This window comes from Prunus avium, chromosome 8 (assembly GCF_965620075.1).
Source record: "Prunus avium chromosome 8, drPruAviu1.hap1.1, whole genome shotgun sequence".
NCBI classification, from domain to species: domain Eukaryota; kingdom Viridiplantae; phylum Streptophyta; class Magnoliopsida; order Rosales; family Rosaceae; genus Prunus; species Prunus avium.
Window position 1 is genome coordinate 7,892,408 of NC_142291.1, and position 71,479 is coordinate 7,963,886.

At 36.3% G+C, this 71,479-nt stretch overlaps 4 protein-coding genes and 1 long non-coding RNA gene across 13 annotated transcripts in view; all 5 read left to right on the forward strand.

Annotated features, from left to right (window-relative positions):
• PTP1 (protein tyrosine phosphatase 1) overlaps positions 1–1,305 on the forward strand; it is a 5,820-nt gene extending 4,515 nt beyond the window's left edge. Inside the window, exons 8-9 of one of the 4 annotated variants that reach the window (XM_021977722.2) lie at positions 589–697; positions 869–1,305. In XM_021977722.2, the coding sequence (XP_021833414.1) occupies positions 589–624 (36 nt within the window). In that variant the 3' untranslated portion in view covers positions 625–697; positions 869–1,305. Of the gene's footprint in view, positions 1–588; positions 698–868 lie in introns of those variants that run through there. The other 3 variants (XM_021977721.2, XM_088245937.1, XM_088245935.1) reach the window with 3 other exon arrangements.
• A 7,669-nt stretch (positions 1,306–8,974) lies between these two features.
• Positions 8,975–19,778, forward strand: LOC110773216 (protein PSK SIMULATOR 1). Its single transcript, XM_021977718.2, has 13 exons — positions 8,975–9,440; positions 9,626–10,255; positions 12,536–12,861; positions 13,009–13,101; positions 13,208–13,298; positions 14,335–14,428; positions 14,873–14,970; positions 15,678–15,747; positions 16,178–16,281; positions 18,258–18,374; positions 18,497–18,573; positions 18,838–18,882; positions 18,964–19,778. Exons 2-13 carry the CDS (start codon positions 9,884–9,886, stop codon positions 19,478–19,480), a joined length of 2,004 nt encoding a protein of 667 aa, XP_021833410.1. The 5' UTR covers positions 8,975–9,440; positions 9,626–9,883; the 3' UTR covers positions 19,481–19,778.
• A 9,177-nt stretch (positions 19,779–28,955) lies between these two features.
• LOC110773223 (protein PSK SIMULATOR 1-like) lies at positions 28,956–38,751 on the forward strand. 6 transcript variants are annotated; one of them, XM_088245516.1, is made up of 14 exons: positions 28,956–29,196; positions 29,368–29,478; positions 29,580–29,797; positions 31,380–31,702; positions 31,848–31,940; positions 32,039–32,129; positions 32,493–32,583; positions 32,997–33,094; positions 33,267–33,336; positions 33,793–33,893; positions 37,053–37,163; positions 37,323–37,399; positions 37,701–37,745; positions 37,825–38,751. In XM_088245516.1, the coding sequence occupies exons 3-14, from the start codon at positions 29,633–29,635 to the stop codon at positions 38,330–38,332; spliced, it is 1,773 nt and encodes a 590-aa protein (XP_088101642.1). In that variant the 5' UTR covers positions 28,956–29,196; positions 29,368–29,478; positions 29,580–29,632; the 3' UTR covers positions 38,333–38,751. The 6 variants fall into 6 exon arrangements, with proteins under 6 accessions (XP_088101642.1, XP_088101644.1, XP_088101639.1 ...); XM_088245518.1 differs by having other exon boundaries at positions 29,416–29,478; XM_088245513.1 differs by having other exon boundaries at positions 28,957–29,196; positions 29,368–29,797.
• A 12,593-nt stretch (positions 38,752–51,344) lies between these two features.
• Positions 51,345–54,647, forward strand: LOC110771827 (sucrose transport protein SUC2). The gene is made up of 4 exons (XM_021976177.2): positions 51,345–52,840; positions 53,897–53,960; positions 54,061–54,104; positions 54,219–54,647. Exons 1-4 carry the CDS (start codon positions 51,476–51,478, stop codon positions 54,402–54,404), a joined length of 1,659 nt encoding a protein of 552 aa, XP_021831869.2. The 5' UTR covers positions 51,345–51,475; the 3' UTR covers positions 54,405–54,647.
• Positions 54,648–55,749: 1,102 nt separating this feature from the next.
• LOC110771829 (uncharacterized) lies at positions 55,750–56,373 on the forward strand. Its single transcript, XR_002528938.2, has 3 exons — positions 55,750–55,853; positions 56,151–56,225; positions 56,327–56,373. It is a non-coding gene; the product is annotated as an uncharacterized LOC110771829 (long non-coding RNA).
• The last annotated feature ends 15,106 nt before the right edge of the window (positions 56,374–71,479 follow it).

Here is a 71,479-nt window from a genome sequence, read left to right on the forward strand (position 1 = left end):
CCAATTCATTGGCAAATGATAAATCTACTGGTTTAACACTCAGAAATTCTTCATCATTTTTTATTTCTCTTGTAGACAATTTAGTTTCCTTGCACTAATTTTTCCCGAGTATGCTTTTTGTGTACATGGGTTGTGCCTCCTTGGTGCTTTTGAATAAATCTCATTACTTATGAAAGAAGTATGTAGGCATTTTCTTGTTGATGCCATAAGCTTTGCTGTTAGTGAGTTTGTTCTGTGATTACTTATGGTGTTAGTACCTGAGCTGAAGTTACTGACCCAAATTTTTTGAGGGTATCATTGTGCTTAAAAACTCTGTTGGTTAAAATCTATAAATGATTAAGACAAACCAGAATTTAACAAGAGTTTCATAGAAGTCAATCTAGGAAAAACAATCAGAGTGTTAGAGAATGGCACTTAAATTCTGCTGAATTTTGGAGGTTTTGGTTGGATTTCGATTCTTATCTAAACTGCTTAATCCTAATATTTGATAGAAAATGTCACAAATATTTCAGAGTACTGGTTTGTTTTGTTGTAAATATTTCAGAATACTGTTGTCTCTCTCATTTTGTTTCAACATTTTCTTACAAGAATTGTTCCAACTCTCTCCAATTTGTGGTTCATTAGGAGCAATATTTTTTCTGTTATTCTGCCATCGTTGATGAATTGGAAGACCTCATCTCAAATGAGCTCAAAAGAGGTATTCCCGTCATTACTGTTAAATTCTTTTGTTTTAAAAGAAGAGTGTCCACAGCATGGTTAGAATTGGGTAATAGCTTTCTTGGTCAGCACGTTTGTAGAACATTTTGACATGTAGCTCTAGTATTAATCATGAATAAATATGCGCTGCTTTCTGCTATTTTTGTGGCAGCTTGATCAATAACAGAAATGCTCCATAATGCTGGAAGTGGTCCACCTACTTGCTTATTGAAGAACTGTGTGATGCATCATTATTCTGGTGGAACAAATAGTGCTGCTAACAGCTAATTAAGTCTCCCCGAATCATCTGTTCCATGATTTTTTTTTAACACGAAGGCACCAGGGATCTGAATAGTTAGGCATTTCAAATGTCCTGTTTGCCGCGCCAACAAGTCGACCCTGTATGTCTAAATCATATAACACTGATACTCAATGAGTTTCTATTCATTGCTAATTGTTATTCCTGGTGAACCTTTTTTACCTTTCCTTTTTATTTGTTTTTGTTAGTGCAAAGGCCGTTAGGAGGGGCCGGCCATAACACAAGCTTATTACTTTCACTTTTCTATCCAGACATCTAATTTGATTTTAAGACTTCATGATTTCATATCATAGGGGGAGATTTTGTGTGATGGCAGGGAAGTTTGGTGCAGAATATGGGTTTTGTGAATGTGGATTCCTAATTTGGATGATGAATGTAAGAAGATTTGTATCTATCTTCTTAAGCATGGAAGGAGTTAAAAATTAGGTTTTTGTGTCTTGTTTTTATTTGTCTTTTTCCCTAACCCGCTTTACTTACTAGAATTAGAAATTAAGGGTTGCTTACTCCTCATTTGGCTTTATTTTAAAAAAGGCTTATTATCACAAAACGTCCCTAAGGTTTGCGAAACTATCACATTGCGTCCTTTATGTTTTTTTTGGTCATTTATGGTCCTTAAGGTTAATAAGTGTCCTCACAAATAGTCCTTGCCGTCAGATTCCGTTAAAAAGTCTGTTAAGTTGATGATGTGGCCACATATCCAATAATATGACGCCATGTGGATTAAATAAAATAAACATTTGAAACTTAATTTTAAAAAACTTAAAAGAAAAGAAAATATATTAAAAACAAAAAAACAAAAAACAAAATCACCATCATCTTCTAAATCGCACTAAACCCCAAACCCCCACCATTCTCCCTTCCCCCTTTTTCTCCTCGCTCCCACCCACATCTCCTCTCTCTCTCCCTCTCACACCTCCAATAGCCGCACCTATCCTCACCCATCGTTCGCACCACTGCCCCGCCCTCCTCCTTTTCTCTCCCTTTTTGTCTCTCTTCTATGCTCTCTTTATTTGACAGCAACCAACCTAAACTCCACCTCCCCTCCCCTCCAAGCAAACCCAGACAACCACTAAGCCCACCCAACCCACTCATTTGGCCTTTACTAACCACCATCCAATTTTGGTCTTTGGTGGTGGAGATTAGACGGGCAGTGGGTGAGGTTCCTGGCATATCAAGGTTTGTGTTGGCTGTAGTGGGTGTTGATTTGGGATAGTAGGTTGGGATATGGAGGAGGCTGTATATGGGGGGTTTTTTTTTTTTTGGACGAAGGATGTGGGGGTTTGGTGTAATGGAGGAGGTGGTGATTTTTTTTGTTTTTTTTTTTTTGTTTATAATTTGAAATGATTTTTTAAAATGTATTTTTTATTTAATCCATGTGGCGTCATATTATTGGATATGTGGGACCCACATATGTGCCATATCATCAACTTAACAGACTTTTTAACGAAATCTGACGGTAAGGACTATTTGTGAGGACACTTATTAACCTTAAGGACCATAAATGACAAAAAAAAAAACATAAAGGACGCAATGTGATAGTTTCGCAAACCTCAGGGACGTTTTGTGATAATAAGCCTTTAAAAAATTTAGGGTCTAATTATTAGGGCTTCCTATATTAAGAGTATTTTAGAATTTTTATTATTATTATGAGATTAGTTGTAAGAGAATTGGACTTTTAGCATGTGAATTGAATTTGGTTGAAAATATTGATTGGAAAATTTTCTAATTCTCTTTGTTCTAGTTCATACCTTCTCTCCCTTTCGGTGTAATAGTGTTTTAGACTTGTATATAGATAATTGCATAGCCATGAAGAAGACATAAATAGAGGTGGAGTGTAATTAGGGATTTTATAAAACTTGTACTCGTTCTGCTTTAGGCTCCCGATATTTTGACCATTCATTCGGTTGAGAGACTCATAGCAGTTGGCTCACTCCTTGCTGAATAACATGGACTTGCTTAGATAAGCTTCAACTTCAGAAATTGCGTACACGTTTTGTTAACAAGTTTTAGAAACATCTAAACGCGGTTATACCTGAGCATCAGAAACTGAACCCAAAGTTCTAGTGAGGGCTTATAATTCACAATTCATCGAACTTGATTTTCAGACATCCGAAAACATCGAGATCATGTGGGCGCGTAAAAGTTTAGTGACGCATTTACTTCTGCATCCAAAGCTCAAAATTTGAATCATCCCTCACCGATACTTGTCATTTTATAAAAATATAAACTTATAAGTCAAAAACTCTGATCCACTATTTAGTGTGTGGCGGCAACGTTACGAATGTGATTCATTGGGTTGATGAACATGAAAGGGATAACTCAAATTGAATTCAATACATGAAATTTGAAATTATTTGCTAGTGTAAAAATTTTGAGACACTAAATTGTTATAGATTGTAAGAAAATTTAAAAATAAAATAAAATAAAATAAAATCTTATGCGAGTCTGAATGTCTTGGTCTTGGAGAATGCACAAGATCATCAAAGACAGACTTTCTCAATTTTCACACATGGAGTATGTCTAGTATAAAGAAAAACACTCGCGTGAAATGGGGATAGCACTGCTTTGCTATCCCGATCAATCATAACATGCTATACGTGACAGTATATGATTGGCCAATGGTATTCCCATTTCACACTAGTTTTTCTGCTAGTATAAGACCCAAAGTACTTTCATTTAGACTCTAGCAGGATCCCACCCGATATTGTCCATAAAACTTGCTTAACTTGTTGGCTGTGGTAAGCTTTTAGTTTTGACCGAAGAAATGAAAAATTAAAAATGAAGAGTTGTGGTTTGATAGAAGTCAAAGAGTGGCACCATTTTCGGACGAGAAATTGTCTGAGTCTTGCACAATCTTTAAGACCTTGCATCTATTTACACGTTTCCATATAAAATATTATATGCTTTATCCATATCCATTACACAAGTAACAAGAGATGGAATTATAGAAAGAATACCAATCATAATTATTACAATATGACCAAAGTTTCAACATCATGTCTAGCCTTAATTCCTGATAAGTTTGCACAGAAAGTGACATTTTAATCACACACAAAATATGCATATACCTTTAATATTTTATATAGCAGTATAGAAAATCATTTTATTATTGTTTGTAAGCAATTTTACCAAGCACCACCATCCTATCTATGTTTTTGTATTTTGGGTGATTCCAGTGGCAGAGCCAGAAATTTTATCAAGGAGGGTCAATCTTAAATAGCGAGAGTGAGAATTTTGCCTAATTGATTGGCCCATTCGATTAAAGAAATCACGAGAAATCATAGGAATTATGAGGTGTGTTTATGTGTTAGAAAAAGGATACTACTAGAGTCAAGAGGGATTTTGTAGTGTACTTTAATTGTTATAGGATTTAATTAGTAAACAAAGAAAAAGAGAAAATAAAAAAGTTAATAAACTCAAAAGATGAGAAAGGTCAGCTTTGTAATATAGAAAGTAATTCAGTCAAATGCAACACATACAAAAACAAATTATCAAAGGGTGAGAAGGGTCAAGTGACCCTTGTAGGCCTTACTTGGCTCCGCCCATGGGTGATTCTACCTCGCAACAGTCATTTTTCTATCTCTCTCTTTACATGACTCTCAATGTTGGAAAAAATTTAACTATACATATGACTTTTTACGTAAAAAGAGAGATAAAAAAAGAGCATATATATATCCGTGACATGCAAGTTTTATTCATTGTGATGTTTTATGTGCTTTTAAGAGGATAAAAGCAACATTTTTCTTGTGTGGCTAAGTTTGACTCCTTTCTTGAGATGAAAAAAAATAAAAGCTCCAAAGAATTTTTCCTAAAGTCGTTTGATCTTCAAAGATACGCACTTGACTTGGTCTTACTGAAAACAATGGCAAGACGTCATTTATAATTTCCAAATCAAAACAGGCACTATACAATACCATTACAATGCATGTGGGCCATGATCTGAAAATGCCATCATAAAAAACATATTGAAAAGATGGACGGTCAAGATTTAATTGATGAAAGTGATACACACAAGGGTACACACGTTATGTGCTCAGATCAGAAGAATCCAAATGTAAAACTTCACGTCCATCATTTTCAAAGAACCCTACATCTCATGACTCCTCAAGTTGACCCGACAAGAGCTAATCATAAAGCTACAAGGAAGTCCTGCAACTGATTTTGGATTTAATCAAGGACAAAGCATTAGCATAGCATTGCTTACAAGAAAGCATGGCCCTCATTATTAAACGCTGAAAACTACATCTTCTTTGGTCGCATTTGTGTAAACCCAAAGAAAATATGTCCTTGTCCTTGACCTTATTCGCAAGAAATTTCTAGTGTTCATATAGCTACCAAGACCAAGAATGTTAGAATCTATAATGAAGTTTGGCAATTGTCAATGTATGTGAATGTCAAGATAAATATGTTGATTGGACAAGAATAGTAATGACGTATAGTATTGGTTGAAGGCACAAACCGAGGATTAGAAAATGAGGCGGGCTGACTTTCAGGCTAGTGTTCCCAATCGAAAAATTTATCTTCGAATTCTGACAATCTACTCTAATCGAAAAAGTTATAATTATAGGAGTACTTTACAATGGTTACAATGGGAATGAACAACTCTTAAAGGGGGACCAAAATAGCCATTGGCATCTTATGGATGACGATTGTTGAATAAATAAAAATTGATAGATGCATTATTTGTGTATTTTGGCTAAGTAGGCTGTATGAAAATGATTTGGAATTTCTTTGGTTGCCAATCACACGTCCTAGATTGGCCAACACGCCCTAGATTGGTCGGCACATAAAAGATGTCGGTATGATTTTGTTGCCCTAGATTTGGTTGCCAATTCATTCTAGCTTGGTTTGATTAATTTCTAATTGATTAGGAATATATAACATTTATCTTAAGCGTGATGAGTCTTTGATGGAAGACCTTACAGTTGGACAAATATGGAATAGGCATGATGGGCATAGTTGCATGTAATTTACGTGTCACTTGTTGAGTATGAGGTAATTTGACTATGTATGGACTGACCTACATGATTGAGTACTTGTAGTTTTATTGGACTAAGGGCATTTAAGGTTTCCTTTTAAGCATTTTGTTACCCTTACTTATTTTATATCCATAGGTTCCAACAAGTTGTTTAATTTTCTAGCACCTATATAGTTTCCTCATCCAATCGTATGTTTAGATTATTTTTTTTTTTTCTCGCTCTAATTGTCTTTTTCGTTAATTCCGAGCCTAGTACCTTGGGCTTGTAACTAAGTAGGGCATTAAAGTGATTGCTATGTGATGGAGTTTAAGCTAGATGACAAGGGCGGAAGTACCTTAATGACTACGGTGGGCTATAGCCTAGGAAGAGTTTTGGAGATTAAAAAAATCAAACCTATATATTTTACTTGTTTTAAACATAGCCCAATATGTATTAACCTATTACTAGTCCAGAAAAGTCCAATTCTTTATGAGTTTAGTTGCAAGACATCAATTAAAAATACACATTAAAATAGGTACACTTTCAATTATGTTGTCGAACATATTTTTCATTTTATAATATGTGTTTTTTTGATTTCATTCATATATATTTGTTTTATGTTAAATCTTATTAGAAATTAGCATTTAGCCATATACTTGAGGTCCTAGGTCCGATTCCGCACTCCACAAATATCGCTTGTATTTTTTTTTTTAAAAAGCATATTGAAAATTAGTCAATGAAATTATGAACTAGCGTGATTTATATGATTTAATGTATATTTTTATTTTTAGAAAAACTATAGAAACGGGAAATAAAATAAAATAATTAGATTTAAGGTAATAACTTTAGCTAGCCCACCTATTAAAAAATTGTTGGTTTCCACCCTTGCTAGGTAGGCAAGATTAGTCTAGTCAAATCACAGCCATGTAGCAAGTGATTTTGCATCAAGCACGCCCTATTAGGGGCACTGCCCCGCCCCGCGCCCCCCAAATACACCATGAGTGGGTATGGCAAAACAAAACAACAAAAATCTCTTTTGTTAATAATTTGATCTTCGACATTGTTGATACTATCCACATTTCAGTTTGATTCCTATTTCACCACCATAATTGGACTAGTAATTGTCAAGTTTTCTTTTCGGTTCAAATTAACTTCCTCATCATCCAATTGAAATCCTATATAGGACACCACTATTAGAGTGCATGTGAGGAGGAAGGTATAGCAGCCCCAACATGTATTGTTGTTAGTAGCCTTATGTTAACATTATACAAAAGTCTATAATTACTCATTTGGATAGTAGGATTAGGATTGTAACACTACGTGTATATGTTCTTCTTTGTGAGATGAATAACACACAAAAATATTAAACCAAATAGTATTCTTCTTCTTGGTATAAGAGTCAGGTTTATAAAAGGAAAACCCTTAAGTGAATCCTTTGAGCCGCCGTTGCACGAACCCAACGTTGTAGCATCTCGCATCGTCGACCTGACGAAGCCACTGCAGCTACCGAATCCCGTAGCGTTGGCCCAAAGAAGTCACCACCGAACCAAATCCCACAGCACAAACGTATTGTCCATCTGACTTGCCTCCTTGGCGTTGAACCCATCAACTCTGCATCACCTTTCATCTTCATTATTCTTGAAAATCTTAGTTTCTTGAGATGGCCCAGGACGACGAATGTGCTACTGCTTCTAATACCGCTTTCGTCATTGTCTAATCTAACAACACGGTGTTGGATGCTGGAATTACCCTCACCAAGAAGAACTATGATATGTGGCCTCAACTCTTGGAAATGCATATCCACTTAATTATCGTCAATATATCAACATTTTTGTCGATATTGTCGCGATAATGTCGGAGGCGATAATTTTCTACACGCTCATGCATTATTTGGGCAACATATTGCGATATTATCGATATTAAACCGAAAAATAAATGAAAAATGTTGAGAAATTCGCTCTTGCACTTGCACATAGGGGTAGGCATCGGGACTGGAAAACCGGAATACCGAACCGAACCAAATGAAAAAAATTGGTTGACTAAAAAAGTCAACAAATCGGTACCGAACCAAATTGGATTGATTCCAATCGATTCCAATTTCAGTTTCACACCGCACCAAACCGGATCAGACTAAACCGAACATGTTGTGTATAATTTTTTTTTACAAAATTATTTAAATCCTACGGTACATTTTTAATCTTATAACTAATATTTTTCCAAGTCCAACTTCAAAACATCTCTCTTTGTATGAAATTGGATCATTTGTTAATTTCTAAGCCCAAAAAATAAAATTTTAGTTGGAATTTGTATTAATTTTTTTAAAATATTTTAAAAAATAATAATAATAATCCGGTTCAAAACTAGAAAAACCGAAAACCGGATTGACTGGTTTAAAAAAAAAATTTCACTAGATCTGGACCAGTTAAGTAGTACCGATTCCAATTCCGATTGAGGTGAGAATCGGACCGAACTAGACTGTGTCCACCCCTACTTGCACACTGGGGGGTTCGAATCCTTTTCTTTCGCAACCACCTACTGCGCCTTATCTAACCCGTTGTGGATGAGTATGCGCCTTATCCGTGTTTTTGGACCACCGATATTTCCAAAACTCTCAATATTTTAGACTTTGAATATAACTAGAGTCGAGGGTGAGAATCTGATTGGAAAGAAGGTGTGGTACTCAAAGTCGTATCCAAGTGCATAGTTATAAACTATAAGTGAATTGTTTTTGGGTATTTAAAATCATTGTTAAAGTCCAGGAGAAAAACTTATATTTAAAAAAGGTCAAGTAGAAAAACAAGTTGAGATTTTTTTCTTTTTATTAATGGTTACATATCTTGGGGTGAAATATTAATGGAAATTTTTTTTTTTTTTTTTTTTTTGTGGAAAATTTTTCATTTGTTTTGCGTGCAAAATTTTCATGATTTTATCAAAAACATCTTTTCATCATCTAACAGTTTAATAGAAAGACATAGGTTTTCTTATAAACTGGTGTAATGTTTAATTAGCAGTGGCCGGTTGGTGACTTTGGGTTTTGACCACCTCCTCTTTCTATTCTCTCTCACACAGAGAAAGAGACAGTGTTTTGTGCCAGAGCCACCACTGACCAGACCTAGAGAGAGAAGGCGAGAGAGAGAGACTGAGACTGAGGCTGAGAGGTTGAAACTGAGAGTGAAAAACCTACAGTCACTCACTGTTGCACTTTGCTGGGTATATATATTTTTTTTTGGCCTTTTTGCATTTCTTCTTCTTCTGCTCTGCCCAGCCTCTTTTCTACTGTAGCTCTCTTGCAACTCTTATACTAAAAATAAAAACAAAAACAAAAGAAAACTCATCTCTCCATTCCTATCACCATCACTGTCATAATCATCTGGGTTTCCTGAACCTATTGGAAAGTAGTGCAATCCAGAATCTCTTCCATCTTCTCATAGATCCAGCTGTAAGCCCAGAATCTCTGTCCCTAACTGGTAAAATTTCTAACTACTCTTGCTGGGTTTGCTTTGAAACTAATTGTAAAATCTCAAATTATGCATTTTATCTAATTTTTGGATGTGGGTTTGTTTTTTGTTTGCAGATTTCCCTCTCATTGTTGTTTTATGATGTTTATGAATATTTTTGATTAATGGGTTTCGGCTTTTTTCTTGATTGGCAGCTTCGTCACCCATAGTTGCTGGACTGGAACTCCAACAGTGATCAGAATTGGGTCTATGGTAATCTATGTTAAACATGAATGTCTATAAAACTGATTCCACAGCTTTGGAGTAGATCATTCTGATTTCAGAACTCGTTAAGTATGCTTCTGATTTGGTCACTAGTTACTACAATCTTGAGCTTCTTATAGATAGCAATAGTCGGAGTTGGGTTGGTTCTTACTCTTGAAAAGGCTTGAAGTTCTTGTCCTGGCTTTTGTATGAAATATACTTTGTGGCTTATCAACACAATGGGTGGGATGTGCTCCAAGTCGAGGAGATCCACTGTAGACGATGTCACTGTAAATAATGCTCCCAGTGGAAGCATTCCTACTGCTAATGGCCATTCAAGTAATGGGTCTCGTGGTCTGCCTCTGAAAGTGAATACGAATTCAACACCGTCTCCAGTTAGTGATGGCATGGTTAGTGATGGCATGGATAAGAAATTGCGAGACCCGTTTATGTTGCCAGAGACAAATAGCATGGTTCCTTATGGGCTGATTACAGATGATGTCAATGATGGGATTCCTCACTTGTCAAGGGCCTTATCGCAGAAAAATAGATCTACCAAATCTAAGCAGGCTGTTGCAAAGGTAATCCTGACTTTGATATGCTAGGTTTTTTCTTCTTGCCTATGTTGTGTTGGAATGAATAATTTGAAATTGTGTGGTATGAATGGTTATTGGATGCACATTTTGTTTTCTATAGCACTTGGAATCACAAACCCTTCCATATTGAGTTGTTATGGAGCTTCTACTCTAAAGAGTGTAATAATTAGAGTGAGGATGGTAAGGTGTTGCAAGGATGCCAGTTGATGAGTCCTTACATTTTATGTTGACTTTTAATAGGCCTTACTTAGAATGTACTATTTTGAAACACAGACTAGAAGGTCCCATGTTGGTTGTGGCTTATATCCGTTGGGACCCTTTGACTTGGGATATACAGATAAAAGTTTGCCCATCTATTGCCCCTAGTTCTTTTGGATTGAGGGAGTTCAGTAGACATGGAGATGATGGAAGTGAAATACTTTCAACAGGAAAATTCTTTCTGTATTTGGATACTTAGTGAAGTGGTGGTAAGCAGGAGGGAAAACCTTCCAACATTCTTCTTACTATAGAGGTGAGAAACAGTGGGAAATGAGTTTAGCCTTTTCCTGTTCCATTTTTAAGACAAGAGTGTGATGAATCTCATACTAAAGAGACTAAAAAGATGGTTGATATTTTCCTCAAGTTCATTTAGAAAGAAATTCATACCAAAAGAATATAGGAAGTCATTCGGCCTCCTCTATAAGGATCCAAAAGAACAAAGCATTAAACTTCCATTTAATCTGATTTTGTTTTTTCACTACTTGTTTCCATCTTGCTCTTCCCATCATTCCCCATGTAACATAAAAGATGAAAATGTTGTTTCAATTGAAGGCCCTATTTTTGGGCTTGCTTTCCAGTTATAAAGTGTCATTCCAATTGAAGATCGTATATTTGGTGGTTGCTCTAGATACTTTTCCATGGAGAGCAGAGATTTGTGTGCTTAATAACATCCCCTTGAAGACAATTTTCTAGAAGGTGATTCATAAAGTAAAAATCCCATTCAAAATCAGGGCTAATCTGGGCTTATTCTAGAGTGTTGCCTTTTGTTGAGTAAATAGGTAGAACATGTTATTAGATAGTAGGGAAAGGAGGTTATTTAAGGAAGCTGATTTGAGCTGGGTTATTCTAGCATCTTGTACTGCATGATTAAAGAAGCATATAGGCTCTTGGGAAAGGGATAAAGCCTGAAGTTATATGGAGGTGTTGAGTGAAGGATGCCTTTTTGGGTAGTGTGAATGGCGAGAAGTAGGAGGATTTTTGTCAGTTATAGGGGAAGGGATGGAGTTTGATCATCCTTGTGGGTTTTTGCCTCTTCGGAATCTAAGGAAATCCCAATTTTATTTTTTGTTTGCTTGTTTAAGTTTTTAGTTTTTTGTGATTGGAGAGCTGTTGGACTATTAGGGGAGGGATATGTTATTTGTCTGCTTGGATGATTTATCAATTTTATTAAAATCTTGTTTCTACTGGGAAAAAAAGAAAGAAAGTAGGAAATGAAGAAAACCATGGAAGTGATAAAGAACTATAGTGTCTGGATCAACTCATCAAAGTATTAGTTGAAAATTACGAAAATTCAGTGTTTTAGAAGGCGGGGATGAGGCGAGCCTTGAGGCACACCTTTCTGTGAGGCAGCTTCCACATGCCTTCAGGCTGTAAGCGCAGAGTGTTTCACCCAAAAGGCGTAGCAACCCCAAATCCACACCTTTCTCCCCCATTGATGAGGCAACAGTGAAGCACCACCGGTGAGATCTAAGGCAGAACCATATCTGATCAGAGGGATGAGAGAGACCAGACAACGTTGATGAGATTGATGAGGGTGCGACGACACCCACAAGATCGATGAGGGTGCGATGACGCTGGCAAGAGAGAGAATGAGTGATGATGGAGGCAGAGAAAGATGAGAGGAAGAATAGAGAAAAGAGGGTTAGTGAAACACTGTGTTTCACTTATGGGCTGGTAATTTCACAAGTTCTCTTATGGACCCAGCCCATATACAAAAAACATGACCCAATTTTGCTTTGATTCCAGACATATGTTATATATCAATGCCTATGAGAGTTTTAAAACACTGGTGATATTACATTGTGCATGTAATTGGATGAAACTTACCATTTTATCATGATTGCTTATATTCTAATGGTAATTTTACTGTTTATCTTGTACTTTGTCTTTTATTTCAGTAGGACATGATGATTGGTTTTTAAAATAGATATTGAAGCAATACTGAAGTAAATAATACTCCTTTGTACTTAAATATTGTTAACTGTTTTTTTTTCTTTTGGTTTATAGGTATCAGAAGTGAGCTCGCTTTTGGGTAGGGCTGGTACTGCTGGCCTTGGGAAGGCAGTGGAAGTATTGGACACCCTTGGTAGTAGTATGACAAATTTGAACCCAAGCAGTGGTTTTACCTCAGGGGTGACAACAAAAGGGAATAAAATTTCAATTTTGGCTTTTGAAGTTGCGAACACAGTTGTCAAGGGTTCAAATTTAATGCAATCCCTTTCAAAGGATAATATCAAACATTTGAAAGAGGTTGTGCTTCCATCAGAAGGGGTACAAAATTTAGTATCAATAGATATGGATGAACTCCTGAGAATTGCTGCAGCAGACAAGAGGTTGGTAATTGAATATTACCAACTATAATTTTCTGGTTAATCAGAATGAGCTGTAAATATTGTTATTAATTTTGATGTGGTGTCATTTCTTGAATAATTATATGTGAACATTGAAGAATTAATAATTTTGTGGTACGATTCTTGCAGAGAAGAACTGAAAGTTTTCTCTGGAGAAGTAGTGCGTTTTGGAAATCGTTGTAAAGATCCTCAATGGCACAATTTGGATCGCTATTTTGAGAAGTAACCTTAACAAAATCTTGTTATTTATTTATTTATGTGTGTTCTGTTTAACTCCTTAGATGAGGTTCTCATACTGCCACCCATGCTATCTTTTCCCGAACTTTAGGTTGGGTTCAGAAATTACACCCCAGAGGCAATTGAAGGATGATGCAGAGACAGTGATGCAGCAATTGATGACCTTAGTTCAAAATACAGCTGTAAGTTAATACACGTAAAGAGATTGCAGCCTCTCAGTTGGAGTTGTGTGCATTCTTGACTTACCTTAGCAGTTCATGTAATAGCATGCACCACATTAAAGAGAATATAAGTATATGTTCTTTGTTGTCTCTCCTTTCCGCTGGGGAAGCATTGATTGACATAACAATGTCATTAGATCAATTTACTTTATTTAATTTGTTTTTCATGAGGTTCCGATATAACTCATGTTATGCTATTTCTTGCCAAATCTGATTTATTGAATACAATGATGAGGGGATGAAGCTGAATCAAATGATTTATGGCAATTCGTAGATGCAGAGGCCGTTTCTCTTTGTTTATTTGTTTATGTGAAATTTCTGTAGTGCATGTTTGATTGAATCGGATAATAAAAATTGACAAGTTTCCTTTTTGTATTTGTCAATTGGTAATCTGAGTCAAATTGATTTTGGTTGCTGGCATGTTAAATAGAAAATATTTGGTAAATCTGCCTGAAGTTTTGGTATGAAACTTTCTATTACAGTTAATGACTCGAACTCAAAACGTTGTTGAGCCTCATCATAGTCCTCAATCAGTTGGAGGGGTTTCAAGCTACATGATTAAATTTAGTTCTTCTCCATGCAGAGGATTAGCTCTATTGAATGTCGCAGAAGCATTATGTGACCTTTTAGTAGACATTTTGCATTCACTAACTGAATTCTATCAGCTGAATGGTCGTTTGTTAAATAAATTCCATTAACTCTACTTACCCACCATTGGAGTTCTTAGGTGTCTAATTCCATCGAGGGGGAGGGGGGGTTGGTTATGGTGGAGAGGGGCACCCTGCTTATTGCATATTATTCTTTGGAGGGTACTCTAGTTTTGAGTTTAGCAGTACATGATTTTGACTGCTGTATGTGTGTTTGTTGCTTCTTTTTTGATTAGTAGATAGACAAGCCTGGGTGGTGCTAAAACATGTTCTAACTGCCAATTACTGGTGGATAGATGCTATTCCTTGGAACTTTACTGAAGGAAGACAAACCTTTTTCATGGTTACAGGAATTATATCATGAGTTACATGCCTTGGACAGATTTGAACAAGATTATCGGCGTAAGCTTCAAGAGGAAGACAACTCAAATGCCACCCAAAGAGGTAGCTTGCATCTTGTATTTCCTTTCCAATGTCATATGAAACTTTTATCTGCATATTTTGGTCTGGTAGGTTTAGAGAGTTATTCTATGTTGGATATATCCATTGTTTTTTCTGATGATGACTGGGTTTATTAAAGATTAAATTCCACCCATAATGAAATGAGGTCATGGTGCTGAGTTTTTATTTTGCCATGGTCAGTTTTGGCTGTGGCCATGTCGAATAATGATGCAACATTAATACTAGTTCTGAAATTTGTTCAGTATGTAATGAATTAATTAATTATTACTATTTCCTCCTTAATTCCAGTGGTTAGCCTCGTGTAACAGTGTTTTCCACAAATCCTTGCATAGTTTTCAAATTTTGATTTCTTTCACTTCTATTTTTTGTTTCCCATCAAAATGGTTACAATTATAACTTGGTTTATTGTGCCAATTTCACATATAGGAGACAGCCTTGCTATCTTAAGAGCAGAGTTGAAGAGTCAAAGGAAGCATGTGAGAAGTTTGAAGAAAAAATCACTCTGGTCCAGGATTTTGGAAGAGGTAGCAAGTCAGTATTTCTACTTGTTGTATCTCATCTAGGTGCAGAAGAAATTAAGTTTTCTTCTTAATTGAATCGAATGTAGAACTTAAAAACTGGATGCAATATATTTTATGAGTCACGTAATAAAAATGATAGCTTCCATTTGCAGCTAGAAACTTCTCAATACACCCGCCTTTCAATGAAAATTTAGATCGCAAAAATACTCCTCTTTAAAGTTACTAAGATGGATTGTTATACACGCTTAACCCTAATAAACCACTTAGAAAAAGTTTATTTAGTATGTAAAAATTAGAAAACAAGGCCAGCGATGAGGTACTTCATGTTTTTGAACTTGTTTTTTGGTTTCAAAGAATTATTGTAGGGTGTTTTTTGGAATATTCTAGGGTGTCTTTAAGTTAAAGTCTTATGTTTTTTATATTAGGGTATGGGCTTTTGAACAATAATCTGGGTGCAGCGTGCAAATAATACTTTTATTTTTATTTTTATAGGAAACAAGAACTTCTGTTTTTAAGAAACAAAAACATAAGTACAAGAATAGTGAACACGGAGTCCACATCTAAAAACACAAAAACTGCAACCCCCAATGCCATCCTAGAAAAACAGATGCAACAAAATCATAGAGAAGCCAACAGATTACAAAACAGCTCCTGTGCATATAGAATTCCGCTTTAAGTTCTACAACCAACCTAATATCTCATATTTGCAGGTCATGGAGAAACTTGTCGACGTTGTGCATTTCTTACATTTGGAAATTCATGAAGCATTTGGTAATGCAGGTATGCTGAAAATATAGGATGAAATTTCTGATAATGGCCTTCTAAGAGAGGCCTTCTAGTCCTCCTTGGGAGTAGGGCAGGAAGCTGAGAAAGATATTATGGGCACTTCTTGTCCTTAATTAAAGTTAACACCAAATTGCATATAACTGTGGTAGAAAGTTGACCTTGTTAAGTAAATTAAAAAAAATATTAATGTTTGGACAGTTCTTAGACGCGGGAAACAGATTTATTCTCTGATGCTGTTAACTTGTTGAGATTCTCCAAATAAAAGCAATGCTAATATCTATTGCCTTTATTGGTTAAGCTGCCACATATAATATCATGCCTCTCTTGTAATATTAATTTTGCATAACAATTATGTTGAAGCTGTTCATCATGTTTAATTTTTTACTGAATTTTATGCGATTTTTCTCTCTGTCTGGTCTCACAGATACTGATAAACCTGTGAAAGGTGTTCAGAACAATCACAAAAAGTTGGGCTCTGCTGGTCTTGCATTGCATTATGCAAATATTATCTCTCAAATCGATACTCTTGTGAGTTTATGTTATTTCATTGCTTAAATACATTCCTCCTTTGTGAAAATATTTTTTTCGTTTCCTTATCATTTGCTGTAAATGCATTAGTATGTGATATCATGACTTAACAACTTATTCTGGTTATACTCTGCTACTTTCGTGGAAAAAGGTGCAAATACAACTTTCCACTAGGGTTCTGTTTCAATACCTTTTTAGACTTGAATATATATATATATTTAATGTTTCACGAGTCTGCTCTGGGTGGAGCAACAACTTTGAGCGTGAGAGTGGGTTGTATCCAAGTCCAATTTTCGAGAACATGTTCTTGTGGGACTATGCAACCTCTTATTCTTAAGTCTGAAGATCTGTCTGTGCCTCTGTTCCCGCTTTTCCTTTAAAATTTTTAATGAGTAGTGCTTATGCCTTGTGGGATTGTTTGCTTTAGGCGGTTGCTTCCCCTCCTAAAAACCATCGAATGTGTGCACAAGTTCAATTTCCTTCCTAATAAACGACCTAAATACTTTGAGCAGTGTCATTTGTGAACCTATTCAGAGTCCTCAGTTAATTGTTAAAATCCGAAGAAGAATCTATTTCAAATTTGAACAAGTTGGTGCTTGGAAAATCACTGCTATGTTGACCCAGCAAGTAATCTGCCCATCAAATATCTAGATCCTTTTTTCTTATAAAAAAAGAAAAGGTAAAAAAAACTTTAGATCCTCTTGTAGTTATAAGTTAATAACAACAGCTCACTTTGTTATAGGGTAATGAAATAGTGGCACTGTGAATCTGTGATTCTATTTTTCTAACATGGGACGCTTGAAAAGATGCTTTGTGTCTACTCTTGTTGGACACACCTTTGCATGGATGGAAAGATGATATCTTATGCTTGCATGAATGGAAAGATGTTTGAAAGACAAACCTTTATTTACGCAGAAAAAACATAGAATTATGGGATTCTGCATCTTTTGTCAAGAAGAATATGAATGCTTGTAATTTTTCTCATTCTTTTAAAATATACTGTTCTTTCAAAATTTCCTATAAAAAATGAGATCACTGTATAGTGTTGTGTCTAGATTATTGTAAGTTGATGTGTCTGACTTTCAGTGTCAGTGTTTACATACGACACTTGTGTCATTGTCCACAAATCATAGCCTTTTCTTGATTAAGTAAAGCGTGAAAGTATTACCCTCATTACGGCCTCTGTGTGGTAATAAATGTGAGCTGTGTCTATGAAGTGGAAGGTTCATGTCAAGAGTGGTGGTAAAAGATATTGGATTTTGTCTGTTGGATTCCATGGAAGATAGGATCATCTGACAATGTGCATGATTATATTAAAATTCATGAAGTTAGTTGGCAAGCCCAACTAACATATCTTAGCCTGTTATGGCCTGCCTGAGTTTGACTTATGTCGTGCTCACAATTCACATAGTTTGGGCAGTGCTTGTTTTTTTAGTAATAATAGGGCATCCTTCAACTATACATATCTTAGCTTATTGTGGCCTGCCTGAATTTGACTTATGTCCTGCTCATAATTCACATAATTTGGGCGTGCTTGTCTTTGGGTAATAAATGCATCTTTCTTATTGAAAAAAAGGGTACCTTGACCAGTCAGGTTGATGGATAGGAATTGTAACTCGTGAAAAGTAGTATGCAAGATAAAACTAACAGGCCAAATATGAATATCTGGATAGAAAATAGCATCTACTGGGTGTGAGGAGCAGTTATGACATGCATTCAGGATCTGGATACTAGTTATTTTTTTTATAATATTTTTTTTCTTCCATTTTGGTTTTTCTTTTATTGTATATATAAACGTGCAAATAGCTGGTTATAGTAGTTATCTGGAAATAACTGGGAGTTTCCTATTTTTGTTAAAGCACAATGATCATTCTCCTCTTCAGTTTGAATTTTATGGTTCTGTTTGAGAAATGGGAATTTTGTGCTTTATATCAACTCATGTGGGTCATGGCCTCTGGGTTAACATCTGAATCCAGGTGTCTCGATCAAGTTCTGTGCCTCCAAACACACGGGATAATTTATATCAGGGGCTGCCACCTGGTGTAAAGTCAGCTTTGCGCTCAAAGCTACAGTCATTTCAGGTTAAGGAAGAGGTATCTATAGTTTATTTACTCCATGGATTATTAACAACTTCCCAAAACTTTTATTTTTCCACTTGACACTAAGTTATTATTTGTTTGCCCATCTTTGTACTGATTCATAACTATTCTCGCAGCATACAGTCCCTGAAATCAAAGCTGAAATGGAGAAAACATTGCAGTGGCTAGTACCCATTGCCACTAACACAACCAAGTAAAGCATCAAGCCTTTAGATAAAGCTTTTTTTTTATTTTTTTGGTTCTTTTTATAGTTCTGCGAATCTCTGGTTGAATTAATGAAGAGGAAGAGTACTACTAGTTTTTCTTTTGTCCCTTAAGTGGAGTGATTGACATAGTATTTAAATTTTTTTATTGTTCCCTGTTCTTCAATTATGAGAACATAACTTTTTGTAACCTCTGTTGATTTTCCTTCAATTCTATTTTCTGACTGCTTCTTTTGGCATTGTGATTTATTTAGAGCTCATCATGGCTTTGGTTGGGTTGGAGAATGGGCAAACACTGGGTGAGTTCTGAACTGCAGGTGCCTTTCATTTGCGTATTGCTCCTGAATATTTTCCTAATTTTATTTGTTGTAATTCTTTAGGTCTGAGATGAACCGAAAACCTGCTGGTCAGACTGACTTGCTGAGGATTGAGACACTACACCATGCTGATAAAAGTAAAACTGAGTTTTACATTCTTGAACTGGTGGTGTGGCTTCACCATCTGGTCAGCCAAGTGAGGGTTGGAAACGGTGGAATTAGATCTCCTGTTAAATCCCCTCTTTGCTCTCCAAACCAGAAGGCAATTCAGTTATCGACGAACAAACCCAACTGTCCATCCCCCATATTAACAGTTGAGGACCAAGAAATGCTTCGATATGTAAGTAAGAGAAAACTCACGCCTGGCATTAGTAAGAGCCAGGAATTTGACACTGCAAAGAACAGGTTCAGCAAGTATAATAGGCTGAGTAAGAGTAGTAATCACTCCCCAACAAGTGAACGTAGGAAGGATCCATTTCCCATAAGGAGGCCATCGTCCGTTCCGGTCATTGACTTTGATATAGACCGCATCAAAGCTTTAGATGTCATTGATCGAGTGGACACGATTCGAAGTATTTGAATGTATGGCCGATAAAGATACACAAGCGCAGGGGTCTTGTGGTATGCCTAATAGGCCCATCTGCGGCAATTTTCCTAGTTGGGTGGTCTTGGTTTGTGGCGAGGGTGATGTTATGTTAGCAGGCAGATGCTGGGTGATAAGTCATTGCCATTTTGAATGTCTAAATTTAGGGTGATAAATGTGTTGTTCAAAGTAAATTAAATTTCTGTAGATGGAAAGGATGCTGGGTTATAGCTTTGCTTAGTGTAATATGTACAGAATATTCAATTAATAATCGAAAGTTCATGGTCTCTCTCTCTCTCGGCAGTAAGTTTACAAATTTCCCCAAAATGTATGCCTGTTCCAGTTTTGCTAAAAAGATATCAAATAGGTCCACTTCTTCTCGCTCCACCAGGGCCGTTTTTGGGTTTCTAATTTGGTGCCCATTTTGTCGCAGCCTAAGGGTTGTTTGATAGTCATTTTATCTTCAGTTTTCATTTACTTTTTATAAAAACTGAAATTGAAAACGTGTTTTGTAACCGATTTCAATTTCAGTTTTCAATGAAATCTAGTTTTCAAAATCTCCCTTATTTTTTAAAAGGGCTGATTTTAGTTTGGCACCTTGAATTCTCACCCTTAAGATGTGTTTGTTTATGTACTCTCAATTTTAACAATAAAGTATCTTATGTTTGTAAATTTGTTGCAATGTGGTTTTGCCGTTATAATGGCCGTTAAATAATTTGTTAAGTGATGACGTGGTAAATGTAGGATCTACATGCTTTAAATTTAAATTGATTAAAATATGAATAAAATATTTTTTATTTGGAAAAAATTGAAGAAAAAGGACACCCAAACCAGCACCTCCATCTCCGATTTCTTTCTCCCTCATCACAAATCATATCCACCATCCATAACCATCACCTTCCCCTCATTGACCTCCAGTGTAATAACCCGATCCTAAATTAATATTTAATTATTAATTTATTCAAGTAAAAGACAATTTTACTCCATGAATATTTTCATGGGTTTAAAAGTTGACTTTTTGTTCGGGAAATAATTTGGGAATTTTAGTAGTACTGTTTCGTAGAGCACGTCTAGATGAGTCCGTAGACATGTAGTGGGCTCAAATCGGAGTTGTAACAAAGAAGTTACGATCAAAAGAAATCCAATGGCATAACTGTAAATATTTTGAAATTCATATTTTAAAAGTCAGAATTCTCTCTCTCTCTCTCTCTCTCTCTCTCTCTCTCTCTCTCTCTCTCTCTCTCTCTCTCGTATGCGACAAGAACCCCCTGTTCAGTTGTCGCGGGTTTGAGCCATCGCCGCCATCTCCGGCCGTCGTTGACGCTGGGACTGGTCCCAAAATGACTGGCCCGCCTTCCCCTTCCTACCTTAGCCATTCGCCGCCTCTGCCGTCAGCCCAAGTCACTGGAAAATCAAGAGAAGTTGCTGGTTTTACGTAAATTTTCACGGAGCTTGTTCGGACGATTCCGGCTACCAATTTCTTCGATCTAGGTATGCTTTTTCATCCTCTCAATGTGTTCTAGCTGCTGATTGGGTTGTTTAGGATTGATTTCTGCGTTTGGTAACCTGATTTAGCGATTAAAGTTTGGCCGGTTTTTGGCTCACGATTCCGGCCATTTCTTGCCACATTTTGGGGTTGGTCCAAGAACAAAGTTGCTCCATTCATTGTTATGATAATGTAGGTATAGGTCTTGACCAACGGTTTGGAGATTTTCCGATTGTCGGAATCGCTTTGGACACCCACGTGCGCGTGGGCCATTTTATAGCAGGTCCTTGGGTGTTAAAATGATCCCCATGTTGTCTCGAGCATGACGGTATGCTAGGTTTTGAAATTGGTTATTGTTTGACCGTCAATCGGATACTGCATATTGGGTGTCATCTGGGTTTGATATGTTTGGACTGCTGGATCGACTCCATTTTTATATATGTTGATCTAGGCCTCTTTAGAATTGTGTAGGAATTCACGGATCGTGAATCGGAGTCCCGAATACTTCGATTCAATGATTCAAAGATTAGGTTAAATGACGACCGTCCGATCGTGCGATTGCTAGCGATCCGACAACTCGATCGAGACCAAACTTGCAGAACATGTTTAGTAGACTTGGTGGAACTTGTAGGAACTTTCAAATTGGAAATTGGAGGTCGTGGACCCCGCGAGCCCGGTTGACCAAGTTTGGGTAGTTTGACTCCTCGATTGACCGTGAGTCTTCCGAGGTAGTTCCACCCTTCGAGAAGTACTAGAACGACCTCATAAACAAGTCTTGAATGTTATGTGAATTATTTTGATTATAGTTGGACTTTGAGATTATATTATAATATTTTATGGTATTCCTGAGTGTTATTTTTGATATTCGAAGGTTATGCATTATTGGAAATGATGGGATTTGTAGGGGTTATTATTTATATATTTATTTATTTATTATTATGATTATTATTAAAGTATATGACTGAGTGTTATTGGATGATTTAATGTTTATGAGTTACTATGTAATCGCTTTTAATTTCTAAGGATATTATATTGTGTTTAGTTGTGAAGAGTTGGGAACGGTTTGTTAATCGGATTTCGATGTGAATAATAAATTAATTAAATATCTAAGTATATGTCTATACTTAATATATATATATATATATACTCAGTGGTTTGAAAATGATGAATTATGGACACTAGTTCTCAACAGTACGTGGTGTAAAATCAAAGGTAGTTGAGAACTGATTTTGGAAGGTCGAGAAAAGATTTGAAATATGGATTCGTGGAATATGAGAAATTTTATGATAAGTTTCGGAATATGGTTTTCAAACCTACCACAGGAGTAACCCCCCCCCCCCCCCCCCAAATTGCCTTTGAAACAGTTTTGTCATTTATGACAATGTCCCACGAGTTTCAGGGACTCCTGAACCGTGTGGAGCGAGGATGTGCGTTTTCGGGCTGACTACAGGTCCCCCGAGTTTTGCAAGGAGTGTGGCTTAGGTTGACTAAGGGTCCCCTGAGTCTTGCAAGGAATGCGGCTCAGGCTGACTAAGTGTCCCCTGAGTCTTGCGAGAAATGCGGCTCGGGTTGACTTTGTGTTTCCGAGGCCTGTGAGGATGTGTCGCTTATGTGACACTTGGAATTGACAGATTATTGTTGGAATTGACGGATCATGACTGGGGGTACGCCTAGGTGGAGAGTTTTTGGGTTTTAAGATGTTTAAACTAAAATTGAGGATTTTATCTTGGTATTTTTGGGTAAAAGTTTTAATACCTATTTTTCTGATCTTATGAGACAAGGAATGAAGGTTTACAAGTTTTAAGGATTTTATACAATTCACAACTCTTCTCTTAAGTAATGGGCTATTTTATATATATACGTAATTATGTATGCACATATGTGATGGGTGGAAGATCGTTCTGAAACCAATATCTTTTGCTTGAGTTTCAGCGGATTGATTAGAGTTTGAAGCCTTTAGTTTTGGGAATATGTAAAGGAATACTTCATTTATTTGCTTATATATGGATCGAACTTTGGCTTCTGGTGGAAAGAACTATGTATGGCTTGATCCCTTAGTAAGGGTACGTAGGCAACTTAGAGTTACTAGGTGCAGCCACAAGATCAAGTGTTGAAAATTTGTTCAGTTAAGTTATTTTGGAATTTGTTAACGTATTCATGTTGTTCTAAGAGTTGAGACCAGTTTCAGATGGTAGAATGATTTATTTGGTATAAAGAGGCCTGAGGCCATTCAAAGTTATTTGTTTGATGCATTCTGAACGATTGTGGCTTTAAGTTGCCTTTTGTGCAGGTGGAATTTTTTTTTTTTTGGGGAAATGAGCGAAATACAAGGAAGCCTCAGCCAAATTTTCGACAGAAGTCAAACCGTAATAGAATTTGAAGTCTTAATTAGAAGGGCAATTTGGTCAAGTGTGCCCGGCACCTGCCAGGTGTTGGACACGCACAGGGTTCGGCTCAAATTCCAAAGTGAAATTTAGGTCGGGTCCTGTCATCCAGCACCGCCGCAAACCTACCGACCCCTAACCTCCGCACCCATCTACCTCTTCCCCTGACGACGAGCCACCAGCGACCTCCACCTATCCACCTTGAGCATATCCATCCATTCACCTCAAATCCCATAAATCCAAATCACCTATCCGTTCCGTCCCCTCTCTCTCCAACGAAGTGTGTAGATTGGAAAGAAAGTTTCAACAAACGAAGGTTGTAGATTTGCAACCAAATGATAATGATAGATAGAGATGGGGCTGTCGGGATTGTGGGGATAGTGGGACTGCTGGGATCTGAAGAGTGGATTTTGTTGGTGAGTCCTTACTTAGTTACGATTTTGGTTCCTTACTATGTCAGGATTTTGGTTACTTACCCATTTATCTAGTCCTATTATAATTGAGATTTATTTCATATTGTAATTTATATTTATTTTCTATTGTAATTTGGATTTATTTTCTATTTTATTCAGGGTTGTACTTCTTTATAAATAACTCCTTATTGTAGAAGAATAAAATATGAGCATAATTGAATATTTGCCCTACTTTGTTTCACTTGGTATCAGAGCCAGGTTTTCTTGTGACTTGTGCTTGCATTCTCCTTGCAATTTAAGTGCGCTCCTCCCCTCCTCTTCAAGGGGGAGAGGGGGAGTGAAAATGATATGTTTATTAATGTATCCCCATTACCTTGACATACGTTTCGCCTCCCAAATCACACTGTTTTTCCGACCATGGTGCTATAGGAACATCTTTCCCACCACTTTTCTCCCCCACCAAGGAATAAGCAGCCATGACTGGCACGTCACGAAAGCCAGTCATAATATCTACCATAGAGGGTTCAACCTCGCTATTCTCATTAGGGGTAACCCTCACTCGTCATTTCTTGGTATTTTTCTATATTGGTGAGACTTCTGACGCAAAGTCTACATTCAAACTAGTCCCAATGTCTGGAAACTCTTGTATGTCGTATGGGCATGGCCTCACAGCACCAATAATTTGATTGCACGAAACTCGAGGAGGATTTTGCGCTGAGGTACTCCTTCCCAACCCATAAGCCTTCCCTTGTAAACCATTTGCAGTACAAATGCTAAACACATCTTTCATCATCGTTGTCTGCCTCTTGTATTATTCATTAACCACCACCACCCCCGATTGTCGCAATGCACAATTTGACCCAACATGGTCTAATCTTCCACAGAATAGACAAAAGAAAGCCAATCTTTCATATTCAATTTCATATTTCTTAGTAGGTTCGTCATGGGTGAGGCGCAACGTTATGCAACGCTTAAGTGGTTTAGAGATCTTTAGCCTCACTTGAATTCTTAGAAAACTCCCCATGTAGTCCCCGTTTAAGCCACGGTCTACCTGAACAAAGTTACCCAAAAAATTCCCTAATCTCTCCCCCATTGCTAGCTTCACAAATATGGGAGGAATACGTCGAAACCGAATCCAAAAATTTTGGACTTCCAATGGAATCGACAAGGGGTCAACACTTCCATCAGTACCTATTAACAGCAGCAGTGCCCTATCAAAAGTCCAGGGCAACCATTGCAGAACCCTTCGCCAATCCAAATCAGTTTTGAAAGAGAACAAAAATCGCAAAGGATCATTAAGTTGGACCGCCGTAAAACCCTCCATGGTATACCAAATCTTCTTCATGGTACCTATGAATGACTTCTAATGAATCGATTTGGATGTAAGAAGTCTCCCTACCATGAGGAACCGCTCAGCCTTCAATGCTTCGAGTTCCTCAATTCCAACAACCTCGAAGGCTTCAACATCCGAGATTGCCAGAGTGCTCGTCATTCCATTCGCCAACTCACGTGGGCAAAGTACATTTAGTAGAAGTTTTCCTCTATTTCTCATGTGGTTAGCTTGGAAAATTGGATTAGGTAAAAAGCATTAAATTCTAATCAGAATTTCTGTCTAAAGCAAATATTAAATCCTGCTTAAATTGTCGGGTATTTGGCTCGATTACATCATTTCAAAGCCAATCTATGGCTGCTTACTGATAGGTCCGTTATTTCTCATATTTTTATACCTTTTAAATTTGGTTTTTGTTGGGAAATTTGATTAAAAAGAGCTTTATTACTTTACTTTCATTATTTTCATCTATTCTGCGCACTTAGAAGGTTTTTGATGGAAAATCAACTTTATGGAAGAGTTTTAGTGCAAGGCAAATTGGAGAAGAAAGTTAAAGCTAAGACATTGAAGATCATTGTGTCAAATTTGCATAATTTTATATAAAGCCAATTGTTCCAGAATTACAAGTCAAGACAGTGTAAGTTGCAATCCTGTTAGAATTGCACTACTGTGGAAGATTGATGAGTTGAAGACTTTCTCGATTTTTCCTCATAGCTTACGATATATGTTTGGAAAGCTTAGAGATAAAGCTACGTGTCTACTATTTCTCCAGAATTTTCTAGGAAGTGAAACGACCCCAAATATTGCGTGCAAGTCAGCTGACATGTGTCCCAGTCAAAGAAGGATTCTTTCCTAGTTTGTTCCCTTGTTTAGGGTTTTGACTTTCTTTAGGAGAGTTTTTCCGGACTTTTTTTTTAGATTAGGGTTTATTTATTTTGTCCTAAATAAGGCCACCTTAATCTCTCTCTAGGCTACCACCCTTTCACTCAATTTCCATTCGAGAGAGCATGGGGAGCTTAGGCATGCGCATCACCATTATTTTCAGGGTTCTATCTCTCCATTACTTTTCTTATAATTTCTATTATGACTATGTGTAGCTAAACGCTTTTGCTGGGGTATGATGAAGCCCTAATATGATGATCTAGTTTTCTTATTTTGCTTATCTTTTGATTACCTTTTGATGTTGGATTCTTAATCACTGTGCTTATTAACTTGATTGAATGTCTTGATGTTTAACTACTACCTTGGTATTTAATTGAGTTATTTGATGCAAATTAGAGTAAATACCATACCTAATTTGAGGCTTGCTTCTTTCGGTTTTGAATTGTAATTCTTCTAGGGTAAATACTATACTCCTAGGGTTTACATGGTTATAAAAGGTTCTCACAAATCTTAAAGAGTTTCTACATGTTCATATTTGTACTAAATACCATAGACAAATTGCATATAGGAATATACGAGTTAGCCTAAATACCATAGGTAATTCATGAAAAGGAAAACTACTCAACAACATCAATTGGATTAATTAACGGATTGGTAATTAAAAGGCTAGATTGGATTATTAGTGGTGGATTCGTTGTTCTAGTGTTTTTACAAATTGATTTGCAACCCGTTTAATTTTCGTGTGTTTTATTTGTTTCGCTCTTGAGTTTTTATCAAAATTAAGTTTTCTTTAAAGTTATTTCAGTCTGATTGCCTTTCTTTTGCTTTTATTTCAATCTGATCGGACTCTTTCTCATTTTCCTTAACTTGTATTGTCCATTCGAACCCATTTCTATCTTCAATAATAGAGTTCTTTTAGTCCAAATACAATTTTAGTGCTTTGTTCTTTGAGTGTTTTCATCATGCAAGTGGAATATTGAAGTCCTTAATTAACTAGGAATAGAAAATAATCAATCCAGGCCCGTTCCCCACTTGGACCACAATGGTTTGAAGAGAAGTTAAGATTTCTTAAGGCACATGACTTTCACTTTGAGAGTAACCTCCCCTTTTCTTCATAACGAGTGTTATTGAATTTAAGGTTAACTCTCAGCGATGTTTCTCTTTGAATTACATTTTTTCTATTGAGCTCATTAGTTTGGATTCAAGGATAACTCTCGGTGATGTTTCTCTTCGAATAATACTTTTTCTATTGAGGTCATTAATACCAACAGTGGTACGCCTACAATCAAACCACATAAAAAGTAGTTTGAGCCCATTCAAGACCCTTTTAGGGTGAACAACATCATCAAATATCGGGTATGAAATATCTCTTACATATACTTCATCATTTTATCCCTTGTTTTTTCCACACATATATAATATTAAATCAAAGAGACATATTTTTTATCACCAAAATATTTTTTTTAAATGTTGATTTTATTACAAACATATTCAAAATGAAGTGATTAACTTTCCTTGTCAAGGGAAAGCTTCATTTGTTCATGTATGAAGTCTTTGTCATCAGCCGACCCTCGTTTGCCTCAATGGTTGCGGAAACTTTGTAATAACCCAATTGTTATGTATTTTATCCAATGATCCCTTAATTAAGTTACGTTCAAATAAGAAAGTGAATGTTAAATTTCTAACAATCACTTACGTGACATACATTTCACAAAAAAAGAAAAAAAAAAGAAAAAAAAAAGAAGGTCACCATTCGTGCTAAATCATTGTTTTTAATTGATTTTTTGACGAACTTTATGGTGGGGGGCAAAGTGCAATATGAGATCTAACCATAGTTTAAAATAGCACTGGAGCAATATTTAAGCCATATTCTACTATGTGATCCAAGATCAGGTGCTTGTCTAGAATCTCTTGAATAATTACACAATTTGGAGATCTAATTACAGGATTGGTCTTGCAATGAATAGACAAACAAAGATTGTACTCCATAAAATCATTATATAGAAGATAAAGAGAATATATCTTACCTTTACATCGTTAAATGTGGTGTATTGTTTATTTATTTTTTAAAACATATTGTCTTACATATACACTTCATTCTTTATTCCCTTTTCTTTCCCACACATATAATATTAAATCAAAGAGATGCATATTATATCACAAATACTTACTATCAAGTGATTAACTATCCATGTTTTTCCCAAATCTGTTACAAATGCAGTGGTGGGTGTGGTAGTGATGACTCTTGTTCACGTGGTGGTGGTTCGCTTACGTTTTTGGGTAGCTTTAGGGTTTTGGTTATTTTCGGTTTGTGGGCTTTGTTTGAGTGTATGCTTAATTGTGGTGATGTGGGCTAGTAGTTTTAGTGCGGCTTTTGTGAGTTTTAGTTTTGTTTTTAGCATGTTAGTTTGTTGCCCTTTTGGGATTGGTGCGTTAGATGTCATGTTGATGTTTTTGATTGTATTGTTGAAGTTTCTTTTGATTAAAACAAAAAACAAAAAAACAATCCTAGTCAATGGAAATTTTTTTTCCATGTAACTTCAGTTCATGAAGTTAAGTTGTATTTTTGCTGTGGAACTAAAAGGTATTGATCTCACTCACGCAACACCCACGTCCACTTGTGAACTTTCTAGAGGCTTGCTTTTTTGGGATCAAATACAAATTTTGAGATCGAATTAGAGAAATCCTTTTGTAACTTAAGTCTTAAGGTATAGCTACACGAAGATGGTACTTCACGAAATCATATTATATATGGAAGATAAAGAACTTTGATAAAGATATCTTTTTCTTTACATAATTAAATATCGGTTTTGAAATATCTCTTACATGTAATCCCTTATTTTTTCCACACATATATAATATTAAATCAAAGAGATACATATTTTTTAATCACCAAAATATTCTTTTTGATGTTGATTTTATCACAGAAATATTCACAATGAAGTGATGAACTATCCTTCTCCAGGTGAGGTCTTTGTCATTAGCTGGCCCTCTTTTGCCTCGATGGTTGCGGGGAATAAATTTTTGTTAAATGAACTTGCCTAGAAAAATGCTGCGGGAACAATTTAAACTAGCAAAATGCGAATTCCCCTTCGTTAAGAAAACGCGCTAAAATAAATATCCACAAAAGTCGTCTCAGTCGTCTCTGTCTTCTCTTGTGCTCCTTCCATGCCCATAACTTATTAGTCTTTACAAATTTCTTTATCTCTCTCCGACTGGTAAGCTTCTTAACTATAGTTTGGCCGTTTGGCTTTCTATTGATCATCATTTCCTCTAATTCCTTCTCTCTCTCTCTCTCTCTCTCTCTCTCTCTCCACACACACATTCAATGTTTAAGTCTTTCCAATATGTTGGAACTGGGTTTAATTTTAAATTTTATGTTATTTTAGATTGGATGTTTCTGATTCATGGGTTTCGGCTGCTTTCATGATTCACAGCTTAATCTCGTCGAGTTATTATGGATTACAGCTTCGGTCTTGATCGGAATTGATAGTACTTTGGTAGTATGTTATGGATTAAGACTTTGATCATATGAACTAATGATTTAATAGCATTGTTAATATTTCAAGTGCCTGGCTTTTGTGTGAAAATTGTGAATAAGGAGTCAAAGACAGTTTTTGGGGTGATTGACATACATACAAATTACAATACATAATGGGTGGAATTCGCACCACAGTGAAAACAGCAATGAGAACGGGGCTCAAAGTAGAATATGTCATTATAGATTACCCTCGAGATAGCAATGAGTTTGATGGACTGTCCCCAAGAGCAATTAGTAGTACAACTACATGCCCGGCTATTCCTAAGCAAGCTGCAAAGGTAAACTCACACCTTGATACAATGCTCGACCTTTTTTAACTTATGGTGTGTTGGAATTAATTGTTACTCTCTTATATATCTAAATAATGTGTCAAGAAGTAAAATGAATGCCCTTTTCTTGTGGTTGTGTTTGTGTTTGTTTTCTTCCGAATTTAGAACCATGGGCCGTTGTACTAGGACAACCCCAGTGCCTGAAAATTGGAGCCATTATGGTGATGATATCACTCTAGCAATCCTGAAAGTTACATGCATATTCTTAATCAGAGTTGAATGTAGATTTAATTTGTACTTCGTACTTTTTTGGTTATTGCAATGGAAGGGAAGTTAGGGTTAATGAGCTGGTTTCACCGAATAAGCCTCCTTATTCATTTTTGAAACCAGCCTCCTTATTCATTATGCTTGTGACCCTTTCCCATGGAGAGCTCTGTAATCTTTCATCTGTGGAAGGAAGTTGGTGATGCAAAGTCAATCAGAAATCAAGGTCTTACCATTTGTCACTGCTTTCAAATGAATAATTAAATTGGATGCATCTTTAGAAACCAGCACAGTGCTAGGTTTTGAGTATACAGATTCAGAGTGCTTTATTAGCGTCCTACTGAAAACAAACTTGAAATTTCAAGATGAAGAGGGCAGAGTAATGAATGAAAAAAGGCGATAAAGGTTGTTGTTGTTATTTGAAACGAGATACTACTTGTTTGCTGGTAAAAATAATCATGAACTTCAACTTTTTAGTTTTTCAAGTGTTTGCTTATTATAGTAGATGATATCAAATAGCTCATAGAAAATAAGGTTTGCAAAGCTTATTCTTTGGCCAATAGGCGGTACATATTTGAGAAGTTCTGTATGGTAACATTAATTTCCGTTTATGAAATCATAGAAGAGGAACTTGTTTTGGTGGCATGGGTCTAGTGATGTTTGGAATGTGATCCGTTTGTGTCTAACCTGAAGTCGAATTTTAACCCCTTACCACTGGCATGTTGTTTAATCCTTCTTAACCCACTATTGAGGATCATTAATTCAGCTAAGTTTAGGCCTTAGTTTGGTGTTTCTGTCTGTCTCTTGTATACGAAGAACACATGGTTCTAATTAAGTTTCTCTTTACTCTATTTAAATTTATAAAAGCAGATCAAAGGGTTAGTTCATCCCTGTTTTATGGCTTGTTTATGTCTCATCCATGTTTTTGTACATAGCTTTTGCTTTGAATAAAAAATGTTTCTTCTAAAAGAAAAAACAAACTCAATTGCTCAGAAAACATCTGGTATTTATTGTACGTGAAAATGATGATTAATATTTGCCTCTAAACTATAGTTAGGAAATCAAAGCAAATGTACGTGGGGTTCTGTGAATGTCTGAAACTGCATGTTCAAGCCTCCCCTGCCTCCTTATTGTATAAAACATTGCGAAACAGTTTGAATTTGACCTACCAACTACAATGTCATACTGTTATCACTGTCTTTTCTTAGAAATGCAAAATGTCCTTAACGCATAATAATATAGAATGCAATCTTTGGTTCTGATATAAATGTTCCAAATGTTACAGATAAGTTGTTGAGTAGACTAATAAGTTGCTCTTGTGTTATAGGTTTCAGAAGTAAGCTCACTTTTGGGCAAAGCTGGCATCACTGGGTTTGGGAAGGCTATACAATTTTTGGACAGTCTTGGTAGCAGCATGACAAATTTGACCTCCATTGTTGGTACCTCAGGAATGTCAAGGAAAGAGAATACAATTTCAATTTTGGCTTTTGAAGTTGCCAACACAATTGTCAAGGGTGCCAACCTGATGCAATCCCTTTCAGAGGATAATGTCAGACATTTGAAGGAGGTGGTGCTACCATCAAAAGGGGTGCAAACTTTAATATCTAGAGATATGGATGAGCTCCTGAGAATTGCTGCTGCTGACAAGAGGTGGTTAATCAGATATCATTTATGTTTTATCTGTTTTCTGAGTGAGAGTATTTCTTGTTGTTTATTATCACCATATAATTTCTGGTTATTTTTTCATATGTTTGTTACATTAATGAAAGAATGTTATGCTGTTCAACATTGGCAGAGAAGAACTGAAAATATTTTTCAGTGACGTTGTGCGTTTTGGAAATCATTCTAAAGATCAGATGTGGCACAATTTGGACCTCTATTTTAAGAAGTAATACTAATGAATCTTGTAACTCTATTTTCTTGGTCATTTACAACATTTAAATTGAGATTCTCATTTGTCCCATCTGCAATTTTGTATTATATTAGGATTGGTTCAAAAGTTACACAGCAGAAGCATTTCAAAAGGCAAGCACAGGCAGATATGGAACAATTGATGACTTTAGTTCAGTCAACAGCAGTGAGTATTTACATGTTACTGTTGTATAGAAAATGCTGATCTCTTAGTTACAGCAGTATCTGTTAATGGTTTAGCTGTGAAAATCCTATATCTGTTTATCACATTACTGTTGTATCAGTAACAATATCAAAACACAAATTCCTTTTCTCACCCTGTGGAAGATCTATATGTATGCACAGTACATCTTTTCTTTGGTTACATGAATTTTCTACTTAACATTGTACTTCTTTTGCAAGGAATTGGATGGAGAATGCATTCATTATCTCCTTTTCACACTTCACGGCTTTCCCTGAATTAATGGCAGATATGTATTGTCCTTTAGAACTTTACTGAAGAGAAGAAAAATTTGTTTCCTGGTTTCAGGAATTATGTCATGAGTTGCATTTGTTGGACAGACTGGAACAAGATTATCGGCATAGGCTTAAAGAAGATGGTTCAAATGCTGCCAGAAGAGGTAACCTACAGCTTGGTCTTTGACAAATTTCATTTGATTCTGATATTATGGCCTTGTAGTTTAAAAAAAAAAAAAAATTGTTTTTAATTTGTGATGGATAACTTTAGAGAGCTTCAAGTTCACGCAAGAGATTTTTAAGTTTTGAGCTGGCATTATTTTTTTGCTATAATTTTACTTGTTTATTTTGTTTGTATCTTTCTTTCTGGCTGGACCTGGACAGTAAGGCACCATTTAACCTCTAATTTCTGTTTTTGTTTGAGTTCAGAACATGAGCTTTCCTAATTTTAAGAGCAAACTCCTCCCTAGTTCTGAATTATGCATCCATATTCACGAGGGTTGCTATTGTATCTTTGTTGCTATAAGGACAATCAGAACTTTGCATAATATTGTCTAAATAACTTCTTGACATGTAGGAGACAGCCTTGCAATTTTAAGAGCAGATTTAAAGATGCAAGTGAAGTTTGTAAGCAGTTTAAAGAAAAAATCACTCTGGTCAAAGACTTTTGAAGAGGTAGAAGTCAGTTTGCTTCATTTAGCTCTTTTTAGGTGCATACAGGAAGGAATTATGTACAATTTAATGCTTAGGAGTATTGATGATCAACCTTGATGGCTTTCTTGTCTACAGAAGCAGTATTGTGTGAAGTATTATTCCAGAAACCCTATCTAAAATCTTGTGTTTACAGGTTGTCCAGAAGCTTGTAGATATTGTACACTTTCTACATTTGGAGATCCATGAAGCTTTTGGCAGTGCTGGTATGCATTCGAAATATTTGATGAAATTTCTATTTATGGCCACTATCTGCCCAGCCTCGTTTATCCTTCATCTCTTTATTACTGCCATTGTTGTTATAATGGCTTGGTCGAACCAAAAAAAAAAAGAAGAAAAACAGAAAAAGAAAAGAGGTTATAATGACATTCTGTCCACCATTGATCATCTTGAAGCATTTCATAGGATAACAAACTGTTTTTCTTCTGAAAGAAAATTATTGATTAGCGTCTTCTATTTTCCATTTCCATTTGATAACATACTGTTTTTCTTCTGAAAGAAAATTATTGATTAGCATCTCCTATTTTCCATTTCCATTTTGATTTACAATTCTGATTATTCATCTCTCCTACCTCTCTTTCTGGCTTTAAATATAAAGTTTTTAAGCACAAGTTGCTCACGAGTTTAATAAAGTTTTTGATGTCTCCTCATCTCCCCTGCAGATGATGAACTTGGGGAAAGTTCTCGGAGGAACCATAAGAAGTTGGGGCCTTCTGGTATTTCATTACAATATGCGAGTATTATTACACAAATTAACACACTAGTAAGTTTCATTCACTACTTAAGTGTTTCCAGTTTCCTTAACCTCGTTATGATGATTTTCACTGCTCATGTTTTATAACTTATATCATTTGTACAATATATTATACTATTAGTTCACCAAAAGAGTTGGAATTCAAATCAGAATAACGTTCAGAAAATGTTTTCGTAGCTAGGCAGATTTATCGTTCATTACCTTTGTAAGTAGAACACAACCTTAGCTAGTACCCAATGAATTAAAGGCACTAGGAATAAGACAATAAAACTTGAGAATCTAGCGGATAGAATTCAAGGAAGTAAAAACAAGAAAAAAAATAAAAAATAAAAAATAAAAAAATAAAATAGAAGTAATGGACTACAACCTAATAACACTCACTCCCCTTCAAGTTGGTGAATATATATCACAACTTGCTTTTATTTTTGGTCAAACAATACACAACTTGCTTAGGATATTATGAAACACAGACCACTCTGTCAGTTGAAGCATCTGGTAGTCATTCTTCAATGTTTACCAAAGGAGTGCAGAAGCCGAAATCCAGCCTCTCTTCGTTGAAGTGTCTGTGCACATGAATGTGCTTGGTCCTGTCATGCTGCAAGGGTTATGTCCAATATTAATTGTTGCTTTGCTGTCAATTTGTCAAACATAATCTTGTAGGACAATCAAATTTCATTTTAACTACTTAACAAGGATTGTAGCGAAAGGAGCTCACGAATACCAGGTTTCGTAGCTCAAAATTCTGCTCACACTAGACCTGGCCACATCCCTGTTTCTTACCCCAAGTCACCAAGTTTCCAACAACCAACAGGTACCTGAAGCTAATTTTCCTATTAGGTACTGATCTTGCTATTTCTGCATCGGTACGAGCTCCATTCTTTTCTGACAGTCACCAAATATCAACATCTTTCTAGGATTTTGCATCTCTGTTTCTTGCTTCTTTATCAAGTTTTATACTTGACCAGGCGGAGAATCTAGTCTTACACACTAGTTCAGTTTCTTTACGGCCTCTACTGTCAGTCTACTTATAATGCCTGAAGTATTATTTATGAACTTATCCAGAAATTTCATAGAATTACCTTGTAGCCTTGGGACAATGATAAACCTAGACACCTTTTTGTGGTTATAATATATACATACACACGTGCGAGCAAAGTGCTTCTTAAATGGGATTCTGCACTGCAGGATCCCATGATATTCAAACTGCAGGTTTGTTTTTCTTGTCGCCACATTCAACAATGAACCTTAAGCCCTTTTATTTCATGAGAAACAAGTTTCATAAATAATAATCATCATGAAACATGATACAAATATTCGGTCAACAAGAGGTCCAACAACATTTTGATACAAATCTTTAAACCTTGAGCCGTAAACCCTTCTCTACACCTAAAAGTAGTAAAACCATGCCCTAGTTGAAAATAACACTTAAAAGAAATAACAGGACATTCAAATGGCATGGGAACTTCCAAGCCGGCATCTCGCACCTGAAGCTTTCTGATAGGATTTTTAGTACCTGCGCAAAGAGGGTTAAAATCACTGAAAATACTTGCAAGAATACAAGGTAATTGTAGTATAAATGCTCATGCAAGGTCGTCGTTTGACTAATTTGTAATTAAACTAACTCTTAATTAATAATTCAAATAGATTTGATCAAAGATCTAAAATTTATGAATTTGAAAAGATTAAATTAACAATAAAAGAAATCTGAAAGTCGGAAAATAATAACAGCAAAGAGAAAAAACGTTTTTCTTTTTAAAAAATAACAATTTAGAGAAAACTAGGGTTCAGCCATCATCGTCACAATCTTATGCAATTCTATCAATTACTTATGAATTTCCACATATATGCTTTGAAGGTTAGGTTTTCCTAATGCATATTTTCCTTGTGATGTTCAAGCAAAAACATATATCTAATGCGCAATCCGTCTGTGATGTTCAGATAAAATATAAATGTGCAAGACTCATTAAGCTTTGTGAAAACCCTTTGAAAAACCATGCAACCCTTAAGAACGTGATGTTCGCCTTAAGTGAACTTACAACTACTAACCACAAGAAGTCATCCTCAATTTCACGGTGATGTTCCAACAGAAATTGCATCAAATTACTTGTCTAAATATCCTAATGGTGATCAGTCATTAAAATAGATAGATAGTTTTAATCGCAGTGATTAATAATTCAAAGCAAACATGCATCCATTAATAAGCAAATTAATAAAATTACATATTCATGCTAAGGTTCAAGGCTTAACCCTAGCAAAAGAGAATTAGTTACGCATATCCATAACTGAAATCATGGAAAATATTATTAAGAAGAAAAAGAATGAAAATACCTTAAAAGTCGCAAAAACTCCAAAACCCTAGCAATTGCTCTCCACAATGTCACGTTCAAAAGCCAAAAAGAAGTCCCCAAAAATTGCTGTGAAAAAGAACTTAAATACCTCATAAAACCCAGCTGCCCAATCCCCACAAGGAAACTAGGTTAGAATAAAATACTACTAGGATATAAAGTCCAAATTGGATTAGGAGAATCTGCCAACAATCTGCCAAGCCACGTTTTGGCCTAAAATCTCCTCCAAATCCGGCCCAAGATAGCTTGTTTTAAAGATAAAAACGTTCTGAACACTTCTCCAGAAGGCCACAAACCCATATGAGGTCATCTTGGGCTCCAAAAACGCAATAAAAGCCCAAAACGTCACTATTTTAGCACCGCGCACTGCTCCTTTATTTTACTGCCAGAGAATAACCGCTTGGTAGAAAAATCTGAAATTTTAATACGATCAAGCTAAGTGACTCACGAACGTCCTCCAACTGGAATTACTCCAAAATTCGTCCATTTGATTATGTTTTGCTCCAGAGGAAGTCGAAAGTCCTATATTGGAAATATAATTCAAAATATCAAAATTCTTCATTTTGCATTATTATTCAACGAGAAATCTGGACGTAGCACATGAGCAATGTAGGTATATTAGATTTATTTATTTTGCATTACTTTTTACAAGAGTGCAAGGTCTCATTAGGTTATATCTGGGATCTTAGAAGATTTTCAAAGTACCGGTGAAAATTATTTTTTTATTTTTTCGATCCAGTGTGAAAGGTAGGACAGATCAGGGTATGCTCAATCTCGAATCTTGTAGGTCGTTGGTCTTGTGCTAATATCTGAATGTAACCAGGTGTCTCTGTCACGATCGAGTTCAGTGCCTCAACATATGAGGGATACTTTGTATCAAGGGCTGCCATCCAGTGTAAAGTCAGCTTTGCGCTCAAAATTCCAGTTAGTTGAGGTTGAGTTATATGTTTTCTTTATTATATATAATTAGAAAATTTATACCAACTCGAAGTGTCGTTTATCTTTATTTCTGTCTTCTTTGTTGTTCTGCTATTCCAAAAATTATTTCCTTCTAGAAATTTCTCTTGAAGATGTGTAAATGGTGTTTTTGCAGCTCACTATCCCTCAAATCAAAACTGAAATGAAGAAAACATTGGAGTGGCTTGTTCCCATTGCCAGTAACACAACCAAGTAAGGCTTCTAGTCCTTAGATCTATAAATCAGTTTTTTAATTGGGCTTCATTATATCTGGTAACCCTTTCGGAAAATAAACTCGATTCCCTCTGCAGTGGGAAAGTTGGGAATCTTTTTTTCCTTGTACATGGTACTGAAGTACCCTTCCCATGTTGTGGACACTGTTTGGGAATCATGATGATTTCTAAAGTTGGTTACCAGAGGCTATTTACGCTCCTTTTGTATTTCGGCGAGGATTTTGTTTGAAACTTATCTTTTATTTACTTTACTGACGAGTGTTCTAATTTGGTTGATTTAGAGCTCTTCATAGCTTTGGTTGGGTTGGAGAGTGGGCAAATTCAGAGTGAGTTATCAGCTTACACTTCTGCGTGCATTTCTTCCCTTCATGTATCTTTTAAGGTTTTCTAATTGATCTTTTGTAGGTTTGGGGCACTCTGGAAACATGTTGGCCAGACTGGCATTCTGAGGATTGAGACACTACACCATGCAGATAAGTTAGAAACTGAAGCTTGTATCTTTAACCTAGTAGTTTGGCTACAGCATCTGATCAGCCAGTCGGGGGCTAGTGACGGTGGAATGCCGTCAACTCCTGTTAAAACCCTAAACCAGAAGACAAATCTGTTATCTAGACACACACCCAACGGTTCATCCCCCGTTTTGACAGATGAAGATCAAGAAATGCTTCAAGATGCGAGTAAGAGCAACTTGAGGCTCAGGATGAGTAAGAGTCAGAAGTATGCCTCAAGAAACGACATGTTAAGCAAACAACATAGGCTGAGTAAGAGCAGCCGAGACTTCCTATCAAGTAAAACTAGAAAAGATCCATCTCCCATATGGAGTCTGCTATCTAGGCCGATCGACTTTGATAACGATCGGATCAAACTCTTGGATGTCATTGATGGAGTTGACACAACCAAAGGTTCTAATTAGTGATTGCAAATCAACATGTGCTTGAAAAGAAGCCTCCATGTTGCGTAATAGTATCATCTTTTGCCTTTGCCTTGATGGGTGCTCTAAGTTTGCGCCAAGGGAGACGATGCTATGTGAGTTTGAAGCAGATGCCGAGTAACACAAATTACTTTTGTAAATGTGGAATCAAGGGTAACAATTTACCCTTGTAGGAAAATATTAGTACCTTCACTTTATGTACATAATACGTGTAGGAAAATACACGTGCAGACTCCATATATTCCCATTTTGTAATGCTGGGATATTTATATGTTCCATTCATAGTTAGCGAAGTAGAAGACGGGACTTGGAATAAATACACGTGAATATTATTTGCCAAAGTTTTCCTTAAGATATAGTGAAAACTCGGCATTATTTATTTAACAAAAGTTTGGTTGAAATGTGACAGTATGGACCAAATTGATATGAAAATTAAAAGGACTACATTTATTGATTTGAGAGTTTGGAACCAAATTGAATACTTTTTAAACGTTAAAAGACCACTTGTGATAAAAATAATTTCTCTTAGGGTTTTTATCACAAATGGTCCCTAAACTTTTCAAAGGTCTTTATTTTTTTATACAAGCAATATTGGGGAAAGGGGGAGTAGATCCTAGGAAAGACCTCATATGCAAGGATATATGCTCTTAATCACTTAAGCTATAAGCTCTTTGCTACACATATTCATAATGTTAATTCTAAGAGTGTAGAAGGTTTGAAAATAATTGGACTAGCCTATAATCTAGTAGTCGTTTAGGATAGACATTAGATTTGTGGATGCGATAACTATTTATATTTGTAATGAGTTTGAAACTTACTCGTAATTAGCATCATTATAGTGGTATAGCTTTACAATATGCTTTACCCTAGTGGTGGGCTAGGTTTGGGTTGGTTCGGTTTTAGGCTCAACCCGAACACCGAACCATAGGTTTGGCTATTTTGGAAACCGGAACCAAACCATAATTGATGAAAACCGACTACTTCGGTTCACCGGACTTGGTGGGTTGGTTTGGTTCGGTTTGAGTTATTTAGCTTTTTTAGAGAGAGAGAGAGAGAGAGAGAGAGAGAGAGAGAGAGAAGAAATAAAAGCGATGGAGAGGAGAAGAAGAAAAAAGAGAGGAAGAGATGGAGAAGAAGAAGAAGAAGAAGAAGGGAAAAAGAAGAGGGAGAGAGAAGAAGAAGAAGAGGGGAAAAAAAGAGGGAGATGCGGAGAGGGAGTGAAGACAAACGTAAGAAGAAGGAGAAAAAAAAAATAGAGAGAGAGAGAGAGAGAGAGAGAGAGAGAGAGAGGGACTGATGGAGATAACAGATAAGACAAAGGGAGAAATGGAGAGAGAATAAAAAGAAAAAAGAATAAAAAAAAGAGAGAAGACAAGATGCATGCGTGTGTTGGGGGGTTTAAAAAAAAATTCAATTAGGCATGTGTGTTGGCATGCCCAACAACAAAAGCCAGCTTTTTATTAATTTTTTTACTTCTTTAAACTATGTATTATATATATATATCATCGGTTTTGTTTGGTTAAACTTCGGTTTTGAATATTGCAAATCGTACACCAAATCATATATTTTGATTTAGTTTTGATTCAAATCAATAACCAAAAAAACTTGAAAAAAAACCAAACCGGTTACCATCGGTTTAATTTGGGCGGTTTGACTGGATTACCGGTCTGAATGCCTAGCCCTTACCCCATGATAAAAACATTTTTATAAATACCTTAGCGTTTAGCCAAAAAAAGAAATTACTAAGAAATTTCTTTTCTTTCTTGACAAGAAAAATATCTTTGGAAGGAATAGAGATCACAACCAGAAGGAAGTAGAAGCCCATTTCCCAAAGTAGTAATCTAGAAATATTTAATTGAATGTAGAATGATGACCCAATGAGGGCAACACAGCAAGTGGTTGCTATCATTTCTTACGTTGTAAAGCTCTCCAGAGTCAATATAGAAATCTTTGCAGTTTTAATTGCTTTTGCAGTTTCTTGGGATTCGGAAGCTCAAAAAGGATAACGTCAAGCAACTGTACCTCCTCAGCATTGACCACAAAAAGATGAAGCTGCATGTTCGATTTTAAACAAACACATCACGACTCTAGTGTTTGATAATTGATATGCAGTTATGCTTTATGCCTTGAAGCATGTGGTCTTTCCAAGTCATAATAATTTGTGTGTATTACGTCGTGTATTCATAATTTCATTTGCATTGAAATAGATTTTTTTCTCTTCAATTTATTGTTTAGTTTCCCATTTTAATCTAAATTCAAAATTGATATAGAAATTTTCAGCTGCCAAAGATAGAAAAAGTTCAACTTAAGCACAACGCAGGGTCTAGCCCAGTAGAAAAAGACCTTGAATTACAAACTAGTGATTTGAAGTTCGAAACCCCATGACACCTTGACAATATTTGCGTGAAAAAAGCCTCCTCCTCCAATATCGCTTGTATAAAAAATTTAGAGCCATTGTCAAGGTGTCACGAGGGTTTGTTACTTGAGACCACTAGCCAACAAGTCAAGGCTCTTTCAATTGAGTTAGACTTCGTTGGCTAAAAAAAACCTAAATTTTGGTTTGATATACTCACATTTTGAGACTTGTCATGTTTTCTTAAAATTCCATAACGTTTTAAATCGTTCCATATAACCCCTTCCGTCAAAATGTCATCTTAAAATTGTTGACATCAACACTAAGGGCCAGTTTGGCATTGCTGTGTTGTGAACATAATCACTGTTGAATTTGCTGTATGAGAAATCAGCTGTGAAATAAAGCAATTTGGCATTTGGTAAATTTCTTGTTTAAAGTGATTTTGGTACAATAATCAGTTTCTGAGTGTTTGGTAAATTTTTATGTAAAAGTGTTGTGAACTGTGTATAATGACTCAGAGGGGCATGAGGTTATTATTTAAGATTGCAATACCTAAACTCTGAATGTAATGACCAGAATTCACAAATAAATATAATAACAACTCAAAATTGTTATGACCTATTGAAATTCACGTATGGATATAATAATAACTCAAAATCTTCCCATCATGCTGCTAGTATTCAATGCCCTTCTTGCCTATTTATCCATGGCCAACACAACAACCAATTGCCAATTAATGTCCAATTCACTTTGACTCCTCATTATCACTTTCCAGATGCGTTATGTGTGCTCATATTGCCTTGTTTTTATTTTTGTCAATTAATATAGCATTTTATTGAAACCCAGAAAGAAAGTAACAAAATACACCAAAGATCCAAAAAAAACAAGGAGATACAATTAATAAGTAAATTTAGAAATTAAAAGAGTATAGATTGATGATGTTTTCAACTATCCTCTTTCAAGAAGGTATGATGAGCCCCCTCTTTCCAGATACAATATGTGGCTCATCCATTAGAACCCAGAAGGTAGGATGAGTCCCCCCTTTTTATTTCTTTTATGTTTTATAAAATCAATTCATAGCATCCCATTGAAACCCAGAAAGAGAGTACAGAAAATACACCAGTGATCCAACAAAACCAATAAATTCATAGCAACTTGCCTTGAGGGTGATGCAGAGTAAAACCTTGTTTGAGAATACAACCTAGAAATGAAGGTAGAAATTTTTTTTTAAAAAAAGAAGATGATGAGAAACAAACGTTATATCTAGGTAGCAGGAATCGTGGAGACAAATTCAAGAAAAAGGTGTGAAGAGAAGATGAGAAAAACAAAAAACGATGAAGAAGAAGAATAACAGAGTACTGATCGTGAGGGAAGAGAAAGGAGGATTCAGCAAAAGTGAAGAGGACACTAGATGTCATTTGTAAAACCCTAGGAGGATAATTTGGGCATTTATGAAACATTCATTAAAGAGCACCGTTCCCCAAACCGCTTTCCGCATAAGCGGAAATGAAATCACCCCCCTAGCAGCTTTGTCAAATTGCTGTGGCTGAAAGCAATTATTCTTAAAATTAGATTATTTTTTCATTTAACAAACAGGTAGGTGGAAGAAAACTTTCCAAGAAAGTGATTTTTGCTCCAAATAAGCAATGCCAAACAGGCACTAAGACTCTCCAAATGACAAATATACTCTTAGGTTTAAGTATATGGACACCCCATCCAGTTTATCACTTGCGATTTCAAAAATTACATTATGACCTCGGGAGGTTTTCACATGCTTCCATTTAACCTTTTGACTAAATCTCTTGAAACTAAAAATATAATTTAGGCGAGTGGGGTATAACTAAGTTGGTTGAACTCTTCCATCTCCACCTATGTGAGGAGAGGTTCGAAACCTCAAGACACCCAATGATATTTGTATAAATCCCCTCCCCCAATCACATGTACTAAAAAATAATATTTTTTAGTTACAATCATATCACCATACTAGATACTAATAAACGATCGTTTTTTCACATTTTTTTTAATATTGCTAATCTTTGAAGAAAAACAAAATTAACTTTTATGAAGTTTCTTTCGGAGGGTAAAATGTGGTTGTAGGTTATGTCAATGTTTCGTTGTTGAGGAAAGTGAGTGAAAATTTGAAGGAAAAAAAACGTTGACTTTGAACCTAAGACCACTTGGGATGGAGAAACTCTCTCTCTCTCTCTCTCTCTCTCTCTCTCTCTCTCTCACACACACACGTACTATGGGGACTTCAACCGAAGACTATTTGGGAGCACACCAAAGGCTTAGATCAATCCAACTAACACCCCATTGGTAAAAGCTTCATTTTTTTATAAGTGTGATGTTTTAGGGAAAAAATTATATTACTAAATTTAATAAATATTGATGTATTATTATATTGTCACTATGCCCTTTTTCAGTTATTAAGGGGTTATATGAAATTACTATAAAACCCGACGACATTATGTGAAACTATGAATAAACTTCGAGGTGTGTATAATTGTCTTTATGGCAGTTTTGCCCCATAATTGCATATGTGTTTGAATTAAGTGTTTTCAATGAATTCAAGCCCATATTATCCAATAACAAGTTTTAGAATTTCATTCTAAGTTAATTATCTAATGAGATTAAATAATTAAGAGGTGATTATGGACTTTTGAACCCCAAATGCATGACACGCTATGAGATTGACCTTTATACATTGGATGAATGAAATGGATTTATTTATTGGTTTGAAAATAAAATAGGGGTTTGCATGCCTCTCCTCTCTTAATCTCAAATTATAATTTCTACCTCCCTAAGAATGTAACTCCTTTAAAGTCCATTGGGCTTTAAGTTTTCTATTCTCAAATAGTTTTGTAAATAGGAAGATGGAGGCCCGTTGAAGAAGAGGAGAAGGAATAATCAAATCCAATGACTTAGATTATTCATGGGCAGCCTAAACAACCATGAATGTTTTAAGTAGTTAAGAAACATAATAAAATCAATCGCCTTCCAAAGACCTTAGATCCGACATCTTGGCTATGTTAGATCGAAATCAAGTTCATAATCATACATAAGCCTATACACAACTATTTATCTAAACTTGAGGAATGCAAAGACTTTCTGTTAGTAGTAGTGCATATTTCCAATTTCAAACAAAAGTGATTTGATTTTTAAAAAAATGGTGAGAGTATCATACATGTAATAACCCAACCCTAAATTAATATTTAATTATTAATTTAATGAAGTAAAAGACAATTTTATTCCGGGAATATTTTAATGGTTTAAAAGTTGACTTCTTGTTCGGGAAGGAATCTGGGGATTTCAGTTGTAGTGTTGCGTAGAGCACGTTGAGATGAGTTCGTAGACACGTTGTGGGCTCGAATCGGAGTTGTAACGAAAAAGATACGATTAAAATACACGTAGTGGCACAATCATAATTATTTCAAAATTGGATTTTTATAAAAATCAGAAACCCTTCTCTCTCTCTCTCTCTCTCTCTCTCTCTCTCTCTCTCTCTCTCTCTCTGTGCGAATAGAGCCCCCTTCGAATTTTTCTCTCCAACCGACTTCTCTTCTACACCATTGCCACCACACGCCGCCGTTCTTGGCAGCAACGGTCCCAAAAGGACCACCTCACTTCCCTCTTACAGTCCCAGCCCATTCCCGCCTCGATCCGCTGTTGTGGTCGCCAAAAAATTGAGATAAACTAGCTAGTTTTGATATTTTTTTCATAAATTTTCGGGAGCTCGTTTGGACCTCCAGCCACTAAATCTTTCAAATTACGTATGCTTTCTCATCCTCTCAATGTGTTCTAGTTGTTGGTTGTGTTATTTAGGAGAAATTTTGGCATTTTGGTAGGTAAATAAGCGATAATAGTTTGGCCAGTTTTCGGCCTCTAATTCTGGCCACTTCCGTCGACTTTTTGGGGTAGGTCCAAGAACAAAAGTTGCTCCGCTCTATGTGGTGATCATGTAGATATTAGTCTTGACTGGCAGTTTGAAGATTTTCCGATCGCCGAAATTTGATTTGGACACCCACGCGATGCCGGCCCGTGGGCTATTTTTTGGCCGGTCCTTGAGTCCTAAAATAATCCTCATGTGATTTCAATTTGGTTACCGTTGATCATCGATCGGATATCGCATATTAGGCGTTATCCATGTTCGATATATTTGGACCGTTGGATCGACTTCATTTTCAAATATGTTGATCTAGACATTCCTAGGATCGTGTAGGATTTCGAGGATCGTGAATCGGAGCCTCGGATGTTCCGATTCAATAACTTAAAGTTTGCTTTAAACGATAATCGTTTGATCGTACGATCGCAAACAATCCGACGGTTCGACTTGGACCAAACTTGCAGGGTATGTTTAGTAAAGTGTGTTGAACCTATAGGAATTCTAGTATTAGTAATTGGAGGTCATGGACAGCACGAGATACCAGGTTGACTATTATGGGAAATTAATCGCTTATTAAATCTCGAGTCTCTTTAGACCATTCCACTTGTCAGAAATGTTGGAAACGGGCCTAGGAACTTTCCTAAATTTTGTACACGCACTTTTGAGGCCAGTCTATGGTGGAGCAATTATATTAATTAAATATTTTTAATTGCTTAAATAGGTACTCAGGCTTCTTCGAACCCGCATGAAGGACCCTTAAAGGGTCAAGCTAGCTCGGACGCTCAGTGGATGGACATTTGTTTTCTAATTAGTTTTAAGAAATTATTGAACTGTGGTCATTAATTGTTTTGCTTATGGAAATGGATCATTTATGATTTCTAATTTTCTAAATAGAATGTTATGCATGTTCGAATTTAGTTTGAAAATGATTTCAAATGATTTTTCATGATTAAGTTAAACTAAGGAATTATGTATGGCTTTCACTTTCCAAGCATAAAGCTTGAGCTCGATTATTTTTTATAAATTTCCTTTGTAAATGAAAATGGCTTGGAAAGTAGAAAAGAAAATGGCAACAGAATTTAAGGATTGAATGAGACATAGTCTTATAATCTTCCAAGAAAGTCTTGTGTTTTAAATCACCTTAGGTACCATATGTTGTCTTCGGATAACTTGTTGCCTTCGGATATAATGATGTCCATGGACATCCTAGTTGCCTTCGATTGAGTCAGCGCGTTTGACATTTGCTCCGCGAGTCTTAGGGATATCCGGACCATGAGGAGCGAGGATGCGGCTCAAGTTAACCAAGTGTCTCCTGAGTCTTGCGAGGAATGCGGCGCCGGTCAACTTTGTGTTACCGAGGCCTGCGAGGATGTGTCACACTACGTGACACAAGGAATTGATGGTATAATGTGGGAATTAAATGGAAAAACATGGAATTGACGGATTTATAATGGGTATACCTAGGTGGAAGGAAATTATATCTTTTCAATGCTTTAAATTGATTTTGATGATTTGATTGAACGCATGATTGTCTAACACATATATAAATATGCATGTCTTAATTCTTGTACGAATATAAAACAAGGATATACTTGAATTTTCAAATGGTTTTAACAATGAGGTAAGTACGCTAATATTCTATTTTCCAAAACTTTATTTTGTCCACTCACACTTTTCGTAAAGGTGTAAATTTTTGGAAAACGAGTATTTACAGGGGAGACTCTGCAGAATTTTCGGAATAAATCAAACTTGAAGAGTATTTTGGTTTTTGTTAGAAGGGCAATTTGGTCAAGAGTGTTCGGCATTTGCTAGGTGTCAAACACACACTGGATTCGGCGCAGATTCCAAAGTGAAATTTGGGTCGGGTCCTGTCAGTACAACTACTAATATGAATTAGAATAATAGTTGTCCTAGGCCAAGTAGTTTAATTGGATTAAAGCATGAAAATGATGAGACCAATAAAACCCTCAATTATCTCTAAATTGAGTGGATAAACGATAGACTTTTTGACAGCCTAGTCGTGGCCTTCCACTATGGTGGATTCTAAATAAGCATGACCCTTGTGAAGGCTTGCCTCAGATATGGGGAGCCAAAATCAAAGTACTTGTGTTAAGAAGAATCCATTTATGCATTGGATGTTGCAAGGGTAGGAACAAACATGGCCAACATTCTATTATGATGAGGTTTGTGTTTGGATCTTTATACTAGCAAGCATGGTGGACTAATACTTAACTAGTACAATGGTGCCTCATGATAATATTCAGGAGTACACATTTGCTAGAGCACAAAATATATGGGAACTCACACCATGATGTGAATGAGTATAAAGACTCTCTCTTTATTATTTGTGATATCCTTAGGTCCTATTATGGTGCGGTGATCCAAGTAATAGGGAGTCTCCCATCCCACTAAAAGCCTTCTTAAAATCTAAAGAAGTCTCTCGTATTCCATTTTTGAGGGATCATGGAAATCATTTAAAATAGTTGGAGGAGCCATAGTTTTTAAAGACCCAAAATCTATGGTGTTAATAAAAACAATCTAATTTATTTTATTTGCTATGTTTGTAGATACTTTTGTAGAACCTCGTCCATAACACTTTGCACTGCAAGCCTTATGAACCATATAATATCGAAAGGGATTAGCTTCCATAAGGATGCTAAAAGGAAGAAGAGATGTAATGTACATTTATCATGCACAAGGAACAAAACTTATGAAATAAACAATTTAATCCTTGAGTCAGTAATGGTAGTTGAGACTTCCACCTGGATTGTGGATTTAGGAGCTAGTAGACATGTTTGCAATACATTGTAAGGACTAGCAGATCAAAGGAAGTTGTCAAAAGGGGAAATAGTGCTACGTGTTGGAAATAATTCCGAAATCTCTGCGAAATGAGTAGGCTTTTTCCTCCTTAAGCTACCACATGGAGAGACACTTGAACTTAAAGATTGTCTTTACTTTCCAAGTTGCATAAAGAACTTAATATCTGTTTCAGCACTGCTGAAAAAATATTTCACTATAACATTCAACCAAATGGGATGCTCTTTGCATCAAGGTAGTTGAATCATATGTAATGGTACTATGATCGATAGTCTCTACCAAATACACAATGTGGAAAATAGAAGCTGTCTAGTAGACAAGGAAACGCCAAGACCTAAGAGGCCCAAAGAAAAAATCAATCCGACTCAAGTTTGGCACCTAAAGATAGAATTCAGAGGATGGTCAAACATGGATACTTAGAATCATTGGGTTCAGTTCCTATGCCCACCTGCGAATCCTGTCTACAAGAGAAAATGTCAAACTTGCCTTTTTTAGAAAAAAGGGATAGAGTTAGTGAGCTTCTTGACTAATCCACACTGATGTGTGTGGCCATTGTCCATTACATCAAGAGGAGGCTATTCTTACTTCATCATTTTCACCGATGATTATTCTTGGTTGGGCTATGTAAATTTAATAGAGTACAAGTCCAAGGCCTTTCGAAAGTTCAAAGAATTCAAGAACGAAGTGGAAAAGCAAACAGGAAAGAATATCAAGACTCTAAGATCAAATTGAGGAGGAGAATACTTAAGTACTGAGTTCCTTGAATATCTCAAGAAATGTGGCATCCTGTCTTAGTGGGCTCAACCTAGAACTAAATGTGGCATCCTGTCTCAGTGGGCTCAACCTAGAACTCCACAGCTTAATGGTGTTTCTAAGAGAAGAAACTAAACACTGATGGACATGGTCCGATCAATGATGAGTTATATTGACTTAACAGTATCGTTTTGGGGATATGCACTCCAGACTGTGACATATCTACTGAATGGAGTACCTTCCAAATCTATGCCCAGAGCATCTGGCTAATGCATCTTACATACTGGGTATCAAGATCTATATAGATAGATCGAGAAAACTGATTACATTATCTCAATCCCTGTATGTAGATAAGGTGCTCGATAGATTCCGTATGGAACAATTCAAGAAGGGTTTTCAATTATATATTTTATTACTCACGAACCGTAAACCCTAAACATAATCATTGAACTTGCAGATGATTGTGTCAGTAACAATTGGACCTTGGGATGATTTGTTTGGAGGAGAAATTTACCAACATTTGATTTATAGGAGCCATTGATGTTGTAGCAAGTGGAGCATTGACTCTCTTATTGCTTCCATCTCCACCTATGATCTTCCAACTAATAAAAATGCAAGACTTGTAGTTGTTGGGTTTGGTTGATTTTCTTTGCCCTAGCTAGCTAGCTAGCTATATAATGTGGAGTTCATCAAGTATTTTTTCTCCCTTTCATTTTTATTTTTATTTTTCATTTTTCTTTCACTTGATCTTATAAGGTTTGCAATAGCAATCAAATGTTGTTTAACTATATTGACATCCTTTATTTATGCCTATAAAATGGGTCAAGCAAGGCCAGACCTACCCTAAGAGGGTTTAGTTCAAGCTCTACTCATCATGGGTTTTTTCAACTCTAAGGTTTGAATAGGCCGGGTCGGGCCCATCCTATTTTAAATAGACTAAGGCCATGTCCCACCGAAATGTAATCATAATTAATTAAAGAAACCATAATTAACAATTAATTGGAGATGTTGCAAGCAGAGCACTACTACGGACTCCACAACTAAAGCATAGTATTTATCTGCAATAAGAGATATATGTTTACTTTAGGCGGGAATGAAACATAAAAACATTAGTGGTTCTAAAAGAAAACCTCTATGAGAAAACCCTAAGAAAAGAAACTTTAGCTCGGCCTTCCTCCCTTCCCCTCTTCTCTCCTCTCTTCCCCTCTCATTCCCTCAATTTTCTCCTTTATTTCGCTTTGTTATTTTGCTTTGTGGTGTGGAAGTAGTCACTATGAAACGTTGTCGTCGTCGTGATAGTCGTTGCTTTGGGCCTACGTTCACAAGGATTTGGCTCTAGTTGTCAAGATTCAACATGCATTTGGTGTTGCAATGATGGGAAGATGTCGGGTTGCATTGGGTTCGGGTTTAGCTGCTAAGGCACTATCGGCTTAGATGGTATGGCTTTATGGCTCTTTTCGGGTTGCTCGGGAGGATGTGGTCTTGCTTCTTAGTTTATTTGTCTATTAATTTTAACGAACTCTTTAAGAATTTGCTGTCGTTTGTTAGTTTTATTTCTTTTTAGTTTTTGGTTTTCAATACGGATATGCCGTTTTTGTCATTTGCTCAATAAGATATTTTAATCAGTTTGTGGGTTTTGCGTCATTCTCTCCATATAAATTCAACTTGTTGTTGGGTATGGTTAGTCGCGAAGATTTATTCATATTTGGCACCATAGTAGCTTTGTATTTGTTTCTATTCTTCTTATCAATTAAATATTAGTGCTCTGTATCAAAACAAACAAAAAAAAAAATTGCAATCTTTTAACAAGAAAGAAAGCCACCTTTGAAACATAAATTTTAAGCTGAAATTGTGTTTAAATCATGTTTTTGTCAAAATTAATTGCTGCCAATGACACATGTTGTTTACATAAAAAAAAGGTTCTTAAAGTGGTTAAGAAATATGGGAAATTTTTTTTTTTGGGGAGAACTTTTTCTATTGAGAGGGGCGATAGCATACTAAACTTACACACACTACATGGATGCTAGGACTTGAACCCAAGACCTTGCCTGAGGGAGTAAATACTCCAAACCACTGCACTAGTGGGTCCTTTGTGGGATTTTTCTTTAAAAGTGTTGATATTAACCTTTTGTTCACCACAGGAGGAGAAATGGCCAGCTGTTGCTAAAATATGAATATGGGTTTTGAATATGTTAGGTTCTTCTTTTATTCTTCTCCATAAGGAGGTATATATAAGAGTTTACATGAGTGCTTTACAAGGAATTAGACACAGTAAAGGATTAGGAAAGTATCTCCTAATTATACAATGGTTTGACAACTATATAAAATAGGAAAGTAAATCCCTTAATTAATCAAGGAAATAAATCTCCTTGATTAATTAGGAGACTCACTTCAACAGCTGTCTTATTTTTTTAATAACAATGTTAAACATGTCACATTTGCATACCACTTTGTGTACCACCTCTCTAATAGAGGTGGAGCCCATCAATACAATGGGGTCCACCACTATTAGAGAGGTGGTATACAATTGTGGTATGACTAGTATTTTTATTTTTTTAATTAAAAAAATATGTGGAATATTCTTACTATCCTTGCGATATGGTTTGTCGAAAAAAAGGCCTCAGGTAGTGTTGTAATTTTTAAAATTTTCAAGGCTTGTTTGGTATATTTGGGTCCATTAAGAAGTCAATTGGGGTTTCTCCTAGAATTTGAATAATATAGGGTTTTTTTCTTCATATTTTAGACCCCATTTATTGGCTTAAATGTAATACCCTAAACCCTTAAAAAACCTTACCCAAAACTTTTGAAAACTTTTGAGAAAGGGGATGAGTTGTAGAGAATTCATATAACAATGAAAGGTTGTCATATGAGCTGTTGATTTACAGTTTGCGAATCTACAACTACAAATAAATGTCCAGCATTTCGCTTTTGGTTTTCTTTTTCTTATAAAAATTAGCATGTGACTCCAAATATTCCTTTCCTTATCAAGATGAATAATTCTTAGACGAATAAATAATAATTATGAATAATGTTTATATAAAAATATTTATATATGCTTTTTCAAACATATACGGGAACAAAACAAACAATCACGCCATAAAGAGAAAGTATCTTTTTAAAAGCTTTGTCATGGAAATGACGAGGACGAAAGAAATGGATTAGACCGTAATTAAGCCGGAAAGGAAGAAGAGGTATTCATGGCTGTTTTCTACACTTGGCAACAATAATTCAATGTATTCCACGACTCACCCTCTGAATCCATTCATCAACTTCAAAGCGGATAAGACCAAACCTCAGTTGCCTCCGTCAATAAATTTGCATGCAACCAACACGCACACACCACAACACACTCTCTTTACTTTCCACATCTTCTCTCACTCAAGAAATTTCCCCCTTTTCCCCAGCAGAGCGACATAGAGAGAGAGAAAGAGAGATTGTAGTCATGGAAGTTGAAACCATGAAGTCGCCGTCGCAGAAGGCAGCAGCCCCGCTGACGAAAATCATATTAGTAGCCTCAATTGCCGCCGGAGTCCAGTTCGGGTGGGCCCTACAGCTCTCCCTCCTCACGCCCTACATCCAGCTCCTCGGTGTCCCCCACACGTGGTCCGCCTTCGTCTGGCTCTGTGGGCCCATCTCCGGGATGATCGTCCAGCCCATCGTCGGCTACCACAGCGACCGCTGCACCTCCCGCTTCGGCCGCCGCCGCCCCTTCATCGCAGCCGGCGCTGGCCTCGTCGCCGTCTCCGTCTTCCTCATCGGCTACGCCGCCGACATCGGCCACCTCAGCGGTGACTCCCTCGAGAAGCGGACCAAGCCCCGCGCCGTCACCGTCTTCGTCGTCGGGTTCTGGATCCTCGACGTCGCCAACAACATGCTGCAGGGTCCGTGCCGCGCTCTCCTCGCCGACATCTCCGGAGACGACACGAGGAGAATGCGGACCGCCAACGCCCTGTTTGCATTCTTCATGGCGGTCGGCAACGTCTTCGGGTACGCGGCCGGGGCCTACTCCCACCTCCACAAGATGTTCCCCTTCACCATAACCAAAGCATGCGACGTCTACTGCGCCAACCTCAAAAGCTGCTTCTTCCTCTCCATCACTCTCCTCCTCGTCCTCACCATCGTGGCCTTGACGTCGGTGAAGGAAACGACGCCGAATGACGGCGTTGTCGCGGAGGGGGAGATCGAGCCGGAGTCAACGACAGCTAAGTCCGTGCCATTTTTCGGTCAAATGATTGCGGCGTTCAGGGAGCTGCAGAGGCCAATGCTGGTGTTGCTTCTGGTGACGTGTCTCAATTGGATTGCGTGGTTCCCGTTCTTGCTGTTCGACACTGATTGGATGGGGCGGGAGGTGTACGGAGGCCAAGTTGGGAAGGGGCGGTTGTACGATTTGGGGGTGAGGGCTGGTGCGCTTGGGCTGATGCTAAACGCCGTCGTTTTGGGGTTCATGTCGCTTGCCATTGAATCTCTGGGCCGGTGGGTTGGTGGGGTCAAGCGATTGTGGGGCATTGTCAACTTCCTGCTGGCTATCTGCTTGGCAATGACTGTTTTGATCACTAAATTGGCCCAATCGAGTCGTCACGCTGCTATTGCTGCCGGGCATGGCGGAGCTGAGCCCCCGCCGCCAACTGCTGGTGTCAAGGCCGGTGCACTGACGCTGTTTGCGGTGCTGGGTATTCCTCAGGCGGTAAGTCACCGTTAATTACTCTATAAATCTAATTTTGGTAAGTCTATCGCAATATTAGATATTTATTACCAAATATTTTGATCGATCTTTGGTGGATAATGATACTGTAGATTAGCACAAAATAATTATGTGCATAAATTTTTGTTCTAAATTTGGTACAAAATGATTAACTTGTTAGAAAATTGATTTACAAATCTTAAGGATTTTTCTACCAAATTTAATGTTTTACATTTGATATCTCTCTTGGAAATCCTCTTACGAGGGGCATGGTGAAGCCACTTCTAGACCTGAAGTGGCCCCGTACCCCTCATATTTTTATTATTCATCTATTATATATAATATATAGAATTTGCATTAAACAACTTAGAATTTAAGTTAAAATTTCCTCTAAAACAAATTAAACATGATTCAATTAGAAATATTTAGTTCTAAACATATAATTATTGAATACTTAAGTGTTTCATATACTTGTATTTTATATTTCGGCCCTCCAATTTTACAATTCTAGCTCTGCACCGTATGGGTAGAGTCAAACTTATCCATTATATCCATGTGCGTGTTTTGTTTTATCCCATGGTCATTTAGTGCATGCAGATAAGGTTTTACTCACAATAGACACATCTTACCAAACGCATTTACTAAAAACATTTACTAGGATGAGAGAGAGTTATCTGTGCCATTTAATTGCATGAAGTCCGTTTGTCCTGGACCAAAATTGAAGGCATCTAGCATGGGGTTTTATAATTTGGTGTGCATCTGCTTTTCTCTTTCTCTTCTTATATAGTTTTTTTTGGGGGGTCCACACCACATGTTATTCTATCCCTTTATCAACAAGTTTTCCTCATTAGTATATTTTCTTAAATTAAACATTGCCAGATGGCATTCCACAGATTAAATGTATCCATCCACAGTATATATTATGTACACATTTGGAAATTAATTTCAGAGGAATATTTATTTATATTTGAATATATTGTTTGATAATATATTAAAATAGGAATTACCTATGAAATCATGGTTTTGTTTAATGACTTCCGCTATTATCTTACTTTACAGGTGACCTTCAGTATTCCCTTTGCTCTGGCATCCATATTTTCTAGCACTTCTGGTGCAGGCCAAGGTAAAGCAGCTTCTCCCTAATTAATTATGCAGATTCTTGAGTAGAATATATTTTGTTCTGAATCATCTATTAACATTTGGGTATTTGAATTTTGTCACAGGGCTTTCTTTGGGAGTCTTAAACCTTGCAATTGTCATACCACAGGTAATGCATGCTTTCATGATCACTTATGATTAAGCTTGGTAGCGAAAATTAGCTTAGTTATTTACGCACGAAACCCTAAACCGTAAACCCTAAACTTAAGTATTGAATTTGCAGATGTTTGTGTCAGTAACAAGTGGACCTTGGGATGATTTGTTCGGAGGCGGGAATTTACCAGCGTTTATTGCAGGAGCCGTAGCGGCTGTAGCAAGTGGAGTATTGGCTCTCTTTATGCTTCCATCTCCGCCGGCTGATCTGCCGTCTAATAAAAATGCAAGACCTATAGCTGTTGGACTTCATTGATTTTCTTTGGCCCTGCTAGCTATAGCTAGTTATATAGTGGAGTTGATCAACTCTTTTTTTTTTTTAAATTTTAATTTTCGTTTTTGTTTTTCCCTTAATTTTCTTTGGCCCTGCGGCTGTAGCAGGTTTTGTATAATAGGAATCGAATGCTGTTTAACTATATTGCCAGCCTTTAATGGCATAGCAATTACTGTATCCATGCGCAAGCATCATATATAGTTGCAGTTTGTTCTTCGTTCTTCTCCTTTTTTTGTTTTCTCTTTTTTTATTGGTATGGTTGAAGTTGATCCCATAATTCTTGGGCTGTGTGTATATTGCTGCTTTAAGTAGTCTCTCTCTGGATTTTGGTAATTTCCGTATATATTTTCTATTCTTTTGCTAAGAAATTGAATTTGGTAATTTGCGTAAATGAGGAAGTCATTTGCTTTCGTTATTCTATTTTTTCATTTTCGTATGACAATCGTATGACAATCATTCCTTTTAAAAATAAACAATACAAATACAAATTCAATTCAAGACTATAAATGTTTTCTAATCTTCCAATGTGAGATTACAAATTTCACCTCAAACTTGCTTTCCAAAGCCAATAGGGGCGGCGACGCCCAAAGCGAGAAGTGCAGCGGTCGCTGTAGAACTGCATACAATGGGTGGGACTAGCAAGCCGAAAATGGCCATACGTAGCCATATGAAGGCATCCCATTTGTCCGGGACCCTCAGTTGCTGGACATAAAGGGTACGTAGGAAGAGCTGCAAGGCCCCCACCGAATTGGGTGCCGGCAGAAATGAAAGTAAGATGATTTTTCGGAGTGGGCTTGCCTTCAGTTGTGTTCTATGCCAAGTGTGAGAAGAAGAAGGAGGAGAGGAGGAGGGGAAGGTGGGATGAAGTACGCTTTCCTATAAAATTAAACAACTTTTAAACTCTGACCAAGTGTTTAAATAAGGGCCATTTTCTAATGACAGGGTATACACCCCTCGCAGTTGAGCTCCAGGTATGATTCACTCATGCATGTCAGTTTATAACCATATATATGTCTATCTGTGTCTTTATGGATACATCCATGTACTTATGTGTGTGATGGCAGATGCTTGAGAAAGTGTCTAAATAGAGGGGAATTGATTTGGCATCTCATATTGTTGCCAACATTAAATGCTCGTTTATGCTCCTAAACTTTAATTTTAGCTTTCTGATGCATGTGTATCTCCTCTTGACAGGCTAATGTTATTCGCAAAACCACTGTACTTGATGTTATGAGAAGACCTCTGCAGGTACGAAGCTTTGATTACCTTTTTTTATCTTCGACAAAGCAGAATTAAATGATTCCCTGATATTATTCTCATTTTGCAGAAAAAAATATAATGGTTTCCTCATATGCTCGAACAAAAGAAGCTAGTGAAGCGAAATACATATCAATATTAAACATCATTCAAGGAGAAGTTGACCCTACTCAGGTTGTAACAATAAGAGTATTATAACTTTCAAACCAGCAAAATCTATATTGATGAACATATTCATTATTCATTTCATGGTCATGTTTTACCATTAGAAACTTGAAATGAAATTGTGTCAATTATCATATATAGCTGTGTTGGCCAGATTCTATATATTATTATCTTAGTAATGCCTTGAATATTTGTGGAATTGTGACCCAGAATTTCTTGGTTGTTGTAGAAAGTTAAGCACCTCAGTTCCTCTTCAACTATATATTTTTTTACAGTGGTTTATTGTGCCTTTTTCGATGTAATCAGGTTCATGAAAGTTTGCAGAGGATACGTGAAAGAAAGCTTGTTAACTTTATTGAGTGGGGCCCTGCAAGCATTCAGGTTTTTTAACACAGTAAAAGAAAGTAAATTTGAGATCAATCTATTTTTTTTTAACACACTGTCTGGATATTTGATGTTTGATTTTCTGCTTTTCTGTGTAGGTTGCTTTGTCTAGAAAGTCTCCATATGTGCAAACGGCCCATAGGGTAGGTATCTAATTCTTACAACTATCGGAAATTCCCAATGTTTTCTGTAAGTTACCATCCCTATAGGAGAATGACTTCCTTTTTTACTTTTGTTTTTCCCTTCTTTCTTTTTATTCAGTTAGCATCGTTGGTGATGGATGAGAAACCTTTTCGAGTGTTCAAACTTTGTGGGATGTTTGAGATTTTTGTGTCTCATACAAGTATGACATAAAACTTGGACAGGAAAATGACCTTTCGGAATTTGACCAAATTCTTACAGGAGAAGGCAATGCAGCAGGAACAGTGGACCAAAATTGGCAGTATGAGTAAATCAGGTAAAGCTACAATCAAGGCCTCCTGTATAAATTTATCCGATTTTGTAAGACTAGTGTTTACCAACTCTCCCCTCGATCCCCCGTTGTCGTTTACTTTCATTTCAAAGAAACTAAAAGCTGCCTTAATGGTCTCATTTCCTTTGGTGTTTACACAGGATTGGAAGACTGATGCAGGTTAAGCCCTGGTGCCAAAAAGTACATTGGATGGAGCATTGTAAAATATGGATTAAATGTTGTGTTTGAGTTCTTCCTGAGTGAAGTGGTTTGTAATGTAAATATTTTGTGGGTGTTTTGATTTAGTTAATTATTAGTATGTTGAAGCAAAACTGGATCTTTTTGTGGTCCCAGTTCATATTGGTTCATGGAGCCTGATTTATTAGTAGCTGGTATATCATTTATTAGTTGAGATATTTAGTCATATACCAATTCTTATCACTAATAATATAGATAAACCCTGCACCATTTAATTTCTATAAACAAACCCAAAAAATGACAGTTGGCCCTATGTAATTTAATTTTGATTATTAAATTACTTTGATGCCCTATTGAGTGTTTTGGGCTTTCTAATAAGGTTTTGGAGTTGGATTTGTTTTAAGAAATCAATGGCAGTTTTGTAATTTAAAAGAAGTTAAAAGCCTTTTTGTTATGTTGTAAATGGACTTTGGGTGTGTTTTTAAAGTTCGTTTCATATGAGTTTTTTTTTAATAATTTAGACTCCTATATTGGGTATAATAGTGAATCTCCCTTATTATTTTGAGTACGTCAACCATGGGATTGAGCCTATGTGCCTTATAAAGCCCTAAAGTAGAAAAAAGAGACGATAAGCCCAAAAAGGTTATTTTCAACTGAAATGCTCATAATGTAAAGCGAGAATCATGGCATCACTCTTGTCACTAATAAGAATTAGTAATCCAATATACAGGTCGTTTAATTAGATAATGATCTCTTGTCCTAAGACAGGAGAAGAGGTTTCATGAAACGTGAATAATACTATTTTGCTATTTCCGATAAAAAATGTTATAACATGCGTGATGAAAATATTTTTACGTGGCATTACATTATTGGCTGGATACAGCAAAATAGTGTTATCTCTGTTGCAACTAAGTTTTTCTCCCAAGCGACATCAAACTAGCTAGATAGGTGGCATAACACCAGTTTTCAAATGACCAATTAACACACTCCATAAGTCAACCGATGGTTGGAGCCATGCTAGTAAAAAACAATATAAATAGCCAAGACCTTCCACCAACAAATGTAACGTGGCCTAAGTTTGCAAACACATGTATAATATGAGAAAAATGCAAGTGACAATAGCATATATATAAAAAGTAAAAACATATGAAAGTTTTGAGATAAATAATATATTAAGGTGGGGAAAATGAAGAAATAAAACTTTGCTTGTTGGTAGACTTACTTAGATGGGTGTAAAAGTGTGGTTTTGAGTAGAGTATGACTTTTTCTTTTACCATAATTCTAGAGTTCACTTAACAACATATCACTACTCCAAAATAGTTAAACCACCACACAAAATAGACGACGGTGCATCTTAAAACCGTCGTTATGTTTTAAAAGACGACGGTATTTTTAAAACCGTCATGATATATCATCTTATACACTACTAGCGTTAGATTGATTTTTAAAAGACGACGCTTGTCACTAACAAGCGTCGTCTTTTAAAACACGCTGAACAAAAAAAAGGCCACTTGATTTTTAAAAGACGATGCTTGTTAAAAATCAAGTGGCCTTTTTTTGATAAAGACACGGTTTTTTTGAAAGAATTGTCGTCTATTATATCTAAAGATGACGGTTTGTTTTAAAACAGGGTCGTTTATTATGAAGTAAAGATGAAGGTTTTTTTTAAAAAATGGTCGTCTATTATATCTAAAGATGACGGTTTTTCTTAAAACAAGGTCGTCTATTATGAAGTAAAGATGACGGTTGTTTTAAAAAAGGGTCGTCTATTATATCTAAAGATGATGGTTTGTTTTAAAACAGGGTCGTCTATTATGAAGTAAAGATGACGGTTTTTTTTTAAAAAGAGTCGTCTATTATATGTAAAGATTACGGTTTTTTTTAAAACAGGGTCGTCTATTATGAAGTAAAGATGACGGTTTTTTTAAAAAAAGGAGTCGTCAATTATATGGAAAGACGACGGTTTTTTTTAAAAAAGAGTCGTCTATTATATGTAAAGACGACGTTTTTTTTGAAAGAATTGTCGTCTATTATATGTAAAGATGACGGTTTTTTTTTAAAAAGCGTCGTCTTTTAAAACACGCTAAAAAAAGGCCGCTTAAGTGAATTCGCGCTCGACAAATTTTCAAATTTTCCCCCGTCTTTGAAAACCTTATCTCTCATTAACAAGCGTCGTCTTTTAAAACACGCTAAAAAAAAGCCGCCTAAGTGAATTCGCGCTTGACAAATTTTCAGATTTCCCCCTGTCTCTAAAAACCTTATCTCTTCCTCCTTGAAACCCTCCTAAGCTTTCTAAAACACTCTCATGAAAGGTTTGATTTGAAAGTCACCTAATCTCTCAATACCCTTCTATATCTTGCTAGTGAATTCTGGATTAGTCTCTTTGCGTTTCTGGTATGTTCTTTGTCTCCCTGATTTCAGATTTTCTGTCTCTCTTGATTTGTCTGGTTTGTTTACATTTTTTATTTATTTCTGGTTTCTTTTTAGATTTTCTGATTTGGTTCCCAGGGGATGAGGAGGAAGCTTGCAGATTTATAACTTTTTCTTTTGCAGGTTTTCTATGTGAGTCGTATGTTTTTTTGTTGTTGAAAATTTGTTACCTTCTCTTTTCACCATAATTTTTTTATATATTTTTCCTTTTGCAGGTTCTCGATGGTCTTTTTTATGCTCATTTTACAAGTTTTCTATGCTCATTTTACAAGTTTTCTATGGAAATATGGTCCAATGGTAAAATTTCTCTTCCACCTAATTTTATATGTTTATAATCTTAGCTTTTTTTCTCTCTCTGTCATTTTGATTTTTTTATAGGGATGATGGAGGAGACTTCAGTTGTGCATCATTTGTATGTTTGGATGAGGAAGGCTTGGATTAGGAGTACGTAGGTCTTGTTAAGAAAAGATTGTACTACTTAATTGGTAGGAATTATGTTTGTTGTAGAATAAAGATTGGTTAACAATGTAATAACTATTGAATCTTCAAGTTTTATGAAAGAAACTATTTTTGAGTGTATATATTCATTAATAAAGTATCATGGTTGGTTTTCCAGTTAAAATCGTTGTATAGCATCATATGAAATCAAAAAGAACAAAACTGTAGTAGTTTGGGAACTTATTAGACGACAGTTTTCATAATAAATCATGGTCTTTACAGATAATTAACGACAGTTTTTATAAACCAACCGTTGGCTTTATAGATAATTAACGACGGTTTTTATAAAAAGTCATCGTCTTAACATACAATCCACGACGGTTTTTATAAAAAACCGTCATCTTAACCTACAATCCATGACGGTTTTCATAAAAAACCGTCATCTTAACCTACAATCCACGACGGTTTTCATAAAAAACCGTCATCTTAACCTACAATCCATGACGGTTTTAATAAAACCGTCGTCTTTCCTCCTATAATTAACGATCTTTACCTCTAAACAACGACGATTTTCTTTAAAAATCGTCGTCTTTACAGATAAACAACGATGGTGAAAAGCCGTCGTAGTTTGACACCCAAAAAGATGGCGGTCGATTTAACGACGATTTTCAAAGCATTATAACGACGGTGGATCCCCGTCGTCTATTTCGTTTTTTGTAGTAGTGTATTAAACTTGCTATTTGGGAAGAATTTAGCAATGCTTATGAACTTTGAATTTTAATTAACTTTGCTCCTTAATAATATAATTATAACAGTAAAGTACCTTAAGGACAGAAGTCTGATCAATGCATAATTACATATCATTTTGTACTATCCTAGCTTATCTTTTGGTAGTGGTTTTGGATGAAACTTGTGCTTTTAACCCTCTTTTGTCTTGGTTTCAGTTAAGCTTTAGGACTCATTTAATGCATTTTGGAGTCAAGATAGCTCAAAATTGTTTCTCCAGATCAGTCAACTTCATGGATTAGACTGTACGTGCTTAGGAAACAGTAAATAAGTCTACTATTTATTTAGCTAGTATTAACATGGTAGAATATAGAGAACTGCTTTTAGAGTATAACAAAAAAATTATCACAATTACTCTAGGATTTATGAAATCTATAATCAGATAGCATAACAGATTGAAACAGAAGATAATGGCAACTCATACTGGAATAGTTTAGGAGAAAAAGAGCTACACAATATAGACAACCACTAGTAAAAAAAAAAAACCTTGTGCGACCAACTTTTGTGCGACGACAAAACATTTGTCGCGCAAAGTGACTTTGTGCAACGAAACCCTAAACTTCGTCGCTAAAAGTATTACGCGACTAAATTTTTCGCAACGAAATACAATCGTCGCCCAAAGTCACTTTGCGCGATGACAAAACATCGTCGCACAAAGTCTTTGCAAAAAAATTTTTAAAAAAACTTATTTTTTAAAATCTTTGCATGACTTTGCGCGACGAAGCACTAAATTTGTTGCACAAACTATTGCGCTACCAAGTGTAGTTCGTCGCGCAAAGTATTTACAAAAATAAATAAAATAAAGTAATTATTTTTTAAATTCTTTGCATGACTTTGCGCGACCAATTACTATACTTCGTTGCACAAAGTACTGCGCTACCAAGAATGGTTCATCGCGCAAAGTCTTTACAGAAATAAATAAAATAAATAAATTATTTTTTAAAATCTTTGCATGGCTTTGCGCGACCAATTACTAAACTTCATTCACAAAGTGTTGTGCTTCCAAGTGTTGTTCGTCGCACAAAGTCTTTACAAAAATAAATTATTTTTTCAAATCTTTGCATGACGTAATCCAAATATTTCGTCGCCTAAACCAATTTATTTTTGTTTTTTATTTTATTTTGTATGCATAACACTTAAGAAATTAAACGGTATATATATTTATTAAGTAGCTTTAAATTTAGGGAGCTGATTTTCTCACTCCCCTTTTCTCCACTTACACTCCCTTTTCTTTTTTAATACTTTTTAATCAATTTTGCTCTTTTTTATTCTCTCTCTTTTCTATTCTATCCTTACCTAAATTAAGATTTTTTTATATAATTGAAATTAAGAAAAGTTAACATAACAATAAAAAACAAAAAACAAAATTTGTGACTTTAATTTCAGCTCTTGTAATATTAAGCAATTCATCTTTGATCTTTCTCTCCCAAGCTAACCACACAAAACCCACCACTCACCACCACCCACCTCGTCTCCCTCTCTGTTATGTCTTTCCTTCTTCCCCCACCCACATGCCCAGCCCCAACAACACAAGCTCGCCACAACCTCTCCAAAGCTCATGTTCCTCTTCGATGTCCACCACCACCCCCAGCCAAATCCCATAAGCCCTATTTCGCTCTCTAACCAAATACAAGTTAAGGCACAAAGGGAAAATTATTGTACTGGATTGAATTCATTCTCTCTTTTCAATTTTTTGTTTTTAAATTTGCATATAGAGTAGAGAATTAGTTTTTGAAATAGGTGCGAGTTCGACTTAATGAGGTGCTGGGAGAGAGGTGGCAAATTCAATTTTGTGAGTATCAACGCTATGATACGATTTGGTTGTGTAGGTTGAGGCTTGGGTGGTCACTGCGATTCTTGTGGTTTGTTTGCGGTTGGGTTGGCGGTGATGATGAAGCTGGGGGCACTGGGATGGGGGAGGCCAGATCTGGCCTTTGTGAGTCGGCTTATGGGTGGGTATTAGGAAGGGGGGCTGGGCGGTGGTGCAGCGAGGCAGAAGAAGATGAGGGGTGGAGACGGGGGGGTTTTGAGTATTTTTTTCAATAAGGGTTTTAGGTGGTGAGAGTGGTGGTTGTAGGAGGGTCAGCTGAAAAAAAAGGGTACGGTGGCTTTGTGGTTGGTGGGGCGGTGTTGAGAGAGAAGAGTGGTGGAGCAGTTGAAAAAAAAATATTGAAGAAGGAAAATTAAGTATAAAGAAAAGAAAAGAATATAAAAATGAAGTAGCAAGAAATTAATGCAGGTAAGGTCAGAATAGGAAATAAATAAAATAAAATAGACTAAATTAATTAAAAAGTATTTAAAAAGAAAAGGGAGTGTAAATGGAGAAAAGGGGAGTGGGAAAATCAGCTCCCTAAATTTATTATTTTAGTTCGGATCGGATTTTTGTTAGAAAAATATATTGTTGTAGTTCGGATTGGGTTTTTGTTAGAAAATATATATTTTAAATTGACGATCGAGTTAGTTCATTGTATTCATATAGGGTCCAGGAGTATAGCTGTAAAAAATCATCAAAATCGAAATTGAAATAACCGTAAAATTGTGATTTTTCATTTATAACCGTCGAAATGTTTTGTCCCATTACTTGATCTCTGAATATTTATTTTTTCCGATTTTTGGTGTATATGATCTCGAAGTATAAACAAACAAGTTTGACGGTTGGATCGTTAAAACTAGTTTCGTATAATACGTATGCCATCAAAACAATATATTCACTAACAATTAAGAGTTTATTTATACTTTTATTAAATATAACATAAGATTTTGTGGTATCCACTAGTGTAAGTATTTTAAATTGACGATCGAATGCGGTCATTGTATTCATATAGGGTCAAGGAGTGTGGCTATAAAAAATCATCAAAATCAGAGTTGAAATAACTGTTAAATCTTGATTTTTCATTTATAACCGTCGAAATGTTTTGTCCCTTTACTTGATCTCTTCATGTTTATTTTTTCCGACTTTTGGCGTATATGATCTCGAAGTATAAACAAACAAGTTTGACGGTTGGATCGTTGAGTAGCTTTAAATTTGTTTATTTTGTACGTATAACACTTAAGAAATTGAATAGTATATATATTTATTAGTAGCTTAAAAAAAAATTCAAGACTTTGCGCGACCAATATAAAAATTCATCGCGCAAAGTATACTCTAAAAATTTGAGCGGGTACCAAAAATGGGAATTCTTTTTTAAAAAAATTTTACGACTATGAGCGACCAATATATAGTAATTCGTCGCGCAAAGTATACTCTAAAAATTTGGGTGGGTACCAAAAATGGGAATTTTTTTATAAAAAAAATACGACTTTGCGTGACCAATATATAGTATTTCGTCGCGCAAAGTACACTCTAAAAATTTGGGCGGGTACCAAAAATGGGATGCGGGAATATTTTCGTCGCGCAAAACTTTGAGCGACCAAAAATTCGTCACGCAAAACCCTAAAAATTTAGGCGGGCACCAAAAATATGAATTTTAAAAAAAAACTTTTTTAAGACTTTGCACAACCAATATATTATTTCGTCACGCAAAGTGATACGGTTTTTAAAACCAAAATAACTCCTCCACCATTTTCTCAATGTCTTTGTTTGTGCCTAATAAATCTTGGTCGTAGACTGACCGAAAGAACTTCCTCTCGGCCCTCGCACCAGCCCATGAACTGAAACGTGACGTTTCGTTAGACATTTTGCCTTCCTAAAAACAAAAGAAAAGCTGCGAAGGTGGAATCCTCTCGGCCTCGCGACCGCGGTATTATAGGCCGAGGCCGAGGGGCGAAAGAGATTGAGGTTAGATCGCCACGTGGGCGACAGGGTCCCACACTTCATTTAATGAAGTAATGCCTCTGATTATGGCAGCAAACCCACTAGCCGCAAAAAGGCATTTAATGCACGAGGGAAGATGGGAAGTGACTGAAGTCAGGGTTTTGGTGATGGAAATCAGAGTGGTTAGGCACGAACATTCTCACAAATAGTCTTACAGCTTGAGAGATTAGGTCACCAGCTATCAGAGCATTAAATGCGTCTCCACGGCCAAGGGTGCAGAACCCACGATCAGGGCGGCGGCCGAGATTTACCGGAATTTATGGGGTCACACCACCATGCTTCACGATCCCAAATGCCGATTTGACTACCCACTTGCTCTGATCAGGCTCCACCATGCTGATTTTCAGCCTCGATTACTCCTCCAGAACTCTTCCTATAAATACCAAGCTCGAACAACATTCAAATGGTTCAAACATCAAACCAAAAGCCTCCCACGGAGCAATTTACATTTTTCTGTCATTTATCTTCTTGTAATGCACTTTCAATATCTTTACTTGCTTTCCTAAGAGTAGTGATAGATTGTAGGGAAAATTCGTTCATCAATATATCATACGACCCTTGATCTTCAAGGCGCCGGAGCACCATCTCTGTTACTTTCTCATCCACCCCATATATCATATGACCGTCACTCTCTGAGCAGCGCGCCGGAGCACCGCCCAAAACCCACCATCAACACCACCACTAAACGGCCTTGTAGCTCAGGCCGTGAACCTGACGGCCGAGATCAGTTCCTCTCTCAGCCACAGTCGTTTGATTAGAAGTCGAACTCAAACAGGCGCACCACTTAACCATTCACCCAAACACATCACTCTCTCAACGCACGGTAGACCGTGCTGGCACGCCTGCGCACAACCACACCAAACGCCAAGAAGGACAACCTGTGTTGACGCGAATCCCCTCGGCCCGGAGCACTGATCGGTTCATAATTGTATATTATTTCTTACCCTTCTAGCTTATGATTTGGTTATGTTTTTGAGTTAAACTTGTGCTTTTAATCCTTTTTGTGTTTATCTTTCAGTTAATTGAGCTTTAGGTAACAATGATGGCTTTGGAGAACATAATTCATGCAATTCAAGCATGTTAAGGCCTAATTTGGATGAATTGATGAAGAGCTTAAAGACAAATTCATTATGGCTACAGCCCCCTGCCAGTCCAGTTCCGTAGGTCATATTGCAAGCTTTGTTTCAGCAACCTACATAGCTCGGATGAGGCCACATTCTTCATGAAAGTTGCTCCAATTGGTGTGTACTATAACATAACCAAAATTCAGTCCCATTGGATAAATCTGGAGTCCGTTACCTAGCAAACACAGAACCATGCTCAGGATGGATCTTATCAGCGCGGAAAATGAGTTAGCAATTTGTTTCGGCCTTAACTTCTTCCTCCGACCTTGGATTGGCCCAAATAACATATGGCTGGAAAGAAGACATTCTGAACTTCAATTTAGAGTGCTTAAAGTCCTAATTTGATTAAGAGAAGCCCAAGTTGTAAGCCCTTGAAGTTGCTGGTCATGCTGACCTCAGCATGTGCTGGTTGGATGCTTGGTCATGGTGAGCTAGGTATGAGCTATCATTTCTGGTTGGAAGCTTGGTCATGGTGACATGAAGATGAGCTAGGGCTGCTGGTGGGATTTAGTGGTGAAGTGCATCAACCAATTCAAGATTTTCTAATACAAGTGCATCACCCATTTCAGATTTTCTAATACAAGTGCATCAACCATTTCAGATTTTATAATTCAAGTGTTGTATGCATTAGTCTTATTGAATTCTGATTTTCACTTCCCCTAGGCCTATAAATAGGGAAGTTCTCTAAGCTTGTAATAACACCCCAAGGGGGGGAGCTCTCAAGCACTTCTCTAGAGCTCCCTTCCCTTCTCTCCCTCAAAGTTCTCAAACATCTCTCTACTTCCCTTCTCTTCCAAAAGTCTCCATGTCTCAAACACTTCACAAACACATTTCTCTTCCTTCCCTAAGTTCTCAAATTCTCCAAGTTCACAAACATCCTCCAAGTTCTCAACCACTCTCTTCCAAATTCTCAAAGTTCCTAAACACTCTCTTCCAAAATCCACAAAGCTCTCAAAACACCTCTCTACTTTCTTCTCCAAATCCTCCAAGTTCTCAAACACTCTCTTCCAAATTCCCCATGTCTTAAACACATTCCCTTCCAAAATCCTCAAAGCTCTCAAACACATGTTCTTCCAAAATTCTCTAAAGTTCCCAAACACTTTCTTCTCCCTCCTCAAAGTTCTCAAACACTTCCTTTCTTCCTCAAAGTTCTCTTAGTTTCCTTAATGTTTTCTTAGTTGTAATTTATTTTTCTTGTAATGTACATTCTTTCTTAAGTATTCAAGTTTAATTAGTTTCCAAGTTTCAATTATGGTTTTTGTTCTTATTCATTATGCTTATAAGTTAATATGCTAGTTTGAATGATTGATCACCATTTAGGCTTGCATGTTAGCTATCTTGGTTTGAATTAAGAGTATACACCATGCTTTAATTCGAATTGAACTATGAATAGGAAGAGTATGTATGGACATTCGACAACAGGAATTAGATACATGCTTGGTTGTTTAAAATGTTCTTCTATGCTTAATGGGTTCCTAATGCTTAATTTTAGGTTAGACAACAAATGATCAAATTAGGGAATTAGGAACACAAGGTTATGACCACACACCATGGCTTAATCATACTTTAGCTAGAATCAATCCATTAATCTAATTGAACTTGGGAACTTATTTGCTTGAATTACTTATTTCTTTCTTCCTTGTTTTATGTTCTTTGTTTTTGTTTCTATTTTGTGTAGGGAAACTAAATTGGATCATTCAATCACCAATCCCTGTGGAATCGACCTCGCACTTACATATGCTATACTACCAACGGTTCGTGCACTTGCGAGTATCACAAGTTGAGGATGCAGCTTAATCCATTTTGGTGGAGCTAAATCTACGCAACAAGCACCAGGCCGTGAGATTTGCGAAGCCAATAGTCTTCTGCTCTTACCTCTCCTCTCTCTTTCCCTCTCCCCAAATCCTACCCTTTCTCTCACACTAACTCCTCTCACTTAATCTCTCATCTCTCTCTTCACTATCTCTCACTCTCACTCACTCTCTTATCTCTCTTTTCATCATCTCTCACTCTCACTCTCACTCTTTCATCTCTCTCTCACTATCTTCTCTAATTCTCTCACAATCACTTTTCCCTCTCATTCTCACTCACTCAAAATCTTGCCAAAAGGTATATTCTCTCCAAATTTTAATTTTTTTTCATTAATATGTGTTTTTGGAGTTAGTTTTGAGTTTATGCCAATTTTTGTTATTTTTTTGTTATTTGACAATATTTGTTTTTTTGTAGGGAATCGTCGAGACTTTGACGGCTAAAGTTGAGGATTTGGACGCTATCGAAACATATCCTCCGCCACTACCACCACAATAGGCTTGTAGATTTTATTATTGTACTTTGTTAATTTATGTGTACATTTTGAATATTATATATATTGGATAATTTGACCACTATTTTTCATATGTAATTTTATTTTGAATATGTCAATTTAAATTAAAGTAATTAAAAAAAATAAAATCATACAATTAAATTAAATTTAAAAAGTAAATATTTGAAAAAATTAATAAATGAAATTGATATAAGTGAAATAATAAAACAAAATGTCAAAAACTTTGCGCAACAAAATATTTCGTCGCGCAAACTATTAAACTAGTTTATTTTAATTTAAAAAATTTAAAAACAAAAATTTTAAAAAATTGAATATTTCATCGTGCAAAGATTTGCGCGACATTAGGGTTCGTCGTGCAAAGTAGTTAAGTTTCGTCGTGCAAAGTAGATATTATTCGTCGCGCAAAGTAGATGATATTCGTCGCGCAAAGTAGTTAATATTCGTCACTCAAAGTTGTTAGTATTCGTCGCGCAAAGTAGTTAAAATTCGTCGCGCAAAGTGGTTAAGATTTGTCGAGCAAAATAGCTTTGAGCGATATTAGTATTCTGATCGGTTCATAATTGTATATCAGTTTGTACCCTTCTAGCTTATGATTTGGTTATGTTTTTGAGTTAAACTTGTGCTTTTAATCCTTTTTGTGTTTATCTTTCAGTTCATTGAGCTTTAGGTAATAATGAGGGCTTTGGATAGTAAATGATGCAATCCATGCATGTTAGGGCCTAATTTGGATGAATGGATGAAGAGCTTAAAGACAAACTCAATTTTGGCTACAGTCCCCTGCCAGCCCAGTTTCGTAGGTCATATTGCAAGCTTTGTTTCAGCAACCTACATAGCTCGGATGAGGCCACATTCTTCATGAAAGTTGTTCCAATGGGTGTATACTATAACATATTCGAAATTCAGCCCCATTGGATAATTGTGGAGTCTGTTACCTAGCAAACACAGAGCCATGCTCAGGATGGATTTTATCAGCGCGCAAAATGAGTTAGCAATTTGTTTTGGCCTTAACTTCCTCCTCCAACCTTGGATTGGCCCAAATGATATATGGCTGGAAAGAAGACATTCTGAACTTCAAGTTTGAGTGCTTAAAGTCTTAATTTGCTTAAGGGAAGCCCAATTCATAAGCCCTTGAAGTTGCTGGTCATGCTGACCTCAGGATGAGCTATTATTTCTGGTTGGAAGCTTGGTCATGGTGACAAGAAGATGAGCTAGGGCTGCTGGTGGGATTTATTAGTGAAGTGCATCAACCATTTCAGATTTTATAATGCAAGTGTTGTATGCATTAGTGAAGTGCATCAACCATTTCAGATTTTATAAAACAAGTGTTGTATGCATTAGCCATACTTAATTCAGATTTTCAGCTTCCTTAGGCCTATATATAGTGAGGTTTCCCAAGCTTGTAAACACACCCCAAGGGGGGGAGCTCTCAAACACTTCTCTAGAGCTCCCTTCCCTTCTCTCCCTCAAATTCTCTTAGTTTCTCTTTCTAGTTTTCAATTGTTATAATGAGATCTTTGTGCTGAAATTCTCCTTAAGTTTTTCCAAGTTCTACTTAATTTTCATTGTTATGTAAATTCTTTTCTTTAGTTTCAAGTTTGATTAGTTTCCAAGTTTCAATTATGGTTTTTGTTCTTATTCATTATGCTTATAAGTTAATATGCTAGTTTGAATGATTGATCACCATTTAGGCTTGCATGTTAGCTATCTTGGTTTGAATTAAGAGTAGACACCATGCTTTAATTCGAATTGAACTATGAATAGGAAGAGTATGTATGGACATTCGACAACAGGGATTAGATACATACTTGGTTGTTTAAAATGTTCTTCTATGCTTAATGGGTTCCTAATGCTTAATTTTAGGTTAGACAACAAATGATCAAATTAGGGAATTAGGAACACAAGGTTATGACCACACACCATGGCTTAATCATACTTTAGCTAGAATCAATCCATTAATCTAATTGTACTTGGGAACTTATCTGCTTGAGTTAGTTATTTCTTTCTTCCTTGTTTTATTTATTTCCTTTCTTTTTCATTTCTGTTTTGTGTAGGGAAACTAAATTGGATCATTCAATCACCAATCCCTGTGGAATCGACCTCGCACTTACATACGCTAAACTACCAACGGTTCGTGCACTTGCGAGTATCACAAGTTGAGGATGCAGCTTAATCCATTTTGGTGCAGCGAAATCCACACAACAAGTTTTTGGCGCCGTTGCCGGGGATTGGCAACATAGTTTGGTTCTATTTCTTTTCCCTACTTGTTTTATTTTTATTTTTCATTTTCATGTTTTTCTAGACAATTTCTTGTTGTAAAGTTAATGACGTTAATGGACCAGTTGTGTTTGTAGTCCAACAGAAAAGGACAATTGCCCAACAAGCAAGAGAACTGGGTTTAAGTCCCAGCTTACACAACCCATTGGTGCTTGTTGCTTTGAAGCATGGAATTGGATGTGTGTTAATTTTCCTTTTCATTTTAGTTTTTATTTCCTAATTCTTTTAATTCCATTTCAAGTTTGTGTGTTTGTTTTAGCAATTTATGATAGCTTAATAAAAATGGAGAGAGATGGCAATCTCAATCACAAGAATGGGAAGTGTGGAGCAATGGGAGAAGTCGCGACCTCCAAGTGCATCACATTCGACCTAATCGCTTCAAGGGGGAGCATTTCAATCCTTTCTCTTCTTTGAATTATGTTTATTTACGTCATTGTTTTTACCTTTTCTGTGCTGAATCCAACCATATAAAGGACGTGAAATTTGGACTTACGGTTGGAAAGTTATAGCCTAAAAACTGAACACAGGTCGAAGCTGAAAAACAGATAAACGAATCTGTCCAAATGGTGATAAACGGGTGATAGAAAGTGCTGTTTGTGTTTTTCTTTGGTTTATTGGTTTGTTTCTTTTAGTACAACAATTTATGTTGTTTGTTTGAATTTGTTGAGAGTACTTAGTTCATTTTCGTTTATGGTTTGTTGTTCCATTTTATCTTAATTTGTTTTTGTTTCTTATCTTAAAAATTTTAAAAAGATTTTTCATATGAGCTGACTTATGGTAACTCCAGTGAGCACTTCCGTCAATACAGTGTCTAGGAGTTCTATAGGCGACACCTTCGGTGTCTAAGAAGTTTGGGTTTTAAGCGGGACCATTGTGACCCCTCCAACCTTCCCGGATCCCCTGGCTGTGTTTTCTGAGGCCCTTAACTGGTCATCTGTGAGTTGCTTGTATATTCGTGTGTTTTTAAATTAAGTTTATTTTTATTTTCTTTGTTTTCTTTTCTGTTGAGTCTTTGTTTTTGATTTGTTTTTGTTTTTGTTTCGTTAAGTTAGTTTATGTTTTTATTTACGTGGTTTGGTTGGTTAGTTTATTTCTGAGTGTTAAAACACATTTTTATTTCAAACATTGCATATTAAAAAAAAAAAAAAAAACAACAAAACAACAAAAACAAAATTAAAAAAAAAAACAATAAAAAAAAAAACAAAACAAAACAAAAAAAAGAAATATTCTTCATCTTCTTCATCATCATGGCTTGCCTCTATTTTCTCGCACTTGTAGAATCTGCAGCAGCTCCACATGGTCCTCATTTTTTCTTTGCAGTGCTTCCACGTGCTGATTGGCACAGTAGAGCCGCTTCTGCAAGTCCGCCACCATAGCCTTCAAGGAAGCTATTTCCTCGCTCATCGCGGCACA

Excerpts from the sequence above, each read along its gene's own strand:
- LOC110773223 (XM_088245516.1), top strand. The coding sequence starts at position 29,633 with ATGGGTGGAATTCGCACCACAGTGAAAACAGCAATGAGAACGGGGCTC. Across the intron at positions 31,941-32,038 it reads TTGGACCTCTATTTTAAGAA|GATTGGTTCAAAAGTTACAC; the intron begins GTAATACTAATG and ends GTATTATATTAG. Across the intron at positions 32,584-32,996 it reads TTCAAATGCTGCCAGAAGAG|GAGACAGCCTTGCAATTTTA; the intron begins GTAACCTACAGC and ends CTTGACATGTAG.
- LOC110771827 (XM_021976177.2), top strand. The coding sequence starts at position 51,476 with ATGCAACCAACACGCACACACCACAACACACTCTCTTTACTTTCCACA. Across the intron at positions 53,961-54,060 it reads CACTTCTGGTGCAGGCCAAG|GGCTTTCTTTGGGAGTCTTA; the intron begins GTAAAGCAGCTT and ends ATTTTGTCACAG. Across the intron at positions 54,105-54,218 it reads TTGCAATTGTCATACCACAG|ATGTTTGTGTCAGTAACAAG; the intron begins GTAATGCATGCT and ends TTGAATTTGCAG.
- LOC110773216 (XM_021977718.2), top strand. The coding sequence starts at position 9,884 with ATGAAATATACTTTGTGGCTTATCAACACAATGGGTGGGATGTGCTCC. Across the intron at positions 12,862-13,008 it reads ATTGCTGCAGCAGACAAGAG|AGAAGAACTGAAAGTTTTCT; the intron begins GTTGGTAATTGA and ends CGATTCTTGCAG. Across the intron at positions 18,883-18,963 it reads GGAGAATGGGCAAACACTGG|GTCTGAGATGAACCGAAAAC; the intron begins GTGAGTTCTGAA and ends GTAATTCTTTAG.